The sequence below is a fragment of the Schistocerca gregaria genome, chromosome 5, assembly GCF_023897955.1.
Source record: "Schistocerca gregaria isolate iqSchGreg1 chromosome 5, iqSchGreg1.2, whole genome shotgun sequence".
In the NCBI taxonomy this organism is placed as follows: Eukaryota; Metazoa; Arthropoda; class Insecta; order Orthoptera; family Acrididae; genus Schistocerca; species Schistocerca gregaria.
The window spans coordinates 34,950,762-35,021,923 of record NC_064924.1 but is presented as its reverse complement, the minus strand read 5'-3'; the positions used below and the strand labels follow the sequence as shown (position 1 = coordinate 35,021,923).

General features: G+C 47.0%; 6 protein-coding genes across 6 annotated transcripts; 5 read left to right on the top strand and 1 right to left on the bottom strand.

Annotated features, from left to right (window-relative positions):
• The first annotated feature begins 15,256 nt into the window (after positions 1-15,256).
• On the top strand, positions 15,257-23,331 carry LOC126273211 (uncharacterized). Its single transcript, XM_049976755.1, has 2 exons — positions 15,257-15,349; positions 22,651-23,331. The coding sequence occupies exons 1-2, from the start codon at positions 15,257-15,259 to the stop codon at positions 23,329-23,331; spliced, it is 774 nt and encodes a 257-aa protein (XP_049832712.1).
• Positions 23,332-29,784: 6,453 nt separating this feature from the next.
• On the top strand, positions 29,785-31,044 carry LOC126273210 (uncharacterized). The gene has a single exon (XM_049976754.1). The coding sequence runs from the start codon at positions 29,785-29,787 to the stop codon at positions 31,042-31,044; it is 1,260 nt and encodes a 419-aa protein (XP_049832711.1).
• Positions 31,045-31,123: 79 nt separating this feature from the next.
• On the top strand, positions 31,124-32,236 carry LOC126273209 (uncharacterized). The gene is made up of 3 exons (XM_049976752.1): positions 31,124-31,136; positions 31,222-31,770; positions 31,815-32,236. Exons 1-3 carry the CDS (start codon positions 31,124-31,126, stop codon positions 32,234-32,236), a joined length of 984 nt encoding a protein of 327 aa, XP_049832709.1.
• Positions 32,237-33,488: 1,252 nt separating this feature from the next.
• On the bottom strand, positions 33,489-33,929 carry LOC126273208 (uncharacterized). Its single transcript, XM_049976751.1, has one exon. It carries the CDS (start codon positions 33,927-33,929, stop codon positions 33,489-33,491), a length of 441 nt encoding a protein of 146 aa, XP_049832708.1.
• A 2,553-nt stretch (positions 33,930-36,482) lies between these two features.
• LOC126273207 (uncharacterized) lies at positions 36,483-37,194 on the top strand. Its single transcript, XM_049976750.1, has 2 exons — positions 36,483-36,495; positions 36,581-37,194. The coding sequence occupies exons 1-2, from the start codon at positions 36,483-36,485 to the stop codon at positions 37,192-37,194; spliced, it is 627 nt and encodes a 208-aa protein (XP_049832707.1).
• A 65-nt stretch (positions 37,195-37,259) lies between these two features.
• LOC126273205 (uncharacterized) lies at positions 37,260-43,792 on the top strand. The gene is made up of 6 exons (XM_049976749.1): positions 37,260-37,416; positions 37,569-37,943; positions 38,030-38,390; positions 38,635-39,326; positions 39,412-39,900; positions 43,707-43,792. The coding sequence occupies exons 1-6, from the start codon at positions 37,260-37,262 to the stop codon at positions 43,790-43,792; spliced, it is 2,160 nt and encodes a 719-aa protein (XP_049832706.1).
• Positions 43,793-71,162: the final 27,370 nt, after the last annotated feature.

The window sequence follows — 71,162 nt, the reverse complement described above, 5'->3', positions numbered from 1 at the left end:
CGCGGAAGAGCGCGGCTCAGTGGCGCCTCTGGCGGTGGGGTTGAGCCCCATTAGCGCCCCTCCGGTTGTCGCCTGTAAGCCGCGGCCCAGAAGCCGACGAGAGGCTTAGAATTCGCGCCGGCGCCAGGAATTAGCGGACTAATGAAGTGTTGCCTGATATTAAGAGGAGCGCATCCGCCGCGTAAATATTCAGTGACTCCCAGGGCGAATAAATACAGCGGGTGAATTAGCTGCGACGAAAGCGCCTCTGCCGAGAGAGTGAGGAAGCTTGCCATGTCCTCCACGGCTCGAGGCTGGGGCCATCCCCTCCTGTTGACGCCGCCTCACTCTTGCCTTCTAATGCTATCGGCTTTGCGTCTCACGATTTTGAAATGCTTCGAGAGGCTGCACTAAGAGATGGGAGAACGTGTTTTTTTCCCCTTCAAACTATGAAAACTCCTAAGTTAAGTCCCCCTCTTCCAAAGTAAGCTGATTAAAAGAACCGTTTCGTGATAGTATTACACGTGACTAAACACACTACAGTAAAATCGTTTAAGCTGTGGCGAGCATTTCCTCTAAATAAAGAAGAGAGCGCCACAGATTTGAGAATATGGGGTTTCTGGTTCTATTGTAAGGCTGTTTACTTGGAAACTACGAAAGAAGTGCTCACAGTTTTGTACTGTTATTAAGAACATTTTATCGACGTCAAGCGTGGTTTTCTTTCGCCATCGTTCAATGAGAAAATGGCGCAGTTCAGTTTGAGTCAGGCCGCACTATTGACCAGATAGTTGACGGGCGGATGTACGCGCAGGTGTGGCGCAGTTAAAATTCTGAAACATTTGAACAACGGTCAACGTTAACAAGGAAATGGTCCACACCGACGTGCCGAAACCTAATATGAAATTTCTCACGCAGGAAGAATACACCGAAAGAAATGCAATCTCAAAATTTTAGCAACTAGGGCGCTTTGCACGTACTTTTTTTTAAAAAAGTTCAAGTTACACTTTTCCCCCACAAGGAACAGCTTATAGCAGTCGTTTGTAGAGCCCTAGCGCGAATCGGTGAATACGATTAAGAAGACGCAATCATGACAAAAAGAGACCTTAGTGCCGCGTAGCGCGATCTCCACACTGCACACACGTTAATTTAAAACAGTTAAAACATACCAAAAACCTCTCAAATGAATCATTTTTTGAATAACTTGCAGTTCATATGGACAGCTAATCTGTTATAGATGCAGTGACAAGCAGACAAAGAAAATCAAGGCAGTGTGTGATATTACAGACGACTTCCACCTCAATCTGGACTTTAATTTTTTGACATTGAATATGACAATTCCTGTTAAGCAGATCTTATGATAATTTTTGAATAATGTATATTTTGCTAACAGTGAGATAGTCCCTTGTTTATTCGATGCAGAGGAAACGAAAGTTCGATGTGTCTCTTCGAGCCGGCCGGAGTGGCCGAGCGGTTCTAGGCGCTACAGCCCGGATCTGCGCAGGTTTGAATCCTACCTCGGGCATGGATGTTTGTACTGTCCTTAGGTTGGTTAGGTTTAAGTAGTTCTAAGTTCTAGGAGACTGATGACCTCCGAAGCTAAGTCCCATAGTGTTCAGAACCATTTGAACCATTTGTCTCTTCGATGACGAAAACAATTGTTTTGCTTATACCAGGCACACATGCTAACAATAAAAAAAATGCATTCAGACATTTCACAGAATTTACTAGTTTTTTTTCACAGAACAGGATTGGCATAATAAATAGTCGTGGCCGTTGTTGTGTAAACTGCACTGTGTACCAGGCATACTAGATCAAATTCATAAAATGTGGTGATGCAAACTGACATGGAAAAAGTAATTGAAGTTTAACAATCCAGGCCAAGACTCCAGCAAAAGCAATGAATTATTTTACGCAAATGGTAAGATGACGTTTTGAATGTAACATTGAAAATTATTCTCTCCCATTTTCCAGATTTTGCTACGTAAGTAAACAGTAATTTTTTTTAATTTTCAGTCCCAAACTTTTTTGATTTTCCCGGAGACGGAGATAAAACGGAAGAAACAATAATCCACTGATCAGAATGAGTGACATTGTTGTACACAAATGTGTCATAGCATTCACCGACTGCAAGCGTCTCTTGTCTTTTTTCGCTCTAAATTTAGAAATGCGGTTTGCACGGAACCTTATTGGTTGGCTTTATATGCAGCTTTTATGGGGTAGCAAGAAACTTCGTCTTCACATCAGGTACGAATTTCTTTATAGCGTTACCTATTAATGACAACCCCTACACATTTACTCGGCGTAAACTTCATAACTTTGGGACTTCCTTTTCTGTTTAATTTCTTGAATCTGTTTACCGAGGTCGATGAAGCCTGGAAATAGTAATGTTCATCGCCCTTGCATTTCAGATGATCAGTCTCGTAGATCTTCTTTGGTAACGGTGCACTGTCTCTCCCAAACAGCTCTAAATCTTTCGCATAGTTTTTCTTTCACACTTTTAAACGTTTCGTTTTGGGGCACATTTCGTACTTCACATAAACCTTCCTTTCATTTCTACCACTGATGATCAGCTTTTACAGAACGAAACCAGCTTTGCACACTGCTTAAGTTTAAGTAATTTCTGCCTCATTCATTTAACCAAAAATTTACAACCTTTTCTTTATCACTGACGGTTATTACTGTACATGTTTCCTTTGGGCGTACAAGGTATCATATTTGTTTTGTAGACTTTAATTAGCACAACAATCATCATTTGAACAGAGATTCACAGATTCGTCTGAGTTATTTCCTATAACTTCTAATTTAACAGCATTTCTAATGAAATGTCGACACCATTGGAACGAATGTCAAGAAATTAACTCATAAACAAAACATATGTAGGTCTTCAGGTGAAGTACTTTTTTTACACAGCAAAACATGACGAGGGCGTTGACATTGTTGAGATTGAAGCAACTTTCTGTTGTGGTATTCTAGAAATTTCAATGGGGATATTGAGTCAATAAATAAGTCCCCCCATGAACCATGGACCTTGCCGTTGGTGGGGAGGCTTGCGTGCCTCAGCGATACAGATGGCCGTACCGTAGGTGCAACCACAACGGAGGGGTATCTGTTGAGAGGCCAGACAAACATGTGGTTCCTGAAGAGGGGTAGCAGCCTTTTCAGTAGTTGCAGGGGCAACAGTCTGGATGATTGACTGATCTGGCCTTGCAACATTAACCAAAACAGCCTTGCTGTGCTGGTACTGCGAACGGCTGAAAGCAAGGGGAAACTACACCCGTAATTTTCCCCGAGGACATGCAGCTTTACTGTATGATTAAATGATGATGGCGTCCTCTTGGGTAAAATATTCCGGAGGTAAAATAGTCCCCCATTCGGATCTCCGAGCGGGGACTACTCAGGAGGACGTCGTTATCAGGAGAAAGAAAACTGGCGTTCTACGGATCGGAGCGTGGAATGTCAGATCCCTTAATCGGGCAGGTAGGTTAGAAAATTTAAAAAGGGAAATGGATAGGTTAAAGTTAGGTATAGTGGGAATTAGCGAAGTTCGGTGGCAGGAGGAACAAGACTTTTGGCCAGGTGAATACAGGGTTATAAATACAAAATGAAATAGGGGTAATGCAGGAGTAGGTTTAATAATGAATAAAAAAAATAGGAGTGCAGGTAAGCTGTTACAAACAGCATAGTGAACGCATTATTCTGGCCAAGATAGACACAAAGCCCATGCCTACTACAGTAGTACAAGTTTATATGCCAACTAGCTCTGCAGACGATGAAGAAATTGATGAAATGTATGATGAGATAAAAGAAATTATTCAGGTAGTGAAGGGGGACGAAAATTTAATAGTCATGGGTGACTGGAATTCGTCAGTAGGAAAAGGAAGAGAAGGAAACATAGTAGGTGATTATCGATTGGGGCTAAGAAATGAAAGAGGAAGCCGTCTGGTAGAATTTTGCACAGAGCATAACTTAATCATAGCTAACACTTGGTTCAAGAATCATAAAAAAGGTTGTATACATGGAAGAATCCTGGAGATACTGAAAGGTATCAAATAGATTATATAATGGTAAGGCAGAGATTTAGGAATCAGGTTTTAAATTGTAGGACATTTCCAGGGGCAGTTGTGGACTCTGACCACAATCTATTGGTTATGAACTGTATGTTAAAACTGAAGAAACTGCAAAAAATGTGGGAATTTAAGGACATGGGATCTGTATAAGCTGAAAGAACCAGAGGTTGTACAGAGTTTCAAGGAGAGCATAAGGGAACAATTGACAGGAATGGGGAAAAGAAACACAGTAGAAGAAGAATGGGTAGCTCTGAGGGATGAAGTCGTGAAGGCAGCAGAGGATAAAGTAGGTAAAAAGACGAGGGCTGCTAGAAATCCTTGGGTAACAGAAGAAATATTGAATTTAATTGATGAAAGGAGAAAATATAAAAATGCAGTAAATGAAGCAGGCAAAAAGGAATACAAACGTCTCAAAAATGAGATCGACAGGAAGTGCAAAATGGCTAAGCAGGGATGACTAGAGGACAAATGTAACGATGTAGAAGCTTATCTCACTAGGGGTAAGATAGATACTGCCTACAGGAAAATTAAAGAGACCTTTGGAGAGAAGAGAACCACTTGTATGAATATCAAGAGCTCAGATGGCAACCCAGTTCTAAGCAAAGAAGGGAAGGCAGAAAGGTGGAAAGAGTATATAGAAGGTTTATACAAGGGCGATGTACTTGAGGACAATATTATGGAAATGGAAGAGGATGTAGATGAAGACAAAATGTGAGATAAGATACTGCGTGAAGAGTTTGACAGAGCACTGAAAGACCTGAGTCGAAACAAGGCCCCCGGGGTAGACAACATTCCATTGGAACTACTGACGGCCTTGGGAGAGCCAGTCATGACAAAACTCTACCAGCTGGTGAGCAAGATGTATGAGACAGGCGAAATACCCTCAGACTTCAATAAGAATATAATAATTCCAGTCCCAAAGAAAGCAGGTGCTGACAGATGTGAAAATTACCGAACTATCAGTTTAATAAGTTACAGCTGCAAAATACTAACGCGAATTCTTTACAGACGAATGGAAAAACTGGTAGATGCGGACCTCGGGGAAGATCAGTTTGGATTCCGTAGAAATGTTGGAACACGTGAGGCGATACTGACCTTACGACTTATCTTAGAAGAAAGATTAAGAACAGGCAAACCTACGTTTCTAGCATTTGTAGACTTAGAGAAAGCTTTTGACAATGTTGACTGGAATACTCTCTTTCAAATTCTGAAGGTGGCAGGGGTAAAATACAGGGAGCGAAAGGCTATTTGCTATTTGTACATAAACCAGATGGCAGTTATAAGAGTCGAGGGGCATGAAAGAGAAGCAGTGGTTGGGAAAGGAGTGAGACAGGGTTGTAGCCTCTCCCCGATGTTATTCAATCTGTATATTGAGCAAGCAGTAAAGGAAACAAAAGAAAAATTTGAAGTAGGTATTAAAAATCATGGAGAAGAAGTAAAAACTTTGAGGTTCGCCGATGACATTGTAATTCTGTCAGAGACGGCAAAGGACTTGGAAGAGCAGTTGAACGGAATGGACAGTGTCTTGAAAGGAGGATATAAGATGAACATTAACAAAAGCAAAATGAGGATAATGGAATGCAGTCAAATTAAATCGGGTGATGCTGAGGGAATTAGATTAGGAAATGAGACACTTAAAGTAGTAAAGGAGTTTTGCTATTTAGGAAGTAAAATAACTGATGATGGTCGAAGTAGAGAGGATATAAAATGTAGACTGGCAATGGCAAGGAAAGCGTTTCTGAAGAAGAGAAAGTTGTTAACATCGAATATAGATTTATGTATCAGGAAGTCGTTTCTGAAAGTATTTGTATGGAGTGCAGCCATGTATGGAAGTGAAACATGGACGATAACTAGTTTGGACAAGAAGAGAATAGAAGCTTTCGAAATGTGGTGCTACAGAAGAATGCTGAAAATAAGGTGGATAGATCACGTAACTAATGAGGAGGTATTGAATAGGATTGGGGAGAAGAGAAGTTTGTGGCACAACTTGACTAGAAGAAGGGATCGGTTGGTAGGACATGGTTTGAGGCATCAAGGGATCACAAATTTAGCATTGGAGGGCAGCGTGGAGGGTAAAAATCGTAGACGGAGACCAAGAGATGAATACACTAAACAGATTCAGAAGGATGTAGGTTGCAGTAGGCATTGGGAGATGAAGAAGCTTGCGCAGGATAGAGTAGCATGGAGAGCTGCATCAAACTAGTCTCAGGACTGAAGACAACAACAACAACAACAACAACAAATAATTGATGCTTAAATAAGTGTGTACAGGTGCTCACAGCAATCAGGGGGAATAAATGTGTCCCACATATGTACAGTTTAAACTTAAAACGTATGGTACGCCGCCGCTGGCTCTGGGACACTTACCAGCCACACAAGTGCTTTTCAGCACACCACCTAAAGGTCTAAACCACATGAGCACAGACGAAGGTGAGATCATAATAATGGCAGCGGAAGTCGCAAATATGTAATTACAGAGGTCAATAAACAGTTCACCCACTTATGAGAGAAACGTCATAGGGTAAAGATGTCAAAATCTACACTACGTGATCAAAAGTATTCGGACTAATGGCTGAAAATGACTTACAATTTCGTGGCGCCCTCCATCGGTAATGCTGGAATTCAATATGGTGTTGGCACACCCTTAGCCTTGATGACAGCTTCCACTCTCGCAGGCATACGTTCTATCTGGTGCTGGAAGGTTTCTTGGGAAATGGCAGCCCATTCTTCACGGTCTGCTGCACTGGGAAGAAGTATCGATGTCGGTCGGTAAGGCCTGGCACGAAGTCGGCGTTTCAAAACATCGCAAAGCTGTTCTACAGGGTTCAGGTCTGGACTCTATGCAGGCCGGTCCATTACAGGGATGTTATTCTCGTGAACCACTCCGCCACAGGCCCTGCATTATGAACAGGTGCTGGATCGTGTTGAAACATGCAGTCACCATCCCCGAATTGTTCTTCAACAGTGGGAATCAAGAAGGTGCTTAAAACATCAACGTAGGCCTGTGCTGTGATAATTCCACACAAAACAACAACGTGTGCAAGCCCCCTCCCTGAGAAACTCGACCACACCATAACACAACCGCCTCCGAATTTTACTGTTGGCACTACACACGTTGGAAGATGACATTCACCAGGCATTCACCATCGGATTGCCACATTATGTACCGTGATTCGTCACCCCACACAACCTTTTTCCACTGTTCAATCTTCCAATGTTTACGCTCCATACACCAAGCGAGGCGTCGTTTGGCATTTACCCGCGAGATGTGTGGCATATGACCAGCTGCTCGAAATAAAATCCAAGTTGTCTCACCTTCCACCTAACTGTGATAGTACTTGCAGTGGATCCTGATGCAGTTTGGAATTCCTGTGTGATGGTCTGGATATATGTGTGCCTATTACAAATCACGACCCTCTTCAACTGTTGGCGGTCTCTGTCAGTCAAAAGACGAGGTCGGCCTGTACGCTTTTGTGGTGTAATACTGCATGTCTGGGAGTGAATTAGAGCTGATCACTGATGGAAAGGGCGACGAGTGCCACTTGTTCCTCAGAAGCCGCTATCGGCAAAGAGGAGTGCTTGTTTACTGCCTCGAGAGACAGCAGACCGAGGAGCCGGCGGTTTACAGCACTGGAGGCCGCGGAACCCCCAGACCAGTAACTCACACTAGTGGGAGGTTGCGCTCTGGTGGAACTGAAAAAAAATTCAGAGCGGTGTACCAGACCACGAGAGTGTTGGGAGAGGAAGAAGGCAAAAAGATACCCTTTCAATGTGAGGGGGAATGCTTAGAATCACAAACGATGGTTGCAAGTTGATCTCTGAGGAATCTTCTCACGGGAAGCGCCAGGGCAAGTTTTCCAACGAAAAGCAGGCACATCCATCGATCTAAGACACTTCCCTCTGGGGATAGAGACGTTGCTGGCGAGATCCACAGAGGAGGATCTGGCTCTTAGGGGAACACTCATAGTAAATGAGGTCTATTTGGATGTTCACTGAGTTTTTTCTGACAGTCAGGGTGCAAGCCTCCTCTTTCTCACCACTGATCAGTGTCAGACAATTTTTTGTCCGTCTAATCAGAGGGTGGAGGCCCGGTCGTCTAAAGAAACTCAAACAAATGTTCTGACAATCTTGAAATAACATGTACGGTAGAATCTGACATTATGTGTTTCATATTTTTACTTTTTTGCATTTTAAGTGTTTTTTAGAATAAATAATTGCCAGTATCAAGTTGTGATTCAGTCTAGTAGCATTCCGATAGGAATGATTCGTTTGATGTGCTAAACTGAAATGAAGTAAAACCACAAGACGATATTCCATTTTATGAAAATCCCTGTGTGTAGATTGTTAATGGATGAGTCATTTTAATCATTTGTAGGCATCAGAATTCCGTATCAGAGACAACATTAGACAAACACACATATATGTTACATAGAACATAGGGTTTACATAAAAAATGGTGACCATGGTCCATGAGATTTCTCAAAATCAGAGCGTTTCTAAGTTGTTGGAAACTGACCTTTCAGCGAAATTTGTTGTGGACTGAGTATGTAGGGAGACTGGACACTAGCTCTGTAATAAAATTAGATTTCAGTTGTGTAAGGTGGCAGGTTAAATGAATGTCAATTTCTCACCTTACATGAGAGTTTTTATACATCGTAACAGGAAGGTGAATGTCATCTGACATACTTCAGCGAAAATGACCAGATTTGCCTAATAAAGTGTACAGTACGCAATGCAAAGGGATGACACTCAATCGACAGTATTAACACACCAAACCTAAATCCTGCATGTCAATGAGCAGGAGGTGAAACAATCTGCTGGAGGAAACGTTTTGTTTGGGAGCACATGCAAAGGGCGATGTCACAGGCTGAGTACATCGGAAACCTCTTAAAGTAACCTGTGGTGCGGGACAACGAACGGACCAGGTGACTCATCCAGGGGAGCAAGTAGGGGGCCACCGGCGTAGTACGGAAAGAATCTGTAGAAAACTGCAGTGGGGAATTTCCAGATGGATACAAACAAAACAGTGATGCAGTCGATCACGTGAACTGCACATGGTACGCTCATGGTGTACACATGTAACTTTTAAGTGTCTGGAGCAGGCACAAAATGTCCGATTGGCTGAAATGAACTAGGAAGAAATAAAGTGCCGAAATGCAGTTTTATGGTAGGCCCTTTGCGATTGGCAGAGATAGTTTCCACAAAATAAAAGGAACACTCCTATTGATCGGAAAAAGCTGTGATGTGGAGCACGAAAGGATTGAGGTGGGGGACAGTTTTGCTACAGGAGGAACTTTGATTGTACACTACATTCACTTCGGCTGACACTTAGCTATACATTAGCTGTAGTGTTGTTGAGCTCCAACAGCAGAGAAACGAAACAGCCACATAGTTAATTGTTCTAGCAAGAACTGCGAGGGCATTGTAATATGCATGCTGCTCCATCCATGGGAGTGCATATCGCCATATTTCAAGACTAGGGATGAGTGCATGTTTTCTCACCTAACGAGAAACATAGGACAGTTTCTGCTGATAAAATCAGCAGAGGTGTTATAGGACTCTCAGAGGACGAGAGCAGGCATGCAGGTGACGGCTCATCGCAGCTGAGGTAAATACCACGAGCAGAGTCGCAGAATTGTTGGTTCACCAGGTTGCATCCACTGTGAACTCAAGCAACCTTGAGTAATCTTTTGCTCATCTTGTCTCAAAAACTAACCATCTTCCGTAGACTTGACTGTAATCCTAAATAGTACCGAACTTAGAACCGCAATCGGATGATTTGTCGTAATATTGGCCAACTTCACGATGTAGTAGTAAGAACAATTTTGTAAACAATCTTCTGGTTAAAATTTGATATTGTTGTGTTTAGAGTTATGTCGATTAATGAGGACGAAATGCATTATCTTGACAACTGTCCTAGCATTGTCACGTTACAAACTATGTAAATTCGTGTATTTCTTTGACAATAATTCTGAATTAAAAACAATTTGTGTACAGTTTAAACAACATTGTGCTCTGTCAAAAAATTTGGATCATTTATTCCGTAGAAGCTAACGCACTCACAGGTGTTTATGCTGATCTCTGATGAAGGAGAAAAGGAGGGGAATGGCAGATATGGAATTACAACTAGCGTTGTTACAACTGCAATATTTGTATTATAAGATCACTTGATAGAATTAATAATTTATGGCGTAGAAAAAAATGCCGCACTTGGACGCAATTCTTCTTTCAGATTCAGCACGAAAGTTTATTTAGCAAAATCAGATCAGATGATAGTTTATTTAGCAAAATCAAATCAGATGCATTTTGAAAACACATGTATGAAAAAGGGTATCTACCAACACTGTCACTTCGTGCAGTGCATCATAATGTCCAGAGGAAGTTGTACCACTCTGGACTACCTTACAAACCAATGTAACTCATTTAGTAGACTGCTGGGACATCAGATCCACATCCGCATGGAGCTATGGTTCGAACCCTCATCAAGTTTCTGTTTTCTTTATTTTTATAGATGTGTGTTTCCTAGTTCTCCTCGTATATAAGCAGTATATCATTTTGTCACTTGAAATAGCCTATCACATGACATTGGGATCTATTAAACTGCATACATGTGTCTACTAATAGCACAGTGTATAACCATACCTGTTCCTGTCAAGTTCATGTAGAACACCTTCCCGATGGAGTAGGAAAATGATGAATATGTCGACATGCTTTCGCTGCTGGTTGCATCCGATAACCAAGCAGCTGCTCCTACTCGTGCTGCATATGCTGCGTGGTGCCCTCCTAATAGCAATGGAGCAACGTCTTCGGGAATCAGACAGTTTTTGTAGGCAAGTAATGGACAGAGGTCGTCCAAGGAGTAGACATACTCAACAAGCAGAGGACATGATTTTTATACCCTTCAAAAATCACCTTGGCGATGTACCCATGATACTGCAAGGCAGTTCCAGATGTCTCAAAGACTGGTTGTTGAAGTATTACACGATGAAGAACTGCATCTGCATCATTACATGTTATCTCAACATTAGCGGCCAGAAGACTACATTCGACGAGTACAGTTTTGTGAATGGATTTTGCACTAAGGGGAAGTTATCTAACATTTTATAAACAACGTGATCTGGAGTGAAGAATCTAGCTTCGCTCGTGAAACGATTGTCAACTTCTACAGCAGTCATTACTGATCGGTACACAAACCAGACTCACCCGTGATCGTGGCTTTCAGGCATACTTTGACTGGAACTGTGCGAGGAGTCCTTACCTATCGTGAGACAAGTTGAAAAAGTCTCTGAATTATAAGTTCCTTTGCATTACTTAGTCTGATGCATTAGAAAAAATTCCACTAGGTGTTTGGCGACAGCTATGTTTTCAATATGATGGTGTGTAACTATTTAAATGAAGCGTTTTCACGGAAATGGATTTGTTGTAGAGGTCCAATGTTCCCTGGACATTAACCCACTAGATTTTTATCTGCGGGGACACTTAAAGAACAAGTTTGTAGTACTGCACCCATGGATGTACATGATCTAACAGCATGTGTGCATGCCACTTTGGCAATAGTGAATGTAGCTGTATTCCGTAGGGTCGAGCAAAGTGTTGTATAGCGAGTGATGACACGTTTGCAAATGCAAGGCTCTCACTTTGAAGATCTTCTATGAAGTGAACGTTGCTCCCACATGGACCTATCTGCTCTGTGAAAATAAGTCTGGACATCAAACGTATTGTAGTATAATGTGCAATCTAATTCGGCCTACTACTGTGTTTTTGTATCTCATTGGATACAGAAGATGTTACTGTATCCTCTATTATTTTCCATTGGCTTTATTTGAGTCATGAACATGACAATGGGCATTTACGTCAGCAAAAATGTTCGTGTTATGCCTTAATGTTTCAATAAAGGTATCAGTAACAGAAAGATATGTACAAGATACCGCATTGTGGAGGTGTAAATTGGATATAATTTGGTGCTGTAACTGAAGAAGGATGTTTGGTGCCAACGAATCTAGAACTTCAGCGAGCCTGCCTATCGTTCCCCATGTGTCCCTGAGCTAATGAGACAGCTTCTACACAGCACAGAGTTCGTGCCACGCCGCAAGCAATTACAGCGTTACGGGAGCCTCGTTTTTTAAAATTGCATTTCTATTGAACCTATTGGCGGGACTAGTTGTTGCTAAATACACTTTCGTCTTAGACTGGCATGACGAATCGCATGCCGATCACCAATTGTAGCATTTTTTCTTTGGCGTAGTATGTTGTGTGGTGCACTAGTCTTTTCTTTTCAAGGTTTTTTAGTAAGTTCTGATCCCACATATCAATTTCTTCTGAAATCGTTTTTGTTGAGCATTAGGTTACTGACCCATTAGCACAGAATTTCGTTTAGCTTAAGATGACAGTAAATTAGGATGCTGTGATGTGTCAATAACAAACAGGTACCCTCAGACAAATTTTAAGTCAGATAGTAAGTAGTAATTTATATATTTTACTGTTGTTTTCATTGTTTGTGTGTATGTGAGGAAGGATGGAAGCAGCGTCGGTGATGAAGCGAAGTAAAGCGCGTAACGCCAGTCAACACGATGAATCAGGAAACAGTGACAAAATGGTACAAAAACGTGACGTACAAAAAATGTTTGGGTGATGTCGGCAGTAACATTCCAGCTGAACGGCCAACTCCAGAAAACGAGTTATAATACACAGACGACACTGGTTACGATAATGCAGTGGGTGGTCACTGAGAAGCCAAAGACTGAAACTGCCAGGTAGATGAGTCCCGTAGCTAGGAAAAATTTTAGCAAGACGCCATCACATACATCACGAGATGGTAAGTAGGCGATAAGGCCGATTCTGGCAGGCTTTTGACATCAAATTGATACGCTAACTAATTAACCTGATCTATTAAACCATCCCTCCTCCTTAAGCTGATGTTCTGCCCAGGGATTGAGTGTGAGCACCTGGGGATAACCCAACCTTCTGAGAAACCCCCCATCGCCCCCCTCCCTCTCCTCCTCCCCACCCCTCTGGGTAAACATACACCTTTATTGTCACCACTCGACAGTTGAGTTCAGAGCCACTTTCCCCCTCCTGGGAGATCCCCTAGCTCAACCGCCCTTTCCGCCACCACCCCCTCCCCTCCTCCATGTGGAAATTGGTGAGAAAAAGACTCAGTCGGCGCTGAGCTGCTGGAGAGGACAGATCTCATTACACGAAATTCAAATGAGTGTCAATTGTTCATTCAGATTGCGTTTTCTTTATTTAATTAGTCTGCGGAACACAGAGTTGCCCCAGTCTGCTGCCCAGCTTGGGTAGAACTCACATCTGCACCTCTCACCTGCACTTTCTATGACATAATGACTGTAAACACAGAGGAACGGAATGACGTGCGACATATTACCCGCCGTTTTGGGTCGCCGTTGCGTGTGGTTGTCGCCTGAGCGCCGTCGGGCAGTGTGAAGAGCGCAGAGCTGAGCACGCCCGTCTGCATGCCGCAGAGCTCAGGCCACTGCTGACGCCACACGTGTCACTGCCAGGTGGCAGCAGCTTTCAAATGGCTACAATCCCTACGTCTGTGTGACGAGCTATCGGACAGGAAGGATCTCACTGTGGAGTGTCCATGAGATAATAAAATAAATAGAGAGAAATGTCGTGGCATAGTATGCAGTTTGCTGGATATTTTAGCCCAGTTGAAAATTATGTTACTAATTGTCTCAGTATGTAGTGTGTCCTCCTGAGAAGATGCAATCCCAAAGTGTTCGACTGAGGAGACATTGGTGTTGGACAGAGAGGAACTTAATAAGCATACAGCTGAGGACTGAGTCCACAGCCTCACAAGGAATGGAAGGAAGTGATAATAGATGAGTGTGGGGTGAATACTTTTCAGCAAATAGTGGCAGTGCAGCAGGCTGAGCTGGACAGGCATCGCACAACTCAAAGAGATAACTGTCTGTGCTGGAGCTGTTTGTATCTTTTTAAATAGCCAGGCAGTCCACAGTACAGGAGATAACTTCATCCTATTTCACTATCCCACTAAGAATGAACCAGAGGTGTGTGCACCTCGAATGAGCTACTCCACAAAACTGGCACAGAGGATGCTTGAAACAGTTTTTTCCCCATCATTGCCAATAGGAACACAGCATTCCGCCCTCTTCCAACCGAAACTTGGCGGGAGCCAACAGGAGTGCAGCAACACTAGATCTGTTCCCATGACGGTGGGGGCTCGGGGATATAAGATGGATGCATTCTCAGTCATAGTCAGTCAGTGGAAGAACGACGAAGTGTCAACGGCAGCCGAGATTCTCATCCACTTCTCTCGCACATAACAAAAGTAAGTACATGTGGTTTAGTTGCATATCGTGGTGTCTTTGTCTATGGATTGTTTCTTCTTCTTTGTTCAGAGACCTCCGGCTATGATCACGGAAGGATTGTGGTGTTACTTGATCTAGCAGAAAATTGCCTCCAAAGAAGATATTTTATGTGATCTTGAGAGTAGGTGACCTTCATGCCGCGCCAGTCTCTAGTTACACCTTAGTTGACACAGCTTGCAATAGAATCCATAAGTCTGTATCACAGCGAGTATGACTCGAAAGCAAAGTGACTGTGACAAAACAAAATTTACCAGCAATGTTAACATCATCTCTACATTGTCTGTTCTTCTCCAACCTATCTATGAGTGTGCTGATGCAACTCAACCTCAACACCTAACACATTCATTCATCCCCTAATATGCATATGACACCACACATAAATACTAAAGTACAATAGATGCCACTGTCCAACAAGATATTAAGCTTGACCACAATGTAAGAATGTCAGTGTAAAAAATGTAAACTATGAATGAGTTCGGATAACGTTTACTCTGGTAGAAATTATTGGTGATCTGCATTTACTTTTGAATCAAATCTCAGACATTATACAGTTAGGCGATAATTGTGGCCAAATATTGCACCTTATAGAGAAGGACGTGTAATTAACAGCTGATACAAAACACGTCAACGCAGTTGGATAAATACATATGACCATTAAGACACAATATTGACACAATAAAGAAAAAACAGACAGTGGAACCAAATACAAAACGTGGTTAGTATGTGCAGAAGAGGAGTGTTTGTAATCGACATTGTGGATAATGAGCACAGTATTTCCGTTGCACATGTCGTTTATACTCACGCGCTAAGGTGTGAAGCTTTCGGGGATGGGCAGTTCCCTTGGTTTGGTAGGCCATGACAACAGACAACACACGGAGTGTTACAGCATCTCGTACTGTCATCTCGCTGTTGTACATGGATTCGCACAACCCCAAGCTACCTAATGCTGTAATTTTAAGAACGACACTCGAAGACTTTGCTGTGGCAGTTGCTGATTTGCTGGCAGAGCTGTCGTACTGCGAGACTAAAATCTGCTGTTATTGTACTAAGCAGCGTGAATGTGTTCTACAGCCCTCTGCTATTACATTCATAAGTTGTGGCCGCTTAAAGTTGAGTGACAGAGCTATCTCCATACGCCCAGTAATTTTATGGACTAGGACTCCCTTCTTTATCCTCCCGTCTTCGTTTCCTTGAGCTCATTCTTTGCTTCTTGGGACTTCTTTCTTGAATGTCTACTTGTCTTGTACCTTCAGGTCTTCTTATTTGCACTCGTCTGACACTTCTTTCCTTCTTTTGGGACCAAACTTGATTTCAGGGTGACTCTACTTCTGACAGTGGTAAAAGTGATTGTCACATGTGGAGGGTTACGCCCAAAGTACAGATATCTCTGCTTCTTACGCCATTGTGTTTGGCTGCAAGATCAAGGAAAGAACAGACCAGCTCTACATTCAAGACAATGTCACATCGTAGCGTCGTGTTGTACGCATCAAGGTAACCTGTTGTTGCTGTCAAGGGCTATAGGCTGACATAACTGTGTAGCCTAACAGCATCAGTCTCGTCCTGTTTTAATCAGATTTGGTTAAGTCTACTCTGCAGGGACCCTGGATCAGCCCTTCGCATCGGCGCCTGACGCCGCCTGCCTCTGCAGCCCATACCTGTCCACCGAGGCGGCGTCGGCAGCGCGGTCGCTGCCTGGCTGTCGTGGAAGCGCTCCCCAGGGACCGCCTGCCTCCTTCCGGTCCGGGAGACTCTTCCCTTTTTTTGTGCGGCCTAGCCGCCAGCTCCCTGCTCTCTCCCAGGTCTTGCCCTCTGCTGCCGCTACCTTCCGCTTGGTTCGCCGCCTCTGCTTTGGTGTTGTACGTCCTCTGCTGGTCTGTGGTCGCTCTAACGCTACTTACGCCATTCGACATTTTGCGCACAGTCTCATTACAGAATATTAAAGTCATTTTGTTATTACAGTTAAATCAGGTTCAAATGTACGAGATTGCTTAACACTACAAGCTTAATCATTTTGATGTTGAAGCTCTTTTGTCTGTGTTTGCTTTAATAATAACATATATTTTTGAGTGGGGTCCGCCTTTAGCAAGACCTTATTTTGTTTTTGCCCCAGACATGTTTCACTGCAGTTGCAGCATCATCAGTGTTTTTTTTATTGTTATGGCTCTTAAACATAATGAATGTTCTTTACTGTTTAAATACATACAAATATTAATTTCTAAATCGTAATTACAAGTTTTTGAGGAGCACATAAAAATTGTGTAATCATAACTTCTTACCACACCTGTGTCATTGGCGGAGTGCTAAGGATACAGGAGAGCGAATGGGAACTTCCAGAAAAACCTGAAAGGAGTATGAGCGTCACATGACTGGCTGGCAGATCCATGACCCACGTAGTGTCAGGTAACGTTTGTGCAATGGCTGGTGGTATCTGTCACCTGACCGCACACGTAGATGCCTTATGTCCTGGAGGGAGTGGGATATGCTGTAGAGAGGCACGTCTCTATGGGGATCTATCGAGATGACTTCGCTTTGGGCATAGATCCAAGACACTTCCCTCCAAGGAAGATTTCGCTGGTAAAGGCCACAGAGGAAAATCTAGCGGTTAGATTTTGAGATGTGTTGCTTATGACACAAGTTTCCCAGTAAACAGAGTTGTTAATCATTTTACTCGAGTGGCAGTTCCTTAGCTCCTTGTGGAATCTGACTCATACTGAAGTGCTTCTTTACGGGAGAATAACTGAGTTAAATTTTTGTTCTTGGTTAGTGAGCAAACAGAAACATTGACTCCTGTTCTGTCTTGAACTGAGATTATTTCAGCCCTAGGAGTTGGCGGATGGCGTATTGCGTCCACTGCGTAGGCAGAGAATTGCAGGTCACCCAATCTGGGTGATGGTCTTCTCTTTCCCACCGCTAACCAGTACCAGCCAATCAGCCAATTTTGTATCCATTTAATAGGGGGCGGAGGGGGCAGGAGCGAGGGCACAGGCTAAAGGAAGTCAAAAATATCTTCTACCAACCTGGAAATTACATGTAGGATAGAATCCGGCATTGTGTACTTCACTTTCATACGAGGGTTGGAACTTTAATAGCGACAACTATTTATTTACAGCTCGTACAAAACAGATACGTGTTTCAAAGTTTTACTTGTGGTGTCACCGTCAGACACCAAACTTGCTAGGTGGTAGCCTTTAAACCGGCCGCGGTCCGGTAGTATACGTCGGACCCGCGTGTCGCCACTATCAGTGATTGCAGACCGAGCGCCGCCACGCGGCAGGTCTAGAGAGACTTCCTAGCATTCGCCCCAGTTGTACAACCGACTTTGCTAGCGATGGTTCACTGACTTCTACGCTCTCATTTGCCGAGACGATAGTTAGCATAGCCTTCAGCTGCGTTATTTGCTACGACCTAGCAGTGCGCCATTATCAGTACTATTGATATTGTAAACCATGTATCGTCAAGAGCGACGTTCTTCAGTAATAGATTTTAGTTAAGTATTCCACCAGCTACGTCCGTTTTTTTCAATTCTAATTCCCTTGTCATGTTCCAGACCTCACGCCAGCCTGCGTGAGCTAAAACGCGTGCATTTTGGCCTCCTTTAGTAACCCTGTGTTGGCTCTCCTGCCAACCACAACATTACTGACCTTCAAAGTAGTCGCCAGCATTGTGTATAGCACGTTGCCAGCGATGTGGAAGTCGTAGGATACTCTTAGCGGTGCCAGTTGTGTTGACAGTTCGAGTGGCGCGGTCTATTGCCCGACGAAATGATAGCAGCTCTGAAGCGAATGCCGTGAAGTGTTTCCTTCAGTTTAGAAATCGAGCTGAACTTTATTTATTTATTTATTTATTCATCCGTGGAACAATATATATTGTACGGACGTCGTCAGTTTATAATACATGAGCACACATTTACATTTACAATGAAAGAGATTTCTCATATTTTGTGTAGTTTTTATAACTTGTCGCACACACATTTATAATTACATTATATTTTGGTGATAATGTCATATGTTGCTAATAATCTATATCTATGTTAAATATTCTTTTACAGTATAACAACTTTTACTTACTAAGAATGTTTTAAGCTTTTGTCTGAAAATGAGGGACTCATTTTTTTAATTTCCTGCGGTAATTTGTTATATAGTTTTATCCCATTATAAAACATACTTTTTTGCGTCTTTGCCTTGTTCTTTCTATCTAGATGGAGGTGGTGACGAGATCTTCTTTCATGGTCATGTATTAGGCTGTTTGTGTTATACATGTTGAGATTTTTCTTAATGAACATTATGTTCTGAAAGATATACTCACAAGAAAAAGTTAGAATGCCTAGCTTTCTACATAATTCTAGACAGTGGGCCCTGTTGTTGCTGTTTGTTATTATCCTTATGGCTCTTTTTTGTACTTTGAACACAGTCTGTATGTTACTGGCACTTGTTCCCCAAAACATGATCCCATAGCTGAGGACTGAGTGTAGATATCCGTAATATGTTATTTTAAGATAGGTATTATGGCATACCGGTGAAGGATTCTAAGAGCATAGCATGCTGTGGATAATTTCTTTGCCAAAATGTTGACATGGTTTGTCCATTTCAGTTGGCTGTTTACATTCATCCCTAAGAATTTGGTACTTGTTACACATTCTAATTCATTATTATTAACTTGTATTCTAGTGGCTTTGTGTTTTTTGTTCAATTGGAAGTTAATATAGTTAGTTTTCTTTACATTTGGGGTACTTTATTTTTTAATGACCAGCTGTGGACATAATTGAGAGCCTCGTTTGCTCTTTCTGACAGCTGTGTTGGACTTTCACCTGTTATTACTATGTTGCTGTCATCAGCATAAAGTATTTTTTCTCCATGTCTGGTACTTTTTGGGAAGTCGTTAATGTATATAAGAAACAATATTGGGCCAAATACACTTCCCTGTGGGACGCCTATATTCACATGTTCTGGGTCAGACAGGTGTTTTACAAGGGAATTGTTTGAAACTTGTGATATCTCAACTCGTTGAACTCAGATTTCCAAGTATGATCTGAACCACTTCTTTGTCACACCTCTTATTCCTATTTGCTCTAATTTATGAAGTAAGATTTTGTGGTCAACTGTATCAAAGGCCTTTGACAAGTCCAAAAAGATACCACATACATTTTCACCTTTGTACAAGGCTTCTAAAATTACTTTAGTGAACTATACTATAGCATATTGTGTGCCTTTTCTAGGCCTAAAACCAAATTGGTCATTGGACAGAAGGTTAAATTTATTCAGGTAATTTAGCAGTCTCTTTTTGACTAGTATTTCTATTATTTTAGAAATGATAGACAGTAGATGATAGAGGTACTCAGGGTACCCTCCGCCACACACCGTCAGGTGGCTTGCGGAGTATGGATGTAGATGTAGATATAAAAATCGACCTGTAGTTCTCTACATGTTCCACATCTCCGTTCTTAAGGATAGATATAACTTTTGCTTGTTTTAGGTACTCCGGAAAGTATCCAGATTCGAAAGATTCATTAATTATGTTTGTTAATGGGCCCTTTATGGAGTCTATACATTCCTTAATTACGCAGACTGGGATTTCATCAAGTCCTACTGAAGTTTTATTTTTTAGTTGGCGTAGTACTAGTGCCACTTCCCTTTCTGTAGTTGGCAAGAGCGCCACTGAGTTTGTTGGCTGGTTCTGAGTAGGTAAATCATACGTATCTGGAAATTTCTGCTGTACTTTTTTTGCAATACTACTGAAATATGAGTTTAGAAAATCAGCAAATTTTTTAGGTTTACCTACTGGTACATATTTGTTTTTAACATGTGAATTGAGGTCCTTTTTAGCAGAGTTAGATGTTTCCTGTTTGACGATGTTCCAGGCTGCTTTGCTCTTGTTTTCAGCTTGAAGTAATATTTCGTTATTTGAAAGTTTTTTGCGGCTAGCAGTACCTTTCCGTATATATTCCTGTACTTTTTGTAGAACTGCAGAACTTTTGGGTTAGATTGATTATTTTTTATGGTGTTGAGATATCTAAGAGTTTCTGAGGATTTTTTGATACCTGTAGTCACCCATTGATTTCTCTTTCTAGTTTTAATTTTATAAAGAGTTTTGGGAAACATCTCTTCAAATCTGAGTTTAAAAATTGACATGAACTTGATAAATTTCTGATTTGCATTAGTTTCTGGATAGACTTCCCCCCAATCTTCATATTGAGGCTGGGATTTAATCTCATACAGGGCTGATTTGGAAAACAACATCCGTATGTACACAGTTTAGGAGGAGTTTCTACATGAATGTTAGTTTTTAAGATCTGGCAGAGGTGGTCTGACAGGCCCAGGTTTTTGACAACAATATATTTTTTACTATCAATACCTGTAGGTACATGATCTATAGACGAGGAAGATTCTTTCGTTATTCTAGTTGGACAATTAACAAGGGAGGATATTCCATAACAGCTCAGAATATTCACATATATGTTGCTAGCCTTATCAGGCTTCATCGTATTAATGTTTACGTCACCACAGATAATTACATTTGCTTTTGGTCCCGAAACCTTGTCTAAGCTTCGACACTCACGAGGGCTTAACTCAGGGGAGTGCAGTAGGTGGTATGACACTTAGCAGCCTCATCAGTCAAACAAATCAGTAACAGCTTGCACTGTATATGCTTGAACATTGTCCTGCAAAATGAAGGTCAGGTCCTGCAGAAAGTGTCATCACTTCTGTTTCTATGCTGTTCATTTTTGGAACACAACCTACGACCAGCTTACAGACAGAAGTGACGTAACGAGGCCTGTGGGGCAGTATCGATACGTTATAGCACAAGGACGTGGGTAAAAGATGAAAGAGAGAGAAAACAAAGGAAGAACAGGAAAGAGGAACTTTGGTGAAGGGACGTTGTTGAACAGCAGGAGGGCTGCACGGGATGTAGAGTGAAGGAAGGGATGTGAGAAGCAGAGTCAACTTGTGCCTTCTTGCGTTTCCATTAAATGTTGAAATACAGATTTCGTCTGAGAAAGTCTTTAATTGCCGCAGCGAGGCGCACACAGCCTCAAAGATAACCTTACTTGGAGGGATAAAGTCAAGCTACGAAAGAAATCACAGCGCACAAGGGAAAATGAACACTCGAAAGCGCTTGCATTTACGGTCCAGAAAGAAGCAATTAAGATGGCCGGCAGCTGGCGGCAGCCGCTTCCCGTGTCTAATGAAACAAGTTGGCCGATTTACTGGGCGCGGGCACATTAGCGCAGCTGCAGCCACGCTGGGCGTCTAATCCCCCCTCCATGCCCACCACTATCGCGAGTACAAACGCTGCGCAGTGCCGCAGCCCCCCACATCAGAGACCGGACGTAGGTGGTGCTGACGATACTTCCGGTAATCTGGGCGCGCTGGTCTCAGCACCTTCTCTGGAGCAAACTTTTATCTCTGGCACTGTGATACATCGATTTACACAGATGATGATGGAAACCACGGTTTAGCTCAGTAAATATTTTTGTCTGTGGAGTGCCCTTGCTCGAAGTGCATTACGACTGAATATATGAAAGTTATAGCACCATGAGACAGCGTGCGTGCACAGTCAGAGTGGTATTACGCGTAGTACACGCTTGGATATGCAAATAATTAGCGTTTCAATACAGCTGCACATAGTTACTAAGAGTATCACAATCTGCATCTGTATACAAAGAAACATTGTGCAAAGGGTTTTTCATTCGGACATCCCTTTGACTGTTCATTGCTTGTGACTCGAATGTATTTTCTTTCAAGTAAGAAGAAGAAATTCCTAGCAGGACATAAGGGAATCGACCTCAGCAACACCGTGGCCTGCCGAGGCTGCATTCCTCATACTGAAATGCTGCTGCTGCTGCTGCTCTCCTTGGTCATGTGAGTATGGGATCGATGGATTTGAGAGGGCCGTGGTCAACACTGTGCATAAATTCAGTGGCGCCACATGGCTAGTGACTGTCAGGGCAGGCATACTATTCACTGAGCCGTGCGAGATCAAACAGCCACGACAAATGCATCAGGTCATCAAACAGGCTTGTTCGCAGCAATACAAATATGAACACAGTTAGTTTTTAAATTTCTTATTTATATGCTGGCATTCAATAGTTTGATCTACTGCCTAGCAACTAAACACATGGTGTAACGTCTGTTATTACAACTTTACATCAGACTGCACATGGATATTCTGCTCAACGAAATATGGACGCTATGCAGATGTGATATGTTAATCTGTTAATAAACTGCAACTACGTTGCGAGTGTGAAACAGGATATTACCCACAAAGACAGAGCAGCAACGTCTGGAGCAGCACGGGCCGCCGGTGTGGCCACCTCTGCTCAAGCTTTCCTCGACAGAGCAGCGACATCTGGAGCAGCACGGGCCGCCGGTGTGGCCGCCTCTGTTCCAGCCTTCCTCGACAGAGCAGCGACATCTGAAGCAGCACGAACCGCCACTGTGGCCTTCCCTGTTCCAGCCTTCCTCGACAGAGCAGCAACGTCTGGAGCAGCACGGGCCGCCAGTGTGGCCACCTCTGTTCCAGCCTTCCACGACAAAGCAGCGACGTCTGGAGCAGCACAAGCCGCCGGTGTGACCGCCTCTGTTCCAGGCTTCCTTGACCGAGCAGTGACGTCTGGAGCAGCACGGGCCGCCAGTGTGGCCGCCTCTGTTCCAGCCATGCTCCACAGAGCAGCAACGTCTAGAGCAACATGGGCTGCCGGTGTGGCCCCGACTGTAACAGCCATCCTCGGCAGAGCAGCGACTTCTGGTGCAGCACGGGCCGCCAGTGTTGCCGCCTCTGTTCAAGGCTTCCTCGACAGAACAGCGACGTATGGAGCAGCACGGTCCGCCAGTGTGGCCACCTCTGTTCCAGCCTTCCTCGACAGAGCAGCGACGTCTGGAGCAGCACAGACCGCCGCTGTGGCCGCCTCTGTTGCAGCCTTCCTCGACTGAGCAGTGATGTCTGCAACAGCACGGGCAGCCAGTGTAGCCGCCGCTGTTCCAACCTTCCTCGACACAGCAGCGACGTCTGTAGCAGGAGGGCCGCCGGTGTGGCCGACTCTGTTGTAGCCTTTCTCAACAGAGGGTGCCACATCCGTAGCCCTTCCTGATCCAGACGTCGCTGCTCTGTTGAGAAAGGCTACCTGTGCTGTTCCAGACGGGCCGCCGTTGTAAGGGCCTCTGGTCCAGCCTTCTATGACAGAGCAGCGACGTCTGGAGCACCACGGGATGCCAGTGTGGCCGCCTCTGTTCCAGAATTCCTCGAAAGAGCAGAGGCATCTGGCGCAGCACGGGCCGACGGTCTGGACACAGCAGCGTTGTCTGGAGTAACACGGGCTGCTGGAATTTCCATCGCTGTTCCGGTCTTCCTCGACAGAGAAGCGACGTCTGGAGAAGCACAGACCACCGGTGTGGCCACGTCTCTTCCGGCCTTCCTCGACACAGCAGCGACGTCTGTAGCAGGAGGGCCGCCGGTGTGGCCGACTCTGTTGTAGCCTTTCTCAACAGAGCAGCGACGTCTGGATCAGGAAGGGCTACGGATGTGGCACCCTCTGATCCAGCATTCTTCGACAGAGCAGTGACGTCTGGAGCAGCGCGGGCAGACATTGAGGCCGCCTCTGTTGCAGCCTTCCTCGACAGAGTTGTAGCATCTCGAGCAGCACAGGCCGCCGTAGTGGCCGCCCCTGTTCCAGCCTTTCTCGACAGAGCAGCGACGTCTGGAGCAGCACGGGCCGCCGTTGTAAGGGCCTCTGGTCCAGCCTTCTATGACAGAGCAGCGACGTCTGGAGCAGCACAGGCCGCCAGTGTGGCCGCCTCTGTTCCAACATTCCTCGACAGAGCAGAGGCATCTGGCGCAGCACGGGCCGACGGTCTGGACGCCTCTATTCCAGCCCTCAGGACAGAGCAGCGACCTCTGGAGCAGCACGGCCCACCGGTGTGGTCCCCTCTATTCCAACACTCTCCAACTGAGCAGCGACATCTGGAGCAGTCAGGGCCGCTGGTGTGGCTGCCTCTGTTCCAGACTTCCTCGACAGAGCAGTGTGGTCTGGAACAGCACAGAATGCCAGTGTGGTCGCCTCTGTTCCAGCCTTCCTCTACAGAGCAGCGACGTCTGGATGGGCACGATCCGCCAGTGTGGTCGCCTCTGTTCCAGCCTTCCTAGACAGAGCAGCGACGTTTGTAGAAGCACGGGCCGCCCCTGTAGCCGCCTCTATTTCAACCTTCCTCGAAACAGCAGCGTCGTCTGGAGTAACACGGGCTGCTAGAATTTCCATCGCTGTTCCGGTCTTTCTCGACAGAGAAGCGACGTCTGGAGAAGCATGGGCCGCCCGTGTGGCCACTTCTGTTCCAGCCTTCATCGACAGAGCAGCGACGTCTGGAGAAGCACTTGCTGCCAGTGTGGCCCCCTCTGTTCCAGCCTTCCTCGACAGAGCAGCGACGTCTCGAGCAGCACAGGCCACCAATGTGGCCGCCTCTGTTCCAGCTCTCCTTTACAGAGCAGCGACGTCTGGATCAGCATGGTTCGCCAGTGTGGCTGCCTCTGTTCAAGCCTTCCTCGACACAGCAGCGACATCTGGACCAGCAAGTGCCGCCAGTGTAACCGCCTCTGTTCAAGCCTTCTTCAACGTCTCGAGCAGCACGGTCCGCTGGTGTGGTCGCATCTGTTCCACACTTTTTCGACTGTGCAGCGACATCTAGAGCAGCTGGGGCCGCCATTGTGGCCGCCACTGTTCTAGCCTTCCTCGACAGAGCAGCGACGTCTGGAGCAGCACAGGCTGCCAGTGTGGCCACCTCTGTTCAAGCCTTCCTCGGCACAGCAGCGACGTCTGGAGCAGCACTTGCCGCCAGTGTGGCCGCCTCTGTTCCAGCCTTCCTCTACTTAGCAACGACGTCTGGAGCAGCACAGGCCGCCGGTGTGCCGCCTCTGTTCCAGCCTTCCTCGACAGAGCAGCGACATCTAGAGCGCACCGGCCGCCAGTGTGGCCGCCTCTGTTCAAGCCTTCCTCGACAGAGCAGCGACGTCTGGATAAGCACAAACAGCTGTGGTTACTTGCCTCTGTTCCAGCCTTTTTCGTCAGAGCAGCGAGATCTGGAGCAGCACAGGCTGACGGTGACGCCACCTGTGTTCCAGCCTTCCTCGACAGAGAAGCGACGTTTGCAGCAACTCTGGACGCCAGTGTTGGCAACGACTCTTCCAGACTTCCTCCACAGAGCACCGATGTATTTAACAGGACGGGCCGTCCGAAATGGCCGCTTCTGTTCCAGCCGTCCTGGACAGAGCAGCGACGTCTGGAACAGCACGGCCTTCCGTTGACGACGCCTCTGTTCCAGCTTTCCTCGACAGAGCAGACACGTCTGGAGCAGCACAGGCCGCCGTTATAAGCGCCTTTGTTCCAGCCTTCTACGGCAGAGCAGCGATGTCTGGAGCAGCACGAGCCGTTGGTGTGGCCGCCGCTGTTCCAGCCTTCCTCGACAGAGCAGCAACGTCTGGAGCCGCACTTGCCGCCATCTCTGTTCCAGCCTTCCTCGACAAAGCAGCGACGTCTGGAGCAGCACTTGCCACCGGAATGGCCATTTCTGTTTCAGCCTTCCATGACAGAGCACCGACGTCTGTGTCAGCACGGGCTACCGAAGTGGCCGCCTCTGTTCAAGCCTTCCAAGACTGAGCACCAACATCTGGAGCAGCACGGGGTACTGGTGTGGCTGCCTGTGTTCCAGATTTCCTCGAGAGAGCTGTGACGTTTGGAGCAGCACAGGCCGCCATTGTGGCCGCCTCTGTTCCAGCCTTCCTCGACAGTGCAGCGACGCCTGGAGCAGCACAGGACGCCGATGTGTCAGATACTGTTCCACTCTTACTCGACAGAAGAGCGACCTCTGGAGCACTACGGGAAACCGGTGAGGCCGTCACTTTCCAGCCTTCCTCCACAGAGCAGTGACGTCTGGAGAAGCACATACAGCTGTTGTTTCTGCCTCTGTTCCAGCCTTTTTCGTCAAAGCAGCGACGTCTAGAGCAGCACAGGCCGACGGTGACGCCACCTCTGTTGCAGCCTACCTCGACAGAGAAGCAACGTTTACAGCAGCACGGGACGACAGTGTGGGCGTGACTCTTATAGACTTCCTCCACAGAGTAGCGACGTATTTACAGCACGGGCCATCCGAAATGGCCGCTTCTGTTCCTGCTTTCCTGGACAGAACAGCGATGTCTGGAGCAGCACGGCCTTCCATAGACGACGCCTCTGTTCCAGCTTTCCTCGACAGAGCAGCGACGTCTGGAGCAGCACGGCCTTCCATTGACGACACCTCTGTTGCAGCTTTCCTCGACAGAGCAGCGACGTCTGGAGCAGCACAAGGCCCCCAGTGTCGCCGCCTCAGTTCCAGGCTTCGACAGAGTAGTGACGTCTGGAGCAGAAAGTGCCGCCGGTGTGGTCGTGTCTCTTCCAGCCTTCCTCAACAGACCAGCGACGACTGGAGCAGCACAAGCCGCCGGTGTGGCTGCCTCTTTTCCAGCCTTCCTCGACACAGCAGCGACATCTGGAGCAGCATGGGCCGCCAGTGTAGCCGCTCATGTTCCAGCCATCCTCGACAGAGCAGCGACGTCTGGAGCAGCACAGGCCCCCGGTGTCGCCGCCTCAGTTCCAGGCTTCCTCGACAGAGCAGTGACCTCTGGAGCAGCACGGAACGCCATTGGGGCCGCCTCTGTTCCAGCCTCAGTCTACAGAGCAGCAACGTCTGGATTAGCTTGGGCCGCCAGTGTGGAAGAGCTGTGACGTTTGGAGCAGCACAGGCCGCCATTGTGGCCGCTTCTGTTCCAGCCTTCCTCGACAGAGCAGCGACGTCTGGAGCAGCACTGGCCGCCAGTGTGGCCACCTCTGTTCAAGCCTTCCTCGGCACAGCAGCGACGTCTGGAGCAGCACTTGCCGCCACAGTGGCCGCCTGTGTTCCAGCCATCCTCTACTTAGCAACGACGTCTGGAGCAGCACCTGCCGCCGGTGTTGCCGCCTCAGTTCAAGCCTTCCTCAACACAGCAGCGACGTCTGGACCAGCAAGTGCCGCCAGTGTGGCCGTGTCTCTTCCAGCCTTACTTGACAGACTAGCGACGTCCTGAGCAGCACAAGCTGCCGGTTTGGCTGTCTCTGTTCCAGCCTTACTCGACAGAGCAGCGACGTCTGGAGCAGCATGGGCCGCCAGTGTAGCCGCCCACGTCCCAGCCATCCTCGACAGAGCAGCGACGTCTGGAGCAGCACAGGCCGCCGGTGTGGCCGCCTTAGTTCCAGGCTTCCTATACAGAGCAGCAATGTCTGAATCTGCACGAGCCGCCAGTGTGGCCGCCTCTGTTCCAGCCTTCCTCGACAGAGCAGAGACGTCTGGAGCAGCACACGCCGATGGTGACCCCGCCTCTGTTCCAGCCTTCCTAGACTCAGCAGCAACGCCCGGAGCAGCAAGGGCTGCATTGTAGCCACCTCTGTTCCAGCCATCCTCTACAGAGCAGCAACGTCTGAATCAGCACAGGCCGCCAGTGTGGTCGCCTCTGTCCAAGCCTTCCTCGACAGAGCAGCGACGTCTGGAGAAGCACAAACAGCTGTTGTTTCTGCCTCTGTTCCAGCCTTTTTCGTCAGAGCAGAGGCGTCTGGACCAGCACCGGCCGACGGTGACGCCACCTCTGTTCCAGCCCTCCTCAACAGAGAAGCGACGTTTGCAGCAGCTCGGGACGCCAGTGTGGGTGCGACTCTTCCAGAAATCATCCACAGAGCAGCGACTAACAGCACGGGCAGTCCGAAATGGACGGTTCTGTTCCAGCCTTCAAGGACAGATCAGCGACGTCTGGAGCATCACGGCCTCCCGTTGACGACGCCGCTGTTCCAGCCTTCTACGGCAGAGCAGCGATGTCGGGAGCAGCACGAGCCGTTGGTGTGGCCGCCGCTGTTCCAGCCTTCCTCGACAGAGCAGCGACATCTCGAGCAGAACGGCCGCCGATGCGGCCGCCTCTGTTCCACCCTTCCTCGACAGAGCAGCGCCGTCTCGAGCAGCCCGGACAGCCAGTGTGGCCTCTTCTGTTCAAGTCTTCTTCTACTTAACAACGACTACTGGAGCAGCACGGGCCTCCACTGTGGCTGCCTCTGTTCCAGCCTTCCTCGACACAGCAGGGACGTCTGGAGCAGCAAGTGCCACCGGTGTGGCCGTGTCTCTTCCAGCCTTCCTCGACAGACCAGCGACGTCTCGAGCAGCACGGTCCGCTGGTGTGGCCGCTTCTGTTCCGCACTTTTTCGACAGTGCAGCGACATCTGGAGCAGCACAGGCCGCCATTTTGGCCGCCACTGTTCCAGCCTTCCTCGACAGAGCAGCAACGTATGGAGCAGCATGGTTCGCCAATGTGCCCACGTCTGTTCAAGCCTTCCTCGGCACAGCAGCAACGTCTGGAGCAGCACTTCCCGCCAGCGTCGACGCCTCTGTTCCAGCCTTCCTCTACTTAACAGCGACGTCTGGAGCAGCACATTCTGCCGGTGTCGCCTCCTCTGTTCCAGCCTTCCTCTACTTAGCAGCGACGTCTGGAGCAGCACATTCCGCCGGTGTCGCCTCCTCTGTTCCAGCCTTCCTCGACAGAGCAGCGACGTCTGGAGCAGCACAGACAGCTAGTGTGGCCGCGTCTGTTGCAGCCTTCCTCGTCAGAGTAGTGACGTCTGGAGCAGCACGGGCCGCCAGTGAGGCCGCCTCTATTCTAGCCTTCCTTGATAGAGGAGCTTCGTCTGGAGAAGCACGAGCCGCCAGAGTGGGAGCCGCTGTTCTAGCCTTTCTCGACTGAGGACAAGGCAGTGACGTCTGGAGCAGCACTGGCCGCCTGTGTGGCCTCCTCAATTCCAGCTTTCCTCGACAGAGCAGCTACACCTGGAGGACGAAGGGCCGCCAGTGTGACTGCTACTGTTCCAGCCATCCTTGACAGAGAAGCGACGTCTGGAGCAGGACGAGCCGCCACAGTGGCCGCTTCTGTTCCAGCTTTACTCGACAGAGCAGCGACGCCCAGACAGTATTGGTCGCTGGTGTGGCAGCCTCTCTTATAGCTTTCCTCGAAGGAGCAGCGTCGACTGGAGCAGCACGGGCCGCCAATGCAGCCGCCTCTGTTCCAGCCTTCCTCGACAGAGCAGCGCCGTCTGCAGCAGCACGAGCCGCCAGTGGGACAGCCTCAGTTCCACCCTTCCTCGACAGAGCAGCTACGTGTGAAGCAGCACAAGCTGCCGGTGTGGGTGTCTCGGTCCAGCCTGCCTCGACAGAGCAGCTACGCCTGGGGCAGCAAGGGCCGCCAGTGTGGACGCCTCTGTTCCAGCCTTCCTCGAAAGAACAAAAAAGATTAGAGCAGCACGGGCCATCAGTGTGTCCGCCTGTGTTCCAGGCATCCACGACAGAGCAGCGATGTCTGGAGTAGCATGTGCCGCTGGTGTGGCCGCGACTGTTCCAGCCTTCCATGTCATAGCAGCGACGTCTAGAGCAGCACTGGCCGCCCATGTGGTCCTCCCTGTTCCAGCTTTCCTTGACAAAGCAGCGACGTCTGGAGCAGCACGATCCGTCAGTGTGGCCTCTTATGTTCCTCCCTTCCTCGACAGAGCAGCAACGTCAGGAGCAGCGTGGGCCGCCAGTGTGACCGCATCTGTTCAAGCCTTCCGCCAAGCCGGTGAATACGCATCTGTTCCAGCCTTCCTCGACAAGGCATTGACTTCTGAAGCAGCACATGCAACCGGTGTGGCCGTCTCTGTTCCAGCCTTCCTCGACAGGGCAGCGACATCTGTAGTAGCATGGGCCACCAATGTGGCCGCCTCTGTTCCAGCACTCCTCGACGGAACAGCTACGTATGGAGCAGCATGGGCCGCCGGTGTCGCCGCCGCTGTTCCAGTGTTCCTCGACAGAGCAGCGACATCTGGAGCGGCTCGGGCCGCCGTTGTGGCCGCATCAGTTCCAGCCTTCCTCTTCAGACCTGCAACATATGAAGCAACACCGGCAGCCAGTGTGCCTGCCTTTGTTGCAGCCTTCCCCGACAGAGCACCGACGTCTGGAGTAGCACAGGACGCCAATGTGGACACCTCTGTTCCAACTTCCCTCGACAGAGCAATGACGTCTGCAGCAGCACGAGCCGCCGGTCTGGCTGCCTCTGTTCGAGCCTTCCTCGACAGAGCAGCGACGTCTGTAGCAGCACGGGCCGCCATTTTCGTCGTCTCTGTTCCAGCCTTCCTCGACAGAACAGCGACGACTGGAGGAGCAGGGACCGCTAGTGTGTCCCCCTGTGTTCCAGCCTTCCTCGACAGAGCAGCGATGTCTGGAGCAGACCGGGCCCCCGGTGTGGACGCCTCTGTTTCAGCCCTCCTTGACAGAGCAGCTACGCCTGGAGGACTAAGGGCCGCCAGTGTGGCCGCCACTGTTCCAGCCATCCTTGACAGAGAAGCGACGTCTGGAGCAGCACGAGCCGCCATTGTGGCCGCTTCTGTTCCAGCCTTTCTCGACGGAGCACCGACTTGTGGACCAGCACGCGCCGCCAGTGTTGCTACCTCTATTCCAGCCTTATTCGACAGAGCAGCGGCGCCTGGATCAGCACAGGCCGCTAGTGTGGACGCCTGTGTTTCAGCCTTCCTCGTTAGAGCAGTGACGTATCGAGCCGCACTTTCCTCATCAGAGGAGTGACGTCTGGAACAGCACAGGCCGCCAGTGTGTCCGCCTCTGTTCCTGCCTACCTCGACAGATCAGCGACGTCAGGAGCAGCATGGGCCACCAGAGTGGCCACCTCTGTTCCTGCCTTCCTCGACAGAGCAGCGACGTAAGGAGCAGCACGGGCCTCCGTTGTGGCCGCCCGTGTTTCAGCCTTCCTCGACAGAGCAGCGGCGTCTCGAGCAGCACGGGCCGACAATGCAACTCCATCTGTCCCAACCTTCCTCATCAGAGCAGTGACGTCTGGAGCAGCACAGGCCGCCAGTGTGGCTGCCTGTGTTCCTGCCTACCTCAACAGACCACCAACGTCTGGAGCAGAATGGGCCGCCAGTGCTGCCGCCTCTGTACCAGCCTTACTCGACACAACAGCGATATCTGTAGCAGCACGGACCGCTGGTGTGGCTGCATCTGTTCCAACCTTCCTCGACAGACCAGCGAGGTCTGGAGCAGCAGGAGCCGCGGGTGTGGCCGCCTCTGTTTCAGCCTTCCTCGACAGAGCACCGACGTTTGGAGCAGCACAGGCCGGTAGTGTGACTACATCTGATCCAGCCTTCCTCGTCAGAGCACTGACGTCTAGAGCAACAATGCCGATAGTGTGGCCGCCTCTGTTCCAGCCTCCCTCGACAGAGCAGCGATTACTTGAGCCGCACGAGCCAGTAGTGTGGGCGCCTCTTTTCCAGCCATTCCCGACACAGCAGCGACGTCTGCAGCAGCACGCCCCGCCAGTGTGTCTGCCTGTGTTTCAGCCTTCCTCGATAAAGCAGCCATGTCTAAAGCACACCGGGAAGCCGGTGAATACGCATCTGTTCCAGCCTTCCTCGACAGAGCAGCGACGTCTCAGGCAGGACAGGCTGTCAGTGTGGCAATCTCTGTTCCAGCCTTCCCCGACAGAGCAGCGACGTATGGAGCAGCACGAGCAGACAGTATGACCGCCTCTGTTTCAGCCTTCCTCGACAGAGCACCGACGTCTGGAGTAGCACGGGATGCCAATGTGACAGCCTATGTCCCATCTTCACTCGACAGAGCAGTGACGTCTGAAGCAGCACGAGCCGGCCGTGTGGCCCCCTCTGTTCGAGCCTTCCTCGACAGAGCAGCGACGTCACGAGCAGCATGGGCCACCAGAGTGGCCACCTCTGTTCCTGCCTTCCTCGACAGAGCAGTGACGTAAGGAGCAGCACGGGCCGACAATGCAGCTGCATCTGTCCCAACCTTCCTCATCAGAGCAGTGACGTCTGGAGCAGCACAGGCAGCCAGTGTGGCCGCCTATGTTCCTGCTTACCTCAACAGAGCACCAACGTCTGGAGCAGGACGGGCCGCCAGTGCTGCGGTCTCTGTTCCAGCCTTACTCGACACAATGGCTATGTCTGTAACAGCACAGACTGCCGGTGTGGCCGCATCTGTTCCAACCTTCCTCGACAGAGCAGCGAGGTCTGGAGCAGCAGGAGGGCTGGGTGTGGCCGCCTCTGTTTCAGAATTCCTCGACAGAGCAGCGACGTTTGGAGCAGCACAGGCTGCTAGTGTGGCCACATCTGATGCGGCCTTCCTCGTCAGAGCCCCGACGTCTAGAGCAACAATGCCGACAGTGTGGCCGCCTCTGTTCCAGCCTCCCTCGACAGACCAGCGATTACTTGAGCAGCACGGGCCAGTAGTGTGGCCGCCTCTTTTCCAGCCACTCCTGACACAGCAGCGACGTCTGCAGCAGCACACGCCGCCAGTGTGTCTGCCTGTGTTTCAGCCTTCCTCGACAGAGAAGCCATGTCTAAAGCACACCGGGAAGCTTGTAAATACGCATCTGTTCCAGCCTTCCTCGACAGAGCAGCGACGTCTCAAGCAGGACAGGCTGCCAGAGTGGCAGTCTCTGTTCCAGACTTCCTCGACAGAGCAGCGACGTCTGGAGCATCACGAAAAGCCAGCGAGGTCGCCTGTGTTCCAGCCATCCCCGACAGAGCAGCGTCGTTTGGAGCAGTACGAGGCGACAGTGTATCCGCCTATGTTCACAGCCTTCCTCGACAGACCACCGACGTCTATAGCAACACGGGCTGCCATTTTGGTCGCCTCTGTTCCAGCCTTCCTCGACAGAACTGCAACGACTGGGGGAGCAGGGGCCGCTAGTGTGCCAGCCTTCCTTGACAGAGCAGCGATGTCAGGAGCAGACCAGGCCACCGGTGTGGACGCCTCTATTTCAACCTTCCTCGACAGAGCGCCGACGTTGGGAGCAGCACGCGCCCACAGTGTTGCTGCCTCTATTCCAGCCTTATTCGACAGAGCAACGGCCCCTGTATCAGCACAGGCCGCTAGTGTGGACGCCTGTGTTTCAGCCTTCCTCGTTAGAGCAGTGACGTATCGAGCCGCACTTTCCTCATCAGAGGAGTGACGTCTGGAACAGCACAGGCCGCCAGTGTGTCCGCCTCTGTTCCTGCCTACCTCGACAGAGCAGCGACGTCAGGAACAGCATGGGCCACCAGAGTGGCCACCTCTGTTCCTGCCTTCCTCGACAGACCACCGACGTCTGCAGCAGAACAGGCCGCCAGTGTGGCCGCATCGTTTCCAGCCTTCCTCGACAGAGCAGCGACGTCTGTAGCAGCACGGGCCGCCATTTTCGTCGTCTCTGTTCCAGCCTTCCTCGACAGAACAGCGACGACTGGAGGAGCAGGGACCGCTAGTGTGTCCCCCTGTGTTCCAGCCTTCCTCGACAGAGCAGCGATCTCTGGAGCAGACCGGGCCCCCGGTGTGGACGCCTCTGTTTCAGCCCTCCTCGACAGAGCAGCTACGCCTGGAGGACTAAGGGCCGCCAGTGTGGCCGCCACTGTTCCAGCCATCCTTGACAGAGAAGCGACGTCTGGAGCAGCACGAGCCGCCATTGTGGCCGCTTCTGTTCCAGCCTTTCTCGACGGAGCACCGACTTGTGGACCAGCACGCGCCGCCAGTGTTGCTACCTCTATTCCAGCCTTATTCGACAGAGCAGCGGCGCCTGGATCAGCACAGGCCGCTAGTGTGGCCACCTGTGTTTCAGCCTACCTCGTTAGAGCAGCGACGTCTCGAGCCGCACTTTCCTCATCAGACGAGTGACTTCTGAAACAGCACGGGCCGCCAGTGTGGCCACCTCTGTTCCAGCTTCCCTCGACAGTGCAGCGACGTTTGCAGCAGCACGGGATGCCAATGTGACAGCCTGTGTTCCAGCTTCCCTCGACATAGCAGTGACGTCTGCAGCAGCACGAGCCGCCGGTGTGGCCGCCTCTTTTCGAGCCTTCCTCGACAGAGCAGCGACGTCTGGACCAGGACCGGCCGACAGTGTGGCCGCCTCTGTTGCGGCCCTACTCGAAAGAGCAGCAATGTCATGAGCAGCATGGGCCGCTAGTGTGGCCGCCTCTTTTCCAGCCTTCCCCGACAGAGCAGGGACGTATGGAGCAGCACGAGCAGACAGTATGACCGCCTCTGTTTCAGCCTTCCTCGACAGAGCACCGACGTCTGGAGTAGCACGGGATGCCAATGTGACAGCCTATGTTCCATCTTCTCTCGACAGAGCAGTGACGTCTGCAGCAGCACGAGCCGCCTGTGTGGGCCCCCTCTGTTCGAGCCTTTCTCGACAGAGCAGCGACGTCAGGAGCAGCATGGGCCACCAGAGTGGCCACCTCTTTCCTGCCTTCCTCGACAGAGCAGCGACGTAAGGAGCAGCACGGGCCGACAATGCAGCCGCATCTGTCCCAACCTTCCTCATCAGAGCAGTGACGTCTGCAGCAGCACAGGCCGCCAGTGTGGCCGCCTATGTTCCTGCCTACCTCAACAGAGCACCAACGTCTGGAGCAGGACGGGCCGCCAGTGCTGCCGCTTCTGTTCCAGCCTTACTCGACACAGCAGCGATTTCTTGAGCAGCACGAGCCACTCGTGTGGCCGCCCCTTTTCTAGCCATTCCCGACAGAGCAGCGACGTCTGCAGTAGCATGGGTTGCCAGTGTGGCCGCCTGTGTTTCAGCCTTCTCAAAAGAGCACCGATCTCTGGAGTAGCACGGGATGCCAATGTGACAGCCTGTGTTCCAGCTTCCCTCGACATAGCAGTGACGTCTGCAGCAGCACGAGCCGCCGGTGTGGCCGCCTCTGTTCCTGCCTTCCTCGACAGAGCAGTGACGTAAGGAGCAGCACGGGCCGACAATGCAGCTGCATCTGTCCCAACCTTCCTCATCAGAGCAGTGACGTCTGGAGCAGCACAGGCAGCCAGTGTGGCCGCCTATGTTCCTGCCTACCTCAACAGAGCACCAACGTCTGGAGCAGAACGGGCCGCCAGTGCTGCGGCCTCTGTTCCAGCCTTACTCGACACAATGGCTATGTCTGTAACAGCACAGACTGCCGGTGTGGCCGCATCTGTTCCAACCTTCCTCGACAGAGCAGCGAGGTTTGGAGCAGCAGGAGGGCTGGGTGTGGCCGCCTCTGTTTCAGAATTCCTCGACAGAGCAGCGACGTTTGGAGCAGCACAGGCTGCTAGTGTGGCCACATCTGATGCGGCCTTCCTCGTCAGAGCACCGACGTCTAGAGCAACAATGCCGACAGTGTGGCCGCCTCTGTTCCAGCCTCCCTCGACAGACCAGCGATTACTTGAGCAGCACGGGCCAGTAGTGTGGCCGCCTCTTTTCCAGCCACTCCCGACACAGCAGCGACGTCTGCAGCAGCACACGCCGCCAGTGTGTCTGCCTGTGTTTCAGCCTTCCTCGACAGAGCAGCCATGTCTAAAGCACACCGGGAAGCTGGTAAATACGCATCTGTTCCAGCCTTCCTCGACAGAGCAGCGACGTCTCAAGCAGGACAGGCTGCCAGCGTGGCAGTCTCTGTTCCAGACTTCCTCGACAGAGCAGCGACGTCTGGAGCATCACGAAAAGCCAGCGAGGTCGCCTCTGTTCCAGCCATCCCCGACAGAGCAGCGTCGTTTGGAGCAGTACGAGTCGACAGTGTATCCGCCTATGTTCACAGCCTTCCTCGACAGACCACCGACGTCTATAGCAACACGGGCTGCCATTTTGGTCGCCTCTGTTCCAGCCTTCCTCGACAGAACTGCAACGACTGGAGGAGCAGGGGCCGCTAGTGTGCCAGCCTTCCTTGACAGAGCAGCGATGGCAGGAGCAGACCGGGCCACCGGTGTGGACGCCTCTATTTCAACCTTCCTCGACAGAGCGCCGACGTTGGGAGCAGCACGCGCCGACAGTGTTGCTGCCTCTATTCCAGCCATATTCGACAGAGCAGCGGCCCCTGGATCAGCACAGGCCGCTAGTGTGGACACCTGTGTTTCAGCCTTCCTCGTTAGAGCAGTGACGTATCGAGCCGCACTTTCCTCATCAGAGGAGTGACGTCTGGAACAGCACAGGCCGCCAGTGTGTCCGCCTCTGTTCCTGCCTACCTCGACAGAGCAGCGACGTCAGGAGCAGCATGGGCCACCAGAGTGGCCACCTCTGTTCCTGCCTTCCTCGACAGAGCAGCGACGTAAGGAGCAGCACGGGCCTCCGTTGTGGCCGCCTGTGTTTCAGCCTTCCTCGACAGAGCAGCGGCGTCTCGAGCAGCACGGGCCGACAATGCAACTCCATCTGTCCCAAACTTCCTCATCAGAGCAGTGACGTATGGAGCAGCACAGGCCGCCAGTGTGGCCGCCTATGTGCCTGCTTTCCTCGACAGACCAGCGACGTCTGGAGCAGCACAGGCCGCCAGTGTGGCCGCCTGTGTTCCTGCCTACCTCAACAGAGCACCAACGTCTGGAGCAGAATGGGCCGCCAGTGCTGCCGCCTCTGTACCAGCCTTACTCGACACAACAGCGATATCTGTAGCAGCACGGACCGCTGGTGTGGCCGCATCTGTTCCAACCTTCCTCGACAGACCAGCGAGGTCTGGAGCAGCAGGAGCCGCGGCTGTGGCCGCCTCTGTTTCAGCCTTCCTCGACAGAGCAGCGACGTTTGGAGCAGCACAGGCCGGTAGTGTGACTACATCTGATCCAGCCTTTCCCGTCAGAGCACTGACGTCTAGAGCAACAATGCCGATAGTGTGGCCGCCTCTGTTCCAGCCTCCCTCGACAGAGCAGCGATTACTTGAGCCGCACGAGCCAGTAGTGTGGGCGCCTCTTTTCCAGCCATTCCCGACACAGCAGTGACGTCTGCAGCAGCACGCCCCGCCAGTGTGTCTGCCTGTGTTTCAGCCTTCCTCGATAAAGCAGCCATGTCTAAAGCACACCGGGAAGCCGGTGAATACGCATCTGTTCCAGCCTTCCTCGACAGAGCAGCGACGTCTAAGGCAGGACAGGCTGTCAGCGTGGCAATCTCTGTTCCAGACTTCCTCGACAGAGCAACGACGTCTGGAGCACCACGAAAAGACGGTGAGGTCGCCTCTGTTCCAGCCTTCCTCAACTGAGCACCGACTTTTGTAGCAGCACCGGCCGCCAGGCTGTCAGCTTTAGTTCCACCTTGCTCGACAGAGCACAGACGTCTGGAGATAAACGGGCCTACAATGTGGCAGCGTCTGTTCCAGCCTTCCTCGACAGAGTGGCGATGTCTGAAGCAGCACGGACCACTGGTGTGCCCGCATCTATTCCAGCTTTTCTTGACAGAGCAGCGACGTCTGGAGCAGCAACGGCCGCCAGTGTGGCCACCTCCGTTCCAGCCTTCCTACACAGAGCACTGACGTCTGGAGCATCACGGGCGGTCAGTGTAGCCTCTTCTGATCCAGCGTTCCTTGACAGAGCAGCGACGTCTGAAGCAGCACGGGCCGCCAGTGTCCCCGCCTCAGTTCCTGCCTTCCTCGACAGACCACCGACGTCTGCAGCAGAACAGGCCGCCAGTGTGGCCGCATCTTTTCCAGCCTTCCTCGACAGAGCGGCGACGTCTGAAGCAGCACGGACCGCCGGTGTGGCTGCATCTGCTCCAACCTTCCTTGACAGAGCAGCAGTGTCTAGAGGAGCAATCCTGCCAGTGTCTCCGCCTCTGTTCCAGCTTTCGTTGACAGAGCACTGACGTCTGGAGCAATTTGGGCGGCCAGTGTCTCCGCCTCAGTTCCAGCCTTCCTCAACAGAGCACCGACGTCTGGAGCAGAACGGGCCGCCGTTGTGGCCGCATCTCTTTCAGCATTCCTCGACAGAGCAGCGACGTTTGGAGCAGCACAGGCCGCTAGTGTGGCCGCATCTGTTAGAGCCTTCCTCGTCAGAGCACCGACGTCTGGATCAGCAATGTCGACAGTGTGGCCGCCTCTGATCCAGCCTCTCTCGATAGAGCAGCGTTTTATCGAGCTGCACCGGCCGCTAGTGTGGCTGCCTCTTTTCCAGCCATCCTCGACAGAGCAGCGACGTCTGGAGCAGTACGAGGCGACCGTGTGGTCGCCTCTGTTCCAGTCTTTCTCGACAGAGCACCGATGTCTATAGCAGCACGGACCGCCAATGCGGCCGCCTCTGTTCCAGCCTTCCTCGAAAAAGCAGCGACGTCTGGAGCAGCAGGGGCCACTACTGTGACCCCCTCTATTCCAGCCTTTAAGTCAGAGCAGCCACATCTGGAGCAGCACGGGCCGCCAGTGTGCCTGCCTGTGTTCCATCCTTCCTCGGCAGAGCAGCGGCGTCTACAGCAGCACGTGCCGCATTTGTGTCCGCCTATGTTCCAGCCTTCCTCGACAGAGCAGCGACGTCTGTAGCAGCAAGGGCTGCCGGTGTGGCCGCCTCTGTTCCAGCTTTACTGGACAGAGCAGCGACGTCTGTAGCACCACGGGCCGCCAGTGTGGCCGCCTATGTCCTAGCCTTCCTCGACAGAGCAGCGACGTCTGGAGCGGCACCGGCCCCTAGTGTGGCAACATCTGTATCAGCCTTCCTCTTCAAAGCTGCGACGTTTGAAGCAGCACAGGCAGATAGTGTGGTCGCCTCTGCTCCTGCCTTCATCGACAGAGCAGCGAAGTCTGGAGCAGCACGGACCGCCAGTGTGGCCGCCTCCGTTCCAGCCTTCCTCGACAGAGCAGCAATGACTGGACCAGCACGGACCGCCAGTGTGGCCGCCTCTGTTCCAGCTTTCGTTGACAGAGCAGTGACGTATGGAGCAGCAGGCACCGCCAATTTCTCCGCCTCAGTTCCAGCCTTCCTCTACAGATCACAGACGTCTGGAGCAGCACGGGCCGCCACTATCTCCGCCTCAGTTCCAGCCTTCCTCGACAGAGCACCGACGTCTGGAGCAGAACGGCACGCTAGTGTGGCTGCCTCTGTTCCAGCCATCCTCGACAGAGCGGCGACGTCTGAAGCAGCACGGACTCCCGGTGTGGCTACATCTGTTCCAACCTTCCTCGGCAGAGCAGCGACAACTGGAGCAGCATGTGCTTCCGGTGTGGCCGCCCGTTTCAGCCTTCATCGACATAGCTGCGACATCGGGAGCAGCACAGGCCGCTAGTGTGGCTGCATCTGTTCCAGCCATCCTCGACAGAGCGGCGACGTCTGAAGCAGCACGGACCGCCCGTGTGGCTACATCTCTTCCAACCTTCCTTGACAGAGCAGCGACGTCTGAACCAGCTAGGGCCGACAGTGTGGCCGCCAATGTTCCTGCCTTCTTTGACAGAGCAGCGACGTCTGGAGCAGCGCGGGCCGCCAGTGTGGCCCCTCTGTTCCAGCCTTCCTTGAGAGAGCAGCGACGTCTGGAGCAGCACGGGCCGCCATTGTGGCCGTCTCTGCTCCTCGACAGAGCAGCGACGTCTGGAGTAGCACGGGCCGCCAGTGTGGCTGTCTCTGCTCCTCGACAGTGCAGCGACGTCAGGGGCAGCATGGGCCGCCAGAGTGGCCGCCTCTTTTCTACATCTACATCTACATCTACATTTATAACCTGCAATCCACCAAACGGTGTGTGGCGGAGGGCACCTTTCGTGCCACTGTCGTTACCTCTCTTTCCTGTTCCAGTCTCGTATGGTTTGCAGGAAGAACGACTGTCTGAAAGCCTCCATGCGCGCTCTAATCTCTCTAATTTTACATTCGCGATCTCCTTTGGAGGTGTAAGTAGGGGGAAGCAATATATTCGATACCTCATCCAGAAACGCACTCTCTCGAAACCTGGTTAACAAGCTACACTGTGATGCAGAGTCTGCCACTTGAGTTTGTTAAACATATCCGTAACGCTATCACGGTTACCAAATAACCCTGTGAAGAAACGAGCCGCTCTTCCTTGGATCTTTTCCAGCTCCTCCGTCAACCCGATCTGGTATGGATCCCACACTGATGAGCAATACAGAGTATAGGTCGAACGAGTGTTTTGTAAGCCACCTCTCCCAATAAATCTCAACCTGGTACCCGCCTTACCAACAATTAATTTTATATGATCATTCCTCTTCAAATCGTTCCGCACGCATACTCCCGGATATTTTACAGAAGTAACTGCTACCAGTGTTTGTTACACTATCATATAATCATACAATAAAGGATCCTTCTTTCTATGTATTCGCAATACATTATATTTGTCTCTGTTAAGGGTCAGTTGCCACTCCCTGCACCAAGTGCCTATCCGCTGCAGATCCTTCTGCATTTCGCTACAATTTTCTAATGCTGCAACTTCTCTGTATACTACAGCATCATCCACGAAAAGCCGCATGGAACATTATCTACTCCGGCCTTCCTCGACAGAGCAGCGAAGTCTGGAGCAGCACGGGTCGCCAGTGTAGCCGCCTCTGTTCCAGCCTTCCTCGACAGAGCAGCTACGTCTAGAGCAGTACGGGCCGCCGGTGTGGCCGCGTGTTCCTGCCTTCCTCGACAGAGCAGCTACGTCTAGAGCAGTACGGGCCGCCAGTGTGGCCGCCTCTATTACAGCCTTCCTCGACAGAGCAGCGACGTCTGCAGCAGCACGGGCCACTAGTGTGGCTCCATGTGTTCCAGCCTTCCTCGTCACAGCAGCGACGTCTGGAGCAGCACGGGCCGCCGGTGTGGCCGCCTCTGTTCCAGCCTTCCTCGACAGAGCAGCGACGTCTAGATTGGCATCAGACCATCTCTTTACACCAACCACATTCTACATAAACACTGAAGCCCCAAAAAAACTGGTACAGGCATGTGTATTCAAATACAGATATACGTAAACAGGCAGAATATGGGGCTGTGATTGGCAACACCTATATAAGACAAGAAAATGTCTGGCGCAATTGCTAGATCGGCTACTGCTGTTGCTATGGCAGGTTATCAAGGTTTAATTGAGTCTGAATGTACTGTTATACATGGCGCACGAGCGATAGGATGTAGCATCTTCGAAGCAGCGATGAAGCGAGGATTTTCCATAACGATCATTTCACGAGTGTATCGTGAATATCAGATATCCGATAAAAAATGCATCAAATCTTCGATATCGCTGCGTCCTGAAAAGGATTCTGCAAGAACAGGACCAACGACCTCTGAAGAGAATCGTTCGACGTGACAGAACTGCAAACCTTCCGCAAATGGCTGCAGATTTCAATGCTGGGCCATCAATAAGTGTCAGCGTGCGAACCATTCAACGAAACATCATCGATATGGGCTTTTGGAGCCCTCGATGACTGCATGACGCAAAGCTTTACGGCATATCTGGGCTCATTAACACCGACATTGGACTGTTTATGACCGGAAATATGTCGCCTGGTCGGACGAGTCTCCTATCAAATTGTATCGAACCGATGGGCGTGTATGTTTAAAATCTCACGAATCCATGGACCCTGCATGTCAGCAGAGAACCGTTCAAACTGGCGGAGGCTCGAAATGATGTGGGACGTGTGCAGTTGGAGTGGTACGGGAACCCTGATACGTCTAGATACGACTCTGATAGGGACATGTACGTAAGCGTCCTATCTGATCACCAGCATTCATTCATGTTCATTCTGCATTCTGACGGAGTTGGGCAATTCCAGCAGGGCAACGCGACACTCCACAAGTCCAGAATTGCTACAGTGTGGCTGCAGGAACACTCTTTTGAGTTTAAACACTTCCGCTATCCACTAAACTCTCCAACATGAACATTATTGAGCATATCTGGGATGCCTTGCAACGTGCTGTTCATAAAAGAGCTCCACCTCCTCGTACTCTTACGGATTTATGGACAGCTCTGCAGGACAAATGACGTCAGTTCCCTCCATCACTACTTGAGACATTAATTGAGTCCATGTCACGTCGTGTTGCGGCACTTCTGCGTGCTCGCGGGGGCCCTATACGGTTTTACGCAGGTATACCAGTTTCTCTGGCTCTTAAGCGTAGAATCACGACGGGTTGTCCCATGTATGTAAGTGGAGAGCAAATATTGCCAGATTGAATTAGTCATTGGCCATTTTGGGCAAGCACCCGGGGCCATGGCAAGGGTGTCATTGGGTGTACAACACGATTGCCCTTATTTCACGTAGCTGGTAATTTGGGTAGCAGACCTTACATTTTTGATGTGTGGAGGCAAGTCAAGCTCTCCAAGACATTATCTACTGACAAAATAACACAAGGCAAAAAAATGTTGACCGCGTTGTCGTGAAATACCTCAACAAAGAATGTGTTTAACTGTTTCCCTGGCCAGCAAGCTCTCCAAATCTCTCACTCATAGGGCTGTGGATTTCTGAGAGACTGGTTCACAGCCACCCGACAACCACTACGACTGACGAAATCTACCTTAGAACTAAAGCAGCATATGCTATCCAAACTCAGTTCGACTCGATTGCCACCTTGGTTAGACCAGTTGTTACTTCTCTGTGTAGTAAATTTCACAGCCCATTGTGGCTATCAGTGTAGGACATATTGAAGGGGGCCGAATCAGAACCTGTATAAGTTGTGACTAAGCAAGACGGACGCTGTGTTGGTGATTAAAGACCAAGGAAGCGGTATGTAACATATGTTTTGGCGGATAAGAAGAAGACAGAGCAGGGCAAAGATACCAAGACGTCAATGTATTCATGAAAGCAGAAGGTGGCGATATTGGAGCAGAAGGAGAATAGGATTGTTACGGTGAGGAAGATGATAATGACGACGATGAAGAGGATGGTTGTTTTGAGGATGATTGTTACATGATAGGTAAATTGCTCGTGGCTGCCGCTGTCCTGTATTTCTGAATTTTCTTCCACTGCCACCAACTGCAGTAACCGTATTTGGAAAGGTTTTTGAGAGAGAATTATTCTTCGGGCAATGGACTGTCAAAAAATTGTTGCAGTGCGTAGAAATCGTTAGTTTAAGGCCGGAACGTACAGCAGAAACGAGTTTTGGAAACTGTCGGTATTCGACTGATTCACTGTTCATCGTTAGTGGTGATCCGTTTCTATCCTGTTGACATTGGTAGCAGGAAGTATATTGAGAGGTTAGTCTGTTACTAGGTGAGTTATTGTAATTTGTTGCGTTAAAGTTGCAGACGCTGAGGTGTTAGTGCCGGTGCATTATCTGTGTTAATTTATAACTGTAGGCGAGTAGCAAGCTCACCGTACTGATAGAAACATATCTTGATAATTATCAAACACAAAGGCAGTGAACCTGAAGCTTACAGAAAAATATACCTGGAAGAAGCGAAGATTGGATTTAGTGCTAAACATTGCACATTACAGGAACCATTCTAGTACTCTCTTATTGTGAGATGACAAATGACTTAAAGATCAAAGTGGTGGTGACACCTACGATTATTCTTTTAGTTTTGTTTGCATGTATTACTGATTTGTGTGGGTTTAATGTTGTAGGCATTCCATCACGCACGTTCCATTATAGTGTTGTTGAAGGAAAAGGTTACAATGTAGCCAAGGTGAAAAAAATAAAAATTCAGTGAAGCCTTTCAATGGTCATTGAGATCTGTTATCTCCAGTGTAGGACTTAAGTCCTCAATCTCTGATAAAAAAAAGGAACAATTAGCACAACATGATGAGATTATAAATAATTTTAAAGAGAATCAGAGAAAGGTAACATGGTTCGTAATCGAGAATTATGCAATGTATGCTTTGTGGCAGTAAGATTAAAGATAGTGAAAGCACTGAGTTTAGTAAAATCCCAAAGAGATTCTTGGGTAGAAACAGCTCGAGCTTAAAATACTTAATCACCGATAAACATTGTAAGCGTATAGATGACTATCTAAGAAATACATCTTCGACTATTAATAGAGACAAGCTGAGAAACTAATCAATATAATAGCTAAAATATTTGGCGTCGAACGTAACTCAAAGGAAAGTAATTTTACTATTGAAAGAGTAATTAGCACTTCATTTCATTGGTACTGCTGATGTATTTCCGCTTTCTGAAGCTGACAGTTGCTTCAAATGAATAAATTTTAAATGTATCTGTAACGACGGATGAGTGTAAATGACAAGTGGATGATGTAGCATGGAATTATTATTATGTCAGACGCTTTTTCCTTGTTCTTCTTTATCTTGTTTGTTGGTTTCTTACGTGAGTAGAGTAGGTAAAGATTACTTACCTGTTTCGTCCGCTACAATTATTCCCGCTAAAAGTCTCTTGTAGGGGCGTGTATGCCGAATACGTAGATTTTTGTTATTTGAAAAGGTCTTCCTAGGTTCATAATAAAGTTAATAAGGTCCTGGTTTGTCCTAGTTGCACTGTAGTCGCGTGGATTACACCTAAGTTTAAAGGAATCGTTTGTCTGCTCGCAGTCGCATTCTGCTTCTATCGTAACTGATACCTCATAATTTTCTCTTCCAGATGCCGTGGTTGCTTATTTGTTGAGATGTGAGAGGGTGATATTAATTATCGTGTACCTGAATAGAAGTATATATATTTCATTGGGTGCAACGGTATGACGGTTCTGTTCAGACCTGTGTTCAGTAGATTACTGTGCCTTGGCGCCTTCTTGTAGATTTGGTAGTTTTTATTGACAAATCTACTTGTTCATTATTTGGTGTATATTTCACGTAAACTGTTCAAGGTTTGGTGTCGGAATTAGCTGAAAACCACGTTGTGACGTAAGCTTTTGTGGTAACATTGTTATTTGTTGTTTTTTCTTGCATATTAGATCAGACCATTGAGCAACGTCACTGATAATTAAGCTCTCTGTGCTTGATTGTAGAGCTATTTTCTGAAACACTACTTTGAAATTAGAACCTACAACTTTTCTCAGTACGTGATTTCATGTTCTTCCCTCTCATCACAGTACAAGTCCAGTGCCTTAGCTATCACCTTCATATAGCTACGAATATCCAATAGTTCTGCGTTGACTTGAATTTTTTTCATTGACATACAGTTCATATCGCTGTATTCTAGTATTCAACTCCTCTTCATCTATAGCTCCCGCCTGATTAAGACGTTCCAGTTCCATTAATTTAACGTTGATTGCATAGGTTTTTCCGCAGGCGCTTCGCAGGCTCTGTGCGGTGGTACAAGACATATGGAAATTTGTCCATGATCTACATTTCCCGTCACTTATCTAGTTTTGGTGTGTGTTCACTCCAGGTAACTGACTAACAGATCAATAGAAAGTGCAAAACTGCCGCATTGTCGGATAACGCAAAGAAAGTAAAAAGGCCCTGTGACTCCTGATTGAACTGCGGTGGCAATGTTGACATTAATTGATTCAGAATTGATCCCTTTTAATTAAAAAGGGGTGCACATTGATGTTACATTCAGCTACTGAACACCAGATGCAAATGTTGAACATAAAATTAATTAAGAAAGTGACTTGGGAATTCAACTACTTGATTGAAAAAAGATGCAGTCGATTAGCACAGATTTATTTTAACTCACGACCTTCAGTCCCCACATTACATGACTCTCCTAACAGGCAGTAGTAATAAATTGCGTTTGCGTGGAGTAAAGCGCGATAAATCAAAAGTAATTCCTATCGACTGACCTAGGCGTAATGCGAAGTGCGAGAAGAATTCTACAATACACGGCCCATGAAACCCTCGTGGAAACTTTGGAGACGTGATCTAACAAATTAATCCGTGGCCGGAGCGGGCGCAATATCACCGAATACAGTGCGGCGGAGAGGCGTCGTTTTGTGGACGTCGGCCGACCTCGATGTGCTGCAAGGCTGAGCTCGTCTATTCACTCCTAGCTATCTGGCTCAGTAGATAGCTGAACCAAAACTTCCTATCTCCAGGCTCAATCGTTCCATTTGCTAAGTCCCAAGCTGCAGAGATGCTCACTCTTTCTCTGGCAAGCTGAGTCAAGAACGCCACGTCCGCACTCTAGGCAAGCTGGGAACGGAAGACCTCTACCGGGACTTCTCCCAGTCAGCTCTTCGCCTAGGTTTCCCCTCCAGCAAAATCACTTACGTCAATTGCAGCGCAAGTCGCGTTAATTATGCGTCGCTTCCCAGCGCCGGCCAATGCCTGCCCTGGGAAGTGAACAAATTCGCACAAAATGTCCCTTCCTCTCAGCTTTTGCTATTTAGCTCCTCCCAGGCCACCCATCAAGGTTAGCGTCTGCAGAACACCATGTTTTCCGGAATTCTGATCCCTGGGAGACTACTTCAAATTCCTTGGTCCTACGTTCCCATCGGAGGCCGGCGTATTTCATTCTGTCGCTCTTCACCTGATTTGCTTCAGACTCTGCGGACCGTGAATTCAGAGTGAAGTTGCTATAGTCACGAACACGCATATTTTGGCCTCTGTTGACCGCTCCGCCGTAGCTTTGCGCGGCTTTCTCGCATGTTTCACTGAAAACGGGACGACGGACATTTATAAACAGGCGTACAAGTTCTCCGTCTGCTTCCCGATACAGCAGCATGGGGTCGGGGTCAACCACCCATGCTGTCACTCATCTTAAGGCGGCTAGAGGCCACGCCGCGTACCACTTTCTCAGAGCTTGAGCTGCCCTAAGCTGCGTATTGTCGCTTCCGTTCCCCAGCCGGCCACAGTTAACTCTAAATACTTCCCTGGGGTAAACTAGCGTCAGATAAATCGACTCGTTTCCACAAAGTTTTCATGTCGTGTGAATTACTTTAAAACCATCGCCCGACATTAATTATTCCAATACGTCCATACTATACCCTCTACAAGATGCATTGTGCCTTGTCAGTCATTTTGTTCAGCCCTACTGTTCGCTCAACGTGAGTTAGGTGATCTTTAATGACTTCATGTAAGGGGCATTGTTCTTGCCATCTTACATAGCCCCTCTCTTCAAATCAATTTTGCAGTGCAGGTGATGACTCCTATGGTGTTAGCACCTGTGGTACAAACTTAATATCTCCATAGCTGGTATTTTTAATCCGTTCGTGTGAGTAGTTACGGGCGATTGATTACCACTGCCTCCTCTCTGATGCAAACTCCCACTCATTCCTAGGGTACCTGCCTTCAATGACTGGATTTACTGTTAAAGATGTGGTCATTATTTAGTCTAATGTTACTTTAATCTCTGCCGATTCCTGAGACGATTATTGGTCAGAGTACTCAAAAGAAAACTACAATTATATTACAATGACACAAGTCGCTAAGGGCAAATACACATGTTTAAGCACCTCTGTGCTTGTCATTTGAATGGCAAGACCCGCAATTATAACTTAAGGTCCATTCACTCTCAGTTATCCACCCCTACTCGACATAAATTACTAAAAACATACATGAACAATATTCGCGTAACATTTTGTGAAGTTGATAGTAGTTGCCCTCATTCAATTATATGTGAATCCCCCTTTGACACGGCATGACAAATATATGACGTTTAAACAAATGGCACATTTATAAAATCATAACCTTCTTATAACATAATTCATAAACAGAACAAATGAGTACGTTCGTTGAGGTGCATGTTATTCATTTGAATCCACACTGACACACTCACACACAGGGCACAAGTTTGTTGCAGGAACGGAAGTGACAATAGTTCTGACTAGCAAGTTGAGGGATGGCTACCGGCTGAGAAGAGAGCAACGTCGATTACGGAGGTGGCGCCACAGGCGCTCGCATCTTCTTGAGGCAGGATGGCTCTCACCTAAGAGCTCATTGTTGACATCTGGTGCGACAGGCACAAGACCCCATCGGTGCATCTATGATCGGTGACCTCTCGCGGCTCAGTCACAGGTCATTGCTCCTTCTATAGACGTTTTAGGGCAAGAGATGGACCGTGTGTGGTGTGCCAGGTGTCGCAGCTTCAACTCCCTCTTACTCAGTTACGCCATCTTGACACACTAAGACAAGTAATTTTAGTACATGGAAAGTGCTTATGTTTAACCATCAGTATCATACAATTTTTTTTATTTGCTTGAAGACAATGAACTTATTTCATTACAAAAGGAATAATTTTACTTGTTTGTAAATAAATTTCAGGATCAATTAAAATAGAAATGTAACAGTCTTTTTTATACATAAACATAAAAATGTAGAGGACAACTTGCTTCACAGTCGTTCACACACACACACACACACACACACACACAATCAAGGAATAGGGAATCAAGATTATTTGGACAGGATCCCATCACCATTTCTAACTACCAATTCATACGTCTAACACGGTGTTGGCCAACCCGACTACATATCTACTATTTACTACTTTTAATCTCTAATCTTGCTTTTTTCTGAATTCCCTATGTGACAGACGTCCCTCTTATTGTGCCTGCGAACATGTATAAAACACAACAAACTTCTACATGTGTCAATCTTACCAAGATTTTTGTTGGAAGTTTGGATAGCGTCCTTTATCGTGTTCTATTGCGACACTTCTTCTCTCCTCTATTTTCTTCCTGTTTTCTCCTTTTGTCACGAATGGTTTTATAAGTCCTGTGAACATGTTTCGGATTAACAATGTCATAATGACACAACACAGATATAGCTCACTGCTCACACTCGCAGCTGTTACAGTATCTTGGTATCAACAAGTATTTCTGGCGTATCAAAGCTGCTGTTCGCTCTGTAGATGATTACATCCGGTTCATTTTAACATACATTGGGTGCGCTAATTCACGCAACTGCGCATAGCTGTCCTCTTACGTATTCAGGGGCTTACGAGATGCGTCGGTGTGTCCTCATAACGACCTACGGGACTGGCCACCTTAAATATGTTCTCCAATGACGGAGATACAATTACGGGGAACTTTTCTGTAGTTCACAGAGTTCCTAATCCATCTTTTTCTAGCGGTACGCCTAGAAATACTTGTTTTCCATTCTTTAATCATGTGTTTTTACAAAATACTCTAGTGCACCTTACTTTCACAACATCGAGAGGCGAGATATTATTAATAATAAAAACACAAAATATCGCCACATATAAAAGAGACATTCTACCACTAAGATCAGTTCACACACAAACAAACAAGACACTTTAACAAAAATGCTTATTCTAAGCCTATATTTTCTACATCCGCGCTCTGGTCTAGTCATTCGTAGTCCTGCCCGTTAAGGTGGGTGGACCAGGCTTCGGAGGGCGGACTTCGACCTCTTACTAGTTGTTATTTTGGTAACCATAATTCCTGTTCCTTCCCGATTGCTGATTACCGCCCCAGGTCCTTTGTAATTTATTATGTTGCACCGGAGAGTGTCGCTCTTCTTCCTTGTACCTTCTTTTCGAGTTGCCATTACTATTATCATGATTGTGGCCGTTGTAGTTCGGTATTGGCCTACTATCCCACTGGGGTCCATTATTGCGACGGTTGTTATTTTGTTCACGCTGTCGGCGTTTCTCCCGCGCCTGTTCCTTTTGAAATACGAATTCCAGTTCGCGCAAAATGCCCTTAAGTACTTCAGTACCGCTACCACAACGACCGGCAAGTGATTGGTGTTACGAGATGGGAAGTTTCATGTAGAATAATCTGATTATTTCCGCACCGCTACATGGGTTGTCTAGGTACTGGTTCCTTTTTGTCATATTTTCAAAAAATTTGACCGGACTCCGGTACCCTGATCCTTCCATATCTCTGGACATCATAATTTCTTGTCTGATCCTTCCTTGTGTTTCTTTAGACCAATACTTGCCCAAGAAGGCATTATTGAATTCTTCGAACGAGACGCTCGTCTTCGCTACATTTCTCATGTACTCAGCGATCGCGCCCTCTATATGGGAGCACACAAAATCCAGCTGGTACATCAATGGCCAGTGTGGGGGCAAAGATAACTCGAATTGTCCCATAAAAGTTGTTGGATGCAAGCTATTACCTTCGTCCTTGTAGTGATGGAACTTTCGGACTGATACAAAATGCTTGTAGTCAAAGCGGTCATCATTCCAGTTATCATTTCGCCCGTTCTTACGATTCGTATGAACTTCGGGACGTGGACTAATTCGTTCCGACACGCTATCGTCATCTCTCCCCCTCTGTATGTTCGACAGTTGTTCGGTACATCTAATCAGCTGACAGCAATTGTGCTCACTGGACTGCTGCACGCTGTCCGTGTTTACCTCGGTCGTTGCCTCAGAGCTGTGAATCAAGGCGTGGCTCCCGTTGCTTATAGTGTCAACTTTGTCACACCGTGAAGCGGTTATCTGTGTTCCGGCAGGTGACGGTTCAGTCGACTCAGTAATTACACCCTTCTCCTTTCCTGATGTCTCTGTAATGAGACGTTTAACCTCGTCCTCTAAATTTCTTTTTAATATCGCCACCTCCTCTTTCAACATCTCGTTAAGCCCTATGTCCGGTTGCTCTTGTTGCTTTTCGACACGTTTTATCCGGTGTTTTAGCCTTGATAACATGACCTTTCCTACTTTTACCCTGCTTTACGTGGAGTCCCGAGTTTCCCTCGCTATTTTCCTTGCACCTTTCGCAATTAATTTGGCTTCAATTGTCGTTTGTTTGATGATGGCAATCTCTTTCTCTCTTTTGACGCCGAGATTCTTTACCTCCTCTTTTACTTGCTCTTTCAACTCCAAATACGCCTTTTTAATTTCGGCATTAAGGTTGGCACTCTACTCTTTCAGCTCCAAATTCGCCTTCTTAATTTCGGCATTAAGGTTGGCGCCCTGCTCTAAGTTCACCGTTTGCATCTGTTGCAACAGGTCCGTAATGTTTTTGAGAGTAGCCGCATTTTTATCCTCGCCCTTTCGTGGTTGAAAATGCGACTCTTCTCCTCTGTTCTGAGTGACCCTTCGATATCTAGACAACTACCGTCTCCGCGCCCCCGTCGGAACACTTGTGAATGAATCGTTTGATAATGGTCGGACACCTGATACACCTACGTTTTGATACACAGCCTTTTATACCCGAATCTCATCAAAGTTTCGTCTATGTCGGCGCTAAACTGAATTTCCTGATTTTATCAATAATCAGGTAGCCATAATGCAAGTTATTCCAGCAATCCCCACATATGGTAACGAATGCATTGGGCGACAGGTCGGTTCCTACACATGATTGGTAAAGCTTTAAATTCAGATTGTCTTATTTGAAAGCGGTAATAAGTTTTGCATTATTCTGAAGCAACTGCTTCGCGATCCTTGAGTATCTCTGGCCCAAATAAAATACATTGGCTTCCATATGACGACCAAAGCACAAATATTTGCTGATTTCATCCTGATTATCCTCTGCAACGTCCTCAAATATGAATACACTGTTTGGCTTTACTTTTTCAGACGCTGGAATATCACTGCTTCTGCTGAATTTCTGGTACGTCGCTCCCTCAGTGCCGTACTGAATATCCTGCCAATAGCTGATATTTCGGCTGAAACAGGGTTATTGAAAAAATACTTACAAGCTCGAAGCAGACTGCCTCCGGCTGTGTTAATGGGGTTTTCCTGCAACCCGATGGCCCAATAGCCAGAGCACGTGTGCTGTCAGGAAGTACTAATCCATTCGTCTTGTTCTTGTGGCTTCTAGCATCATGACTGCAGCACCAGTCAGTTACTACAAGGCCCTTGTGGTGCCGTTGTTTCATCCACTCAGTCATGGTGGCAACTGTTCGTTTATATCGGCCTCCAGAGGGTTTTATGAACTCTTTCATGTAGTGCATGTAAACACAAATTTAAATGTGATCGTAGTTCTTTACTAACATCTGGTAATGTTGAGTCCATCTCCATCCATGCAAAGCGTGCATCGTGGAGCTGAGCTATGGTGTCCTCCAGTGGGCAGATAGCTGCCGCAGGTTCTGTTTAACGTCTACAGCAAGCAGTGATGTGTGATCGGACAGGAGCCGGCGGTGCCGGCACGCTGAGCCAGCCACACCTGCGGCTGCTCGACACACCCGCCCTCGCAGCTGCCCTCTGCACACACAGACATTGGTTTTGTTGCTGTTGTAGGAGCTTGACACTGTTTGTTGCTGCAGTGTTTGTAATGAGTCTTCATTCGTTTGAAGAAATATGTTGCTGTTGTGGTTTTCAGTCCAGAGACTGGTCTGATGCAGCTCACCATGCTACTCCATCCTGTCCAAGGTTCTTCATCTCCCAGTACATACTGCAACCTACATCGTTCTGAATCTGGTTAGTGTGTTCATCTCTTGGTCTTCCTCTGCGACTTTTACCCTCCACGCTGCCCCCCAATACAATATTGGTGATCCCTTGATGACTTAGAATATGCCCTACCAACCGATCCCTTCTTCTAGTCAAGTTGTGCCACAAATTTCTCTTCTCTCCAATTCTATTCAGTACCTCGTCATTAGTTATGTGATCTACCCATCTAATCTTCAGCATTCTTCTGTGAGGAGAAATATAAGTTAATAAATCTTCCTCTTACTGTGTTGCTTGTCCACTAATCATTGCTGCTCCTGTCCATCTTTCCCACGACGACAGCTGCCGCACCTCTCCTGTTTCAGTTTCTAACCACTTCACTATCACTATGTCATAAATGCCCACTTTCATTTTTTCTCTTGCCTTAGTTAATCCTTTCATCGGCATTAATTACTTTCCTATGAATACCACAGCTTTAGCTGTCTTTATTTGTGCTTCCTCCCCGTGAACCGTGGGCCCTGCCAAACTTAGGTAGCTTGAGTGTCTCTGTAATACAGATAGATGCATCGTGCAACGACATTTGAGAGATATCTGCAGAGAAGGCAGACTGATACGTGGACCTCTTCAGTAGATGCAGGGTCATTGTAAAATTATCCATAATAGCCTACCTACAGTGGTACTGCAAACAGCTGAAAGTAATGACGAACTATAACGTTAATTTCCCGAGGACATGCAACTCTGCTGCGTAGTTTAATGATGAGCTCGTGTAAAATATTCTGGAGATAAAATTATCCCAGCTTTGATATCCAGCAGGGGACTACTAAGCAGGATTTTGTCATCAGAATAAACAAAACTGGCTTTCTACAGGTCGGAATATGGAATGTTAGATCCCACACTGTGATAGTAAGGTTACAGAATTGAAACATGGCAATAGTATGTCGTTCAAAAAGTGATGTCCCATGTTGAAGTTGGTACTTAACTTTCATAGGTCTCTTCATCGTTTAGGGAAACAAACACACCTGCAATGTTGGAAAGACAATGACGTGATAAAACCCTTTTCAGGAAGTTAGTGGTCGTCACCTCTGTCAGTATTCAACATACCGTCAGAAGGTTTACGTATGTGCTAATTTAAAAGCCACGGTAAATCCACAAACTGCCGTGGATTGCTGTCCTCTCCCATGTCCAGAGCATTTCACGGACAGATATCGACACTGCAGATGCTTTTGGGGATTGATTTACGTGAGGCGTATTTGCAGTTACTGCTGGACGAACAGTCCCAAGAATATTTTGTGATCAATACCCATCTGGGATTGTTCCACTTTCAAAGTCAACCATTCAGAAGCGCTTCTGCTTCAACTATTTTTCAACGATTCCTGCAGCCATTAACAGCTAATGTGCCTTCATATACCAACTGTCTGGACGATATTGTTGTCACGGGTCGTACACCTGATGGACATTTGGCAAAGTTTAAGCGTTTATTTCAAGTGATCACCAGGATTGACTTAAAGTGTAAGAAGAAAAAGTACTTCTTCTTGCACGAATAACTTCAATATTTAGGACGTGTAATAAATCCACAGGACACTCATTCTGCTCTATCCACTTCTCTCTCCTTAAAGATTTGCTGGTGCCCTGTAACATCAGGAAGCTACAGGCCGTCACAGCAAAATTAATCTATTGTTGTTGTTGTTGTTGTCTTCAGTCCTGAGACTGGTTTGATGCAGCTCTCCATGCTACTCTACCCTGTGCAAGCTTCTTCATCTCCCAGTACCTACTGCAACCTACATCCTTCTGAATCTGCTTAGTGTATTCATCTCTTGGTCTCCCTCTACGATTTTTACCCTCCACGCTGCCCTCCAATGCTAAATTTGTGATCCTCAAAACATGTCCTACCAACCGACCCCTTCTTCTAGTCAAGTTGTGCCACAAACTTCTCTTCTCCCCAGTCCTATTCAATACCTCCTCATTAGTTATGTGATCTATCCACCTTATCTTCAGTATTCTTCTGTAGCACCACATTTCGAAACCATCTATTCTCTTCTTGTCCAAACCAGTTATCGTCCATGTTTCACTTCCATACATGGCTACACTCCAAACAAATACTTTCAGAAACGACTTCCTGATACATAAATCTATATTCGATGTTAACAACTTTCTCTTCTTCAGAAACGCTTTCCTTGCCATTGCCAGTCTACATTTTATATCCTCTCTACTTCGACCATCATCAGTTATTTTACTTCCTAAATATCAAAACTCCTTAACTACTTTAAGTGTCTCATTTCCTAATCTAATTCCCTCAGCATCACCCGGTTTAATTTGACTGCATTCCATTATCATCATTTTGCTTTTGTTGATGTTCATCTTATATCCTCCTTTCAAGACACTGTCCATTCCGTTCAACTGCTCTTCCAGGTCCTTTGCCGTCTCTGACAGAATTACAATGTCATCGGCGAACCTCAAAGTTTTTACTTCTTCTCCATGATTTTTAATACCTACTTCAAATTTTTCTTTTGTTTCCTTTACTGCTTGCTCAATATACAGATTGAATAACATCGGGGAGAGGCTACAACCCTGTCTCACTCCTTTCCCAACCACTGCTTCCCTTTCATGCCCCTCGACTCTTATAACTGCCATCTGGTTTCTGTACAAATAGTAAATAGCCTTTCGCTCCCTGTATTTTACCCCTGCCACCTTCAGAATTTGAAAGAGAGTATTCCAGTCAACATTGTCAAAAGCTTTCTCTAAGTCTACAAATGCTAGAAACGTAGGTTTGCCTGTTCTTAATCTTTCTTCTAAGATAAGTCGTAAGGTCAGTATCGCCTCACGTGTTCCAACATTTCTACGGAATCCAAACTGATCTTCCCCGAGGTCCGCATCTACCAGTTTTTCCATTCGTCTGTAAAGAATTCGCGTTAGTATTTTGCAGCTCTAACTTATTAAACTGATAGTTCGGTAATTTTCACATCTGTCAGCACCTGCTTTCTTTGGGACTGGAATTATTATATTCTTATTGAAGTCTGAGGGTATTTCGCCTGTCTCATACATCTTGCTCACCAGCTGGTAGAGTTTTGTCATGACTGGCTCTCCCAAGGCCGTCAGTAGTTCTAATGGAATGTTGTCTACCCCGGGGGCCTTGTTTCGACTCAGGTCTTTCAGTGCTCTGTCAAACTCTTCACGCAGTATCTTATCTCCCATTTTGTCTTCATCTGCATCCTCTTCCATTTCCATAATATTGTCCTCAAGTACATCGCTCTTGTAGAAACCTTCTATATACTCTTTCCACCTTTCTGCCTTCCCTTCTTTGCTTAGAACTGGGTTGGCATCTGAGCTCTTGATATTCATACAAGTGGTTCTCTTCTCTCCAAAGGTATCTTTAATTTTCCTGTAGGCAGTATCTATCTTACCCCTAGTGAGATAAGCTTCTACATCCTTACATTTGTCCTCTAGCCATCCCTGCTTAGCCATTTTGCACTTCCTGTCGATCTCATTTTTGAGACGTTTTTATTCCTTTATGCCTGCTTCATTTACTGCATTTTTATATTTTCTCCTTTCATCAATTAAATTCAATATTTCTTCTGTTACCCAAGGATTTCTACTATCCCTCATCTTTTTACCTACTTTATCCTCTGCTGCCTTCACTACTTCATCCCTCAGAGCTACCCATTCTTCTTCTACTGTATTTCTTTCCCCCATTCCTGTCAATTGTTCCCTTATGCTCTTCCTGGAACTCTGTACAACCTCTGGTTCTTTCAGTTTATCCAGGGCCCATCTCCTTAAATTCCCACCTTCTTCCAGTTTCTTCAGTTTTAATCTACAGGTCATAACCAATAGATTGTGGTCAGAGTCCACATCTGCCCCTGGAAATGTCTTACAATTTAAAACCTGGTTCCTAAATCTCTGTCTTACCATTATATAATCTATCTGATACCTTTCAGTATCTCCAGGGTTCTTCCATGTGTACAACCTTCTTTGAGGATTCTTGAACCAAGTGTTAGCTATGATTAAGTTATGTTCTGTGCAAAACTCTACCAGGCGGCTTCCTCTTTCATTTCTTAGCCCCAATCCATATTCACCTACTATGTTTCCTTCTCTCCCTTTTCCTACACTCGAGTTCCAGTCACCCATGACTATTAAATTTTCGTCTCCCTTCGCTATCTGAATAATTTCTTTTATTTCATCATACATTTCTTCAATTTCTTTGTCATCTGCAGAGCTAGTTGGCATATAAACTTGTACTACTGTAGTAGGCGTGGGCTTCGTATCTATCTTGGCCACAATAATGCGTTCACTATGCTGTTTGTAGTAGCTTACCCGCATTCCTGTTTTCCTATTCATTATTAAACCTACTCCTGCATTACCCCTATTTGATTTTGTGTTTATAACCCTGTAGTCACCTGACCGGAAGTCTTGCTCCTCCTGCCACCGAACTTCACTAATTCCCACTATATCTAACTTTAACCTATCCATTTCCCTTTTTAAATTTTCTAACCTACCTGCCCGATTATGGGATCTGACATTCCACGCTCCGATCCATAGAACGCCAGTTTTCTTTCTCCTGATAACGACATCCTCTTGAGTAGTCCCCGCCCGGAGATCCGAATGGGGGACTATTTTACCTCCGGAATATTTTACCCAAGAGGACGCCATCATAATTTAATCATACAGTAAAGCTGCATGTCCTCGGGAAAAATTACGGCTGTAGTTTCCCCTTGCTTTCAGCCGTTCGCAGTACCAGCACAGCAAGGCCGTTTTGGTTAATGTTGCAAGGCCAGATCAGTCAATCATCCAGACTGTTGCCCCTGCAACTACTGAAAAGGCAGCTGCCCCTCTTCAGGAACCACACGTTTGTCTGGCCTCTCAACAGATACCCCTGCGTTGTGGTTGCACCTACGGTACGGCCATCTGTATCGCTGAGGCACGCAAGCCTCCCCACCAACAGCAAGGTCCATGGTTCATGGGGGGAATTAATCTATTACATTACGTTTATTATTCATGCTGCAGAAACTGCTGCATCGCTGAACCGGCTGAGCCAGAAAACTGTTCCCTTTGTGTACTTCAAAGAATGTCAAGACGCATTTCAGCTGTTAAACGTCGCCGTGTTAAGTCGTCTTTTTATTATTCGTTTTGACCCCGCTGAGCCTGTTGTCTTAGGTGTGGACGCATCTTCTTGGAGCGGTGCTCTGTTGGAGAGTTTGATCGTCTGATAGGCCGATTGGCCACAGTCCTTGCCGCAATGGTGACACCGGTTCTCGTCAGAGCACCGAAGTTAAGCGCTGTCGGGCTTGGCTAGCACTTGGATGGGTCACCGTCAGGATCAGCCGAATTCTGTTGGCAAGCGGGGTGCACTCAGCCCTTGTGAGGGCAACTGAGGAGCTACTTGATTGAGAAGTAGCGGCTCCGGTCACGAAAACTGACGACGACCAGGAGAGCCGTGTGCTGGCCGCGTGCCGCTCCGTATCCGCATCCAGTAACACCTAAGGGCTGAGGATGACACGGCGGCTAGACGGTGCCGTTCGAATGGTGTTTGTTTGTTCGATAGGCGCGTCGCTTTTGCCTCAAAAACTGTCAAAAAGGACAGTACAAATATAATCAACTTGAAAAAGAGGTGCTCACCATTGTCTATGCTGTTACGAAATTCTACTAATATATGTACTGTCGAAAATTCTGTTCTTTTACTGTTCATCAGCCATTAACGGCTTTGCTAAATCTTTCCAAGCCTGTCCCACCATAGTCAGAGCAGAAATGACAACATTGGGCTCTGTTATCGTCTAATTATCAGTACAAATTGTTGTACAGGCACACTGCGCGACATTCTAATTCTGACTTGTCTCGGTTACTTGTTGGTACAGACACAGCGTTTGATTCATCTGAGAAATCATGTTATGAAATTGGAACTCAAGATTTGGAAAAACTTCAAAGTTTTTCTCTTGACTCTCGGTGCATTGCTTAAGCAAATGCCACCAGCCCAGCCAGCTCTTTAGGTAGTTTAGAGTGATCCATGGGTGGCCACGTAGTTTGAAAGAGATTCACTACTCATTGTGACTACTTTTCGGAACGTAACGTGCTCTACGTTGTCAGGTGTTCTGGTGCGACACACAGAGAACGATAATGCACAGGTTGTGGTTCCTCACTTTGTACAGTAGGATGTTTTGTTACACCGAGGTCACTGGGGCATAGTACGCACAGAGAAACTCGCCCAGTGTCATTGTACTCGGCAGGGCACATGCACCCAAATTCAGCAAATGGCCTCTCATTGTACTATTTCTACAAAGCATTAGTCTGCTCCATAACAATGCTTTTTCGAGAAGTTACTTCCGTCGGGATCGTGGCATCGGTTCCATAATATTTCTATTCTGGAACATATGATGGCTGTTCGTCTAGTCCCCATTCCATCCACCACTACTGCTCATACAGTATCAATTTCGTCCTCAATTTTTTGTCTCTAAGGTTCTCTGAGGTCCTTGTTTGAGACAAAAGACCACATTTCATGTCAGCTTATTTTTTGTTGATAACGGCACACACCGTGTAACTACTGCTCCTCTTCACCTTCAGTCTAACGGTGAATCTGAATGGTTCGTTCATATGTTCAGAAGTCATATGGAGAAACTCCATTCCTTCCACACGAGGGATCAATCGTTAAAGACTTCTCTTTCGTCCTCTTTTCCTTGCCGCAAGACGGGAAGACACTGGCAGAATTACCACACTGTTGTCGTCACCGTACCCTGTCGCATCTTCTGTGGCCACTGTGGAAACAATTTGTTCCACCGGGTCAAGACAAGCATTCAAGTGGAGGACAAAGTTTTCCTCAGATGTTCTGGCAGTAAACAGCATTGGTGGCATCACACAACTACTCGGCCGTTCACCTTACATTGTTCAAGGTTCCTCTGTGCACGGCAGCGTCACCAGAATCAGCTGCGGCACTCTTATATCAGTGATTTGGCCGCAGAATGTTAGCCCTGAGACTCAGCACGCCTCAGGGATCCGCAGCAGCAGGCATCTCCGCCTACCCACCAGTCGCGGTCAGCGCCGTGCAGAACGGTAAGTAGTGTCGCCGCTGCCGACGTTGCCGACAGTTCCGCAGCCAGAGCTGAAGTCCGAGGAGCTGGCGACTCTCAGCAGCCGCCCCGACCACCCTGCTGTCCTGCCGACCACAGCGCCTGCGTCGCTGCACCCTGCGGCTGGTTTTTCAGACTTTGTCCTCGCTCTTTTGCAAGGTGGGTACCAGGGGTGCACAGGGAGCTGCCACCTGGTATCGCTTCAGCCCGTGTCTGCTCGCCTGCTCCCGGCAACCTAGCACTACACGACGATGGTGGGCAGGTTTGGTGGGAGGAATGTGGTGCCCTCCAAAGAGAGAGGTCCCAGTTTTTGTGCCTCATGACGGAACCACAAGTTAAAGACAATCGCTGCAACATGCAGTAACGGAAGAGAGACGTCGATGAAGACACGTCCTTAAGAGGTTCAGTAAAAATGGAAATGAGCGTACGGCATCGTTGGCCAGAAGGCCCCATTCAGGGAAGTTGGGCCACCAAGTGCAAGTCTTATTTCAGTCGACGCCACATTGGGTGACTTGCGTCCCGGTGATGAGGATGAAATGATGATGAGGACAACACAACACCCAGCCCACGTGCGGAGAAAAACCTTCAACCCAGCCGGAAATCGAGCCCGGGCCCACTGCACGGGAAAAAAGCACGTTACCACCCAGCTACCCAGGTGGACAGTCGTTCTGTATGCCACCGCCACTGGAAGTCGACTTTCGTCAAAGCACAGCACCGGACACCTCACTTAATTAACCGGACCAATAGCAGCATTACTGTAGTTCAGATCCAGCACGTGCGAGCTACTGTCATTAGTCAGAACAGTGTACTCAGGTTTGTAGTTAAGTGTAAAGTGATATTTGACTATCAGTCAGTGCACGAACTAAACCATTATCGTTGTGTTCTGTGACTGTCTTAAATGTACACCATCCCTCAAATGGATTCGGGTGTCCACCAAAGTAAAGTATCCTGTATTAAAGCTTTCTGCTGAAACTGATCTAATCTTCATACCTCATATGTTGTAGTGTCTACTCGACCTCCTTCAAAAGTTAAACTCATTTAAATGTTGTCTAGGCTTTTTACGATTTATAAAAATAGGTGGACTGTACGGAATATGGTTGGAAATTAGGGAGTTGCGGAGCCAGGAATAGTGGGACTTCTGTTCAAGTCAGTACAGGTTTATCAACAGCATAGTGGACACACTGCAGTAACCAAGATAGATACACAGCCAACAACCACTGCTGTAGCACAGGTATGTGTGGCAGCTGGTTGAATGCATGATGAAGAGATTGAAACGAAATGTGGAGAGATAAAATAAATTATTCAGATAGTTTAGGGAAAAGAAAATTAAAATTGCGATAGGGCACTGCAATCCGATAGCAGGGAAAGGAATAGTTGGAAGAATAGTAGAAGAACAGGGATGTGCGAAAAGAATGAATAGGGAAGTTACCTGGCAGAGTTTTGCACAAAGAAGAAATTAATCATTGCTAACACATGGTATAGGAATCGTCAAAGGAAGAGTTATATGTGGAAGACACTTGGAGACATAGGAAGGCCTCAGTCAGACAATACAATGGACAGCTAGAGATTTCGAAACCAGAATTTTTAACTGACAAACATTTCCAGGAACAGATTTATTAAAGTATTTTCTATTTGATTATGAACAATGTATTGGCATGATCAATGGTAATGTGCAATATTTCTTCGAAAACTCATAATTTGCCTCCACCTATATCATTTTCAGTGGTGTATTGTTAACTCGAGATTAATTCCATACAGTTCAGATGTCTGTGCAGTAGCGTTAATGTCATGTAATAGAAGTATTAATGTAACGCCTCGAGCATATATACTCCGTTCATCATAAGAATTAACCTGATTTAAACAAACACAAACGCGATGATTGGTCTGGATCCGTAGCTCCGAAACACTGGTGTTGTTACGCTCTTGGAAGTAGGTATAACTTCTGTATTACATATTTTATTACTGTGTCACTGTAAATGAAACTTTAAAACATTCTGATGTATTAACAGCCATCAAACTTTTTTAAAATCATACTTTACCCACGTAATTTTTATGTCAAAAATTGTGCACAATCTCAGTCTCGGAAAGCCCTACTTCTGTTCTGATTGTCCCGCTGTTCATACATACCGCGGAAACTGATGACACTGCTTCCTGCTTCGTAGTTAAACGCGTGCGCGGAACACCGTTAATGGCTAGGAAGTTGTTCTTAATGTTATTCACAACATTACAGACAAAAATGAGCTTTGACGTTTACTGAGACACACGATGTCTTAGATACTAGAAATACAGATGTAACTGTAATTGTGGCGTAATCTGATGCGTCATTGTCAGCGCAGTGGGCGGATTAGTGGGTGTTAGTTCGAAACCCTTTGGAATGAATAGTTTCTTTTTGTTCCATTTCAATACCTAAATCACTTAAATATGAAATTTATCAATATGTGACCATTTACTCATACTTAACCATCATGTTTTTCAAGTAAAATGCTCGCCTTCTGGTTTCTAATTACATACCACACGCAGAATTCTGGTTTTCATTGCAAATACATATTCTTAATTATCGATATATTATAAAACATTGTTACAGATTTTGAAATTAAGAAAACATTACAAAATTTATTTTTTGGAGAAAAATGAAAAATCAGATGTTAGGTATGCCCACTGTTTTATAGGACATATGTGATCTCGCACAATCCAGAGTGATAAGTGTTGTAGAAATACAGAAAACAATTTTGGCAGTGTTGAGCACACTGCACAAAAGTATTGGGGCAAATCCAACTCTGAGCCACTCTACATTGTTGCCAGATGTACCCAAGATGGCGGCGATGATGTCATCCAAGAAGGCGGCATGTATACTTGGGAACAGCACAACATCATCCAAGATGGCTGCCATGACGTCATACAAGAAGGCAGATTTTGGCGGGAAGATAGGTTAATTGGGCAACATCCACTAAGCTAAGCCCCTCCCCTCCCCCAGGAAAATGGCAGGAAGTTCACATTCCAACAGGATACTGCATCACACCACAGTTATCTCTACTAATCGAAGAAAATGGTGGGAAAGAAAGGTCACCTCCACTAACCAAAGACATCCAACCACCACCTCCTCCTATGGATTGGTGGGCATAGGACTCGGCCTGTGCTGGACATAAGTCTTTATTATTTTGCATGTACTATTTTATTTAAAAAATTAGAAGCACTACCACCATCCAGTGTGGCCACCAAGGGGTCTGGACTCCAACTGACCTAGTACACAGTACCACCACCAGAGGGCACTCTCATCCCTCATGGGAGGTAATCCAAGATGGTAAGGGTGAAATTCTGGGAAACAGTGTGGTCGCCACAGGTTCCGGACTCCGACTGACCTAGTACACGGTACTACCGCCATAGGCGCTCTCATCCGTGACATAATCTAAGATGGCTGCTGTGATGTCAGCTGCTGACACAAGTACCATTATCGAAGATGGCAGGCGTGTTCGCCACGAGATCTAGGTCTACTTCACAGTACCACAACCAGAGAGCACTGTCATCCGTTCTGTAATGTGATTTCAGGTGATGGTCTGGGGTGGGGGAAATGGTGGGAAAAGGACTGTGCCTGTGCTAGATATAGGTCTTTATTTTGCAGACAGTGTCTCCACCATGAGATCTAGAGTCCAACTGATCCAGTACACAGTACTGCCACCAGAGGGTGCTGTCATCTCTCCTGTCACATAATCCAAGATGATGGACTGGGGGGAGGGGGGGGGGGGGGGAATGGAGCAAAAATGACTCAGCCTGCACTAGGCTACTGGAGAGAGTAATGAAGGAGTGTACTTTACTTATTTTGGAGCAATTTATTTAGGGATGGAATATATTTATCACAATGATACAGAACACATGCTCTGACATACTTGGGGCCATGCCACACAGCCCACAGATCTGTAAACTACTTCTTCAGACACGTAAATAATGCAGTACACAAATGTGCAGACACAAAATCAACTCATAAACTGTCCAAATAGTGCATAGCACAGCCTACAGACCTGTTTGAAAAATAATGCAACAGTCCCACAATTAATTCACAAGCACCATCCACTGCCCGCCATCCCCTGTCCACTGGACCGCACAGGAGGCCGGCAGCAGCCCCCGCGAAGTGACGCGGCCGTCAGCTGTCAGACCACACACAGGCGCCCGCTCAGGTCACGCATGCATGAGGCGGTGACATCCCCTTAATACTTGGTACCTGAGAAATTCCTATCAAAATACATGTTCACCTAGACACTGTCGCTGATGTGACCGGATGTGGGCGAAGACCTATTTCCTGAGTGCACCAATGCCCCCGGGAGCCACCACTGGATGCAAGCGAGTGGGACCCATCGCTCTCATGCTGCTGTAGGTGAAAGTTGGGTCTATTTTCGAGTGTACTGCCAGTGTTATACTGACATCACATAACTACAGAGAACCAACCAGAGTAGAAAGTTGTGCAGAGAACAGGACTAACAACTTGAACACAGTTAAGTAACATTCAGCAGGAACCAATCATCAACAGGAACCAATCACATACACAGAGAGCTGTAGCCATAAAGACAGATAACTGGGACCAAGTGTAGCTTGGATAGCCTTAAACTGACTGGCGTCTGATGCGGGCTCTGACAATTATCTCTCTCTCTCTCTCTCTCTCTCTCTCTCTCTCTCTCTCTCTCTCTCTTGCTCACACACACACATACACATATCTGAGGCGCCACATGTGTGGCTTTCTGAAAGTCAATGCAAACAGAAGATACAAAAGAAATTGAAATAATTTTGAGTTCCAAATATTTCATTAAAATCTTCAATATACTTTTAAAAGCTCTGAGGCGAGAGAAGGTTTACTTGATTTAGAGGTATCAAATATATTCACAATGACTCAGCATGGACTGACTGAAAATGAAATAAAATATACAATTCACAGGGTTGTAACAGAGTGTCATATTTTTGCAGAATGAAATATGAAGGTGGTGGGATCACACTGTATGTGGGTAGCACCATAAGTAAATGTGTTTCGTGGCCAGTTACAAATTGTAGAGAAATGCGTTTTGAAGCAGCAGCAATTCAAACAGATTTTCAGAACAAATGTCTAGTGTTAGATATATATCACTCTCCATTCTCTAGGACAAAAGATTTCCCAATAGAACTCAAAGTACTACTTGACAATGCAATCAAATAATTCCCATTCTTAATAGCAGTTGTTGACCTAAACATACATACATACGTAAATAGAAACACAGTAGCTGTACAAAATGTTATCATTATGTTGTATAATATGAAGCTGCATGTAAATAACCCAACAAGGAACACTGAATCATCACACACAATAACAGATCGTATATTTATAAATCTACCTTTAAGTAAACTGAAAGTATACATAATTACCATAGTCATTTCAAGTCACTGTTGTCAGGATTCATTGAGCTACAGAATAAGAATACTGAAACTAGAAATGTAGTTATAGAGTGTAGGCTGGCAAATGCTGGAAATCTCAACATATTGGAAATGTTTCTCAGATCAGAAGCCTGGAAGGCTGCATAAAGCAGTGATGTGGAAGAAGGCTGGAAAACTTTCATTTCAACATTAAGTCACAACCTAAGCATAGCTTTTCCTAAGTTCAGCAGAAAGATAAATGTTAGACATAGTAAGAAATGGATTACTAGAGATATCATGAATGCTAAAGAGGAACTAAAGGATTTTCATGAAAGATATAGGAAATGTAATACACAAGAATGCTGTCACATGTACAGACATAATAAGAGAAAACACTGCAAGATGATAAGACAAGCAAAATAAAGATATTATAAACATCAAATAGGAACTTTGTCAAAAAATTCTAATACAGTCTGTTGACACATAAATACAAACAGAAATGAATCAAATAAGACAGTAGGAGGAAACATAGTACTTACAACACAATGGAAATAACTGCCTGGCCCATATGAATTGTCTTTCAATTTAATTTAGTGTCATGTAAATACAGGTCAGAAGCTAATGAAACACATGAAGCATTGACTACAGAAGAGTGTAGCTCAACCAGAATTAACAGAATGTCTGTTCCTATTTCCAACAGGTGAAACAGAAGTTACAAATATAATCAGATCACTGAAAAACAAAGAGGGCGAGGATGGAATGCCTGCAAAAGGAATCATATGCTGGTCACAGTATCTAGTTAAGCCTCTGACATTCCTATTCACTTGGTAATAGAGAAGGGACTGTTCCTCGCATGTCTCAAAAAGGGTAAAGTAGTGCCAGTTTACAAAGATGGCAACGAGGAGGATTCTGGAAACTACAGACTTGCAAAATTACATCTACCTTATCAAAAATTGTATAAACAGCTATTAAAAACATAAAATTCATAGAAAAACAAAATATTCTGGATGAATCACATTATGGATTTAGGGAAGGGAATTCTACAAAAACGACTGTGGCAAGTTTCATGACATTTATAATCAGAGCTTCGGAAGCTTATTTCTTGATCTCTCTCAGTCTTCAATTGTGTATGCCATACTACTTTATTAGATAAACTGCATAGATATGATATCAGGAGGAATGCAGCCAGTCTAACAAAATCATTATAGAAAACACAGAACAAGTAGAACTAAGATAAAATGTAAGCAATAAGATGGAAACCTTTTAAAGCCATGCTGCTTCATTCAACATGGATGAACTGCGTGTCCAAAGCACTAGGCACTGTGCAATAGGTATCATAAGACAGGACATATTGCTTCTGTATGTAACTCCTCTTCAAACCTGAGTGGGGGTGAAAGGAACATGGATGCAAACAGTGTCAGCAGTGATGATGTCTCTAAGCAAGTTATACATTGAAGTGTGTATGTTTAGCAAACCACTGAGAATGCACGTGGACTCAGGTGCAGCAGCAACATTGGTGAATTCTTAGACTTATGTGGATTTGTGTTCTCCCCTTCTGACTCCAGGGTCACAGAGGCTGGTAAGTTATAAGAAACAGCAGATTCCTGTTCTTGGACAGTTTTCTGCACCTGTGACTTACAAGGCAGTGGTTCATTCATTAACATTCCTAGTTTTGGACAACATTTATGTTGAAAACCTGTTTATTTTGGACACTTTTAAACTGTTTGGATTTTTCATCAGTGATTAAGTGCATTTGGTTTCTGATCAAGTTCCATATCAATAGTTAGATGCTGTCGATAGTGAATTTCCGTTTTACGATGAAACAGTCTGCCTTCCCCCAAATTTTCTAGGTCTGCCAAGTGCTGGTAACTTTACAGGTTCAAGTAAAATCAGATTTAGAACATCATCACTCACTTGATTGTGTTTGAACTATTTCGTCCAGTGAATGGTTAACATTACTGGTGGTAGTAAAAAAAAACCTACCAGTAAATTATGCCTCTGCAGTGATTTTAAAAGATCCATTAATGCACTGTCAGTTATTGATACCTACCTATCCTTTATGACATCCTGATAAGCTGTTATCAGAATTATCATGGGTGGGGGGGGGGGACTATTATTTTTCAAGGATTGACTTGGCAGATGCAAATTTACACCTGCAGCTCGAAGAGGAATCTAAATACCTTCTAATTATCATTACCCTATTTAGACTCTATTGCAATCAGCATTTGCCTTTTGGTGTGGCGAGTGTACCAGCTGTTTTTCAACAAATTTCAGAGCAATTTATTGCATCAGTTCTAAGCTGCCTCAACTATTTGTTCGCCCACTGCTTGAATACTGCTCACCAGTATGGGTTCCGTTCCAGATAGGGTTGATAGAAGAGATAGAGAAGATTCAACAGAGACCAGTGCACTTTGTTACAGGATCATTTAGTAATCGCAAAAGAGTTACGGAGATGATAGATAAACTCCAGTGGAAGACTCTGCAAGATAGACACTCAGTAGATCGGTACAGGTTTTTGTTGAAGTTTCAAGAACATACCTTCACCGAGGAGTCAAGCAGTATATTGCTTCCTCCTATGTATATCTTGCAAAGAGACCATGAGGATAAAATCAGGAAGATTAGAGTCCACCCCAAGGCATACCGACAATCTTTCTTACCATGAACAATAGAAGACTGGAATAGAAGGGAGAACCAACAGAGGTACTCAAGGTACTCTCCGCCACATACCGTCAGGTGGCTTGCGGAGTATGGATGTAGATGTATTTTGATGACATAGTAGTGTCTGGTGCCTCTACAGAGGAACATTTGCAGAATCTTCATGCTCTGTTGTCTGTTTTACAGTGTGCAGAGTTAAAGTCCAATTTGTACAACATACATTGTTTTTCAATCTTCGATTATTTATTTGGGTTCTGAAGTGTTGCATGTTGGCCTTAAATCATGGCACCAGCATATTGTGGCTATTACTGCATTGCCTCACCCCATGTCCATCAAAGAATATTTAGGCAAAGTAGCAGACTACCACAAATTCTTACTGGATGCTGCTACTGTGGCACAGCCACTCCTAGAATTGTTATGTAAAGATGTTCCTTTCTACTGGTCACTGGCTTGAGATGGACATTCAAGTCGTTTAAATCTAAATTGCAGTTGACCCCTTGTTTGGTCACTTGTGTTAGCAATGGATCCTTGCTCATAAGTATGTGGACAGATCTGAATGCACTATTGCAAATGCCCCTAAATCCTTAAATTCAGTGCAACAGCATTATTCTCAGATTGTGTTTTTCTATACAAGTCTAAGTTTCACCTGATCACAGACTACAAACCACTGGTATCTCTTTTCAATCCTTCAGTGTCCTTGCTGGACAAAGCTGCACACAACTCACAGTGATGGGCTCTTTTCGTGTCAGGATACAATACATTTTTGACGTATGGCTCAACAAGCAAATGATGACATCTTATTGCAGTTGCCAACCGGTCCAGATTCTAACAACCCTACCACAACAAAGGTCAGCATTTAATAACGATTGTGGTGTTGCTCATGCTGCTAAATACTGTATTTTTGGGCAACAATAGTCATATTATGTGGCACGTGTCATTAGAACACAGTTAATAAAGTCATTTCATGTAACAATCAAAAAACTAGACACTCATCTTTTTGTGTTTCTACGCTGGTCTCGTCGTCAAATCATGGCTCAATCATTGAAAATCCATGTGGTTATGATTCCAAGCTCAGATGCAAAGAGGCCTAGGTTTTATTCTGCTATATTCAAAAGTTATGTAGATGCGCTTCACAAACCATCCTTAAAGATTACACTTTTGCTGGACAATGGTGATGTAAAAAAAAGGAATCAGCACTCTGAATTTAAGTTACACTTCCTTTAATTGCAATATCACGTAAACACAAAACATCACTTCACAATACAAAACATACTTAAAACATCTTCCTCACAGTCACTGTTAAAGTTCACATTTTAAAAGCTGCCTATGTTATGCGTCTTTCCAACATGACATCCAACACTTGACTTTCTCAAGGTCCAACTTTCTAACAAGTCAACAACTAACTAATAATCGCTTACATGCCCGAAAATCAGGTTACAAGTACGTCAAAGATCATAGTGACAAAAGGAAGAATACACATAAGAATAATATCATTGCAATATAAACATATTGATGTATCACAAATGAAATCAAATCTTAATGTTGTCTCAGAAATATGTTAAGTAGTTAACAGAAATACAGTAGAATATTACTGGTATCGAGAGGTTCAGGTGAAGTGCCGTAATGGTTACATAATTCAAGTACCATTACAAGATCCAGAGTCTGATAAAGAGGAATTGCTTTGTTTTTATTGAGACATGGACTCACAAAATGTTGGTGATGGTTTTCCCATTACTAGTACTAAAATTGGAACCACAGTAGCTGCAGATCCTGTCTTAAGTAACGTTACTTCTTTTTTGCAACATGGGTGGCTGGACACATCTCAAGGCCATGCTTCTGATCCTCTGAAAAATTATTTTGGTTTACAGAACTGTCATCCTGTTTGTGACAAAGTGTTGCTGTTTAGCTACAGAGGATACCACTGCCTGGATTGTAGTCCCATCTGCCCTTTGGCATGAGGCTATGCATTTATTACATGCGGACCACTGGTGTGTGTCACATACAAGAGCATTAGCATGCAAACGTGTCTCTTGGCCAGGTATTGATGGGGAAACAGTCTAATTGATGCAGCAGCTTTCCACCGTGTGCCACCCATTAGGCAGCTCCCTGTGCTTCTTTGTCACTCTCACTGGATCCACAACAGCTTCGGGAATGGGCTCATCTAGATTTTGTGTGATATTCATTGAATTTCTACTGTCTTGATGTAATTGATGCTTATTCTAAGTTTCTGTATGTAGTGTGTTGTCTGGCTACTTCTGCAGTGCCAACAATTACAGCTTTGTCAAACATTTTGCAATGGAGGGTCTTCCATATACATTAGTTACAGAGAGCAACCCCCAGTTCATATCTCAGGAATTTGAAAAGTTTTGTAAAAAAGTGCTGTTCACCATGCCATTGCTCCTCCTTTCCACCCCAATCTCACAGTGAATCAGAATGAGTTGTACAAACACTTACCACTCAGATGAAAAAAGACATTTTGGATGTGTCATCAGAATTAGCTCTCGACTGGTCCCTCAGTTCTTATAGGTTCACCCCTGTTGGCGATAAAGAGTCCAGTGGAGTTGTAGCACAGTTGTCAGTCCTGGACTCTGCTACATCCACTTTGGTCAACACCAGGCCATCCACTGGCACTGATGCCGCAATGCTTCTGGTGAGCAACAGCTGTTTGAGCTTGTAGGTTTGGCTGCCAGCCGAAATGTGTGCCAATGGTAATCAAGAGTACCTGTGGGCAAAGCTGCTGTGTTGTCCACATGACTGAAGGGAGGGCATTGCAACACGTCGACCAGCTATGGCTTTGCATGGGCGGCTGCGCGCTGCCTCCACCAGCCTCTGTACTCTGTCAATCTGGCCGTCTCCTACATCATGCCCGGTGCCTTCACCTTCTCTGGCACTGTCGTTTTCACTACTGTCTCCTCGGATGTGGGTGGCCCCTTCAGCTATCGGGGGTCACAGTGGGACCCCAGGTGCTGTGCTGTTACAGTCAACTGCTGTCTAAATCATAGCTGTTCTGCTGCAACCTCCTACTCTGGGGAAATGGAAGCTATGCCAACATTGCGTGTCATACCATGTGGCCTCTCACAGGGGGACAGGCACTGCACCTGTCCATGCTTGCATCTCTTCTGGCCCTACGCACCAATGGCAGCATGCCACATGACTCAACAGCTTACATCACCCACAGAAGAAATGTATGTAAACACAGTGCTCACTTCTTCGTGTAGGAAGGGTAGTGCTGTGTCAATTCTGTGTGTGCACCATTTCATAGTTTGTGCAAGAATTTTGTGCTGGATTTGGCTACTATAGGCCACCAGACTTGCTAATACAACAACAGTTGTGTATGCAGCCTTCCTGATGCTCCCCTGTCAGAACTAATGGCTGTATGAGTCAGAGCACAAGACTCTGCTGGGCACTTGTGTATTGCTAATTGTAAGGCACCTTATCTTCCATGTGTGTGTACTGTTTGTGCAGTAAATTACAGTTTTCTTGGACTAGAACAGAGATCATTCTTGTTCCTTGTGTTACAGTTGTGACAGTCAGCATTTATGTGGAGAGTGCTTACATAAGCTTTGGTTAAGATTACCAGTATACATTTAAATATGTGGAGGGATGACAGATTAAGTATTTATATTTTCCTGAAAAGAGGTCTGTAGGTAGCATGTATAGGACTGTGGGTAATTATTCAAATAGCCCATTTTTGTAAGATAAAAATTTCTTCTAAATCAGATTTTGAGTTGGTCCAGAATGTTGTCCCATATGAAGCAACAGACTGAACATATCCAAAGTATTTCATTCTGATGCCTTCTAAAG

Coding starts and splice junctions, on each gene's coding strand:
- LOC126273209 (XM_049976752.1), top strand. Junction 31,771..31,814: donor ATTCCCGACACAGCAGCGAC/GTCTGCAGCAGC, acceptor CCTGTGTTTCAG/CCTTCCTCGATAAAGCAGCC.
- LOC126273208 (XM_049976751.1), bottom strand. CDS start 33,929: ATGGCGGCTCGTGCTGCTCCAGACGTCGCTTCTCTGTCAAGGATGGCT.
- LOC126273210 (XM_049976754.1), top strand. CDS start 29,785: ATGTCTGGAGTAGCATGTGCCGCTGGTGTGGCCGCGACTGTTCCAGCC.
- LOC126273211 (XM_049976755.1), top strand. CDS start 15,257: ATGACAACAGACAACACACGGAGTGTTACAGCATCTCGTACTGTCATC. Junction 15,350..22,650: donor ACCCCAAGCTACCTAATGCT/GTAATTTTAAGA, acceptor AGTGTGAAACAG/GATATTACCCACAAAGACAG.
- LOC126273205 (XM_049976749.1), top strand. CDS start 37,260: ATGTCTAAAGCACACCGGGAAGCCGGTGAATACGCATCTGTTCCAGCC. Junction 38,391..38,634: donor GAGCAGCGACGTCTGGAGCA/GTACGAGGCGAC, acceptor CTTCCTCGGCAG/AGCAGCGGCGTCTACAGCAG. Junction 39,901..43,706: donor AACCTGCAATCCACCAAACG/GTGTGTGGCGGA, acceptor TTAATGTTGTAG/GCATTCCATCACGCACGTTC.